The sequence below is a fragment of the Callospermophilus lateralis genome, chromosome 2 (assembly GCF_048772815.1).
Source record: "Callospermophilus lateralis isolate mCalLat2 chromosome 2, mCalLat2.hap1, whole genome shotgun sequence".
NCBI lineage: Eukaryota > Metazoa > Chordata > Mammalia > Rodentia > Sciuridae > Callospermophilus > Callospermophilus lateralis.
In genome coordinates this window covers 194,897,406-194,969,494 of record NC_135306.1, presented here as the reverse complement: position 1 = coordinate 194,969,494, position 72,089 = coordinate 194,897,406, and the positions used below count along the sequence as shown (strand labels likewise).

Below are 72,089 nucleotides of genomic sequence, written 5' to 3'. Positions count from 1 at the left end.
ATTTAAATTAAACACCAACCATTTTCTAAACCCATAATCATTGTCTCTAAAGGAGAATTTCTTCCTGAACTATTGAGTTCACCCCAGACCAGGAGAACTCAAATATTCTGGAAGGAGTCTAAAAAATTGGAAGGTTACATGAGGGATGTAGACAATAAAGGGCAGAGTCTTTCCTCTGAACATTTTGTTGTTGTTCTTATTATTGCTACATTTTTCACTTACTAGACAAATGTTAAAATGCCAAGCCATAGTAAATTTTGGTGAATCCTCTATTTCTCTGAGTTTGAAGCTAGAGAAATATCCTGAGACTTCACTTCCCCTCTTTCAAATCAAACAGGGCTCATTGTCTCCACAGACTTATTTTATTATTTCTTTTTCTCTTTGCTTTCTATCTTTATTCTAACCTACAAGAGGAATTGAATATCAAGGTAGAAATTACTATCCCTATGGTGATAATGAAATTAAAAATCCATCCTTGCAAAAATGAGATAACAAACTCTCTATAATGGTAAGTGATCCACCCCTTTTACAGAACCCTCATTTCAGAGTCAGGTTTGTGTAACTGTCCTCTTTCCCTATGGCACACTCCAGCACCTCTTCACTGAAGGAGCTTAGCTCAAACAGGGGCCATAAGTTCATCAACAGAAATATCTGAGGGAAGCCTACAGAAGTCACCCAGTATTGACATATCAGGAACCCCTGAGTGTAGGTAATGACCAGGTGTGGGACCATGTGGACATGTTTTCACTTCTATGATCCAAGTAAGGGAAACTTCATCAGATATACAGTTAACACCATAACCGCAAACAGAGTTCTTCCAAATGTTCCTTATATCTTTTAAATAATGAGAACTAACTGAATTTTTATCTACAAATATTAACACAAATATTTTAAGATAAACACTTTTTTTAAAAAAAAATGTGTGTTTCTTTTAGATATACATGACATTTTGACATATTATACATACATGGAGTATAGCCCTTAATTAGATATGTGACTTTATAAACACTTAGATGCAGTTTATCTCTCTGTAATTTGTTTTCTGATTTGACATAAATAAATTGGACATATTATAGAGGAAAAATTACCAGAATAGATATAATTTAACTAATTTATAGAAACATGCCAATCAGTAGTCAGTACTGATTTTTCCATTTTCAACTACTCTGATCACTCAGTTTATCCTGAGTTAGAAAAAAATGCTGATAATCTTTCTGATGTTTATTTTCAGGTAATATAGTTCTTTGGAAATTTGACCTGTTGGACCCATTCTATGGAAAAAATAGACAATGTAACGGGATTCATTTTCCGGGGACTTTTTCAGAACCGAGAAGTTCAAGAAGTCTCTTTTGTGGTGTTCTCATTCTTCTACACAGTCATTCTTCTGGGAAACCTGGTCATCATGCTGACCATTTTCATGGGGAATCTTTTGAAAACACCTATGTATTTCTTCCTTAACTCCTTGTCATTTGTGGACATTTGTTTTTCTTCAGTCACCGCACCCAAAATGATTGTTGACCTCTTAGCAGAGAACAAAACTATCTCTTTTGAGGGGTGCATGCTGCAAGTTTTTGGGGTGCATTTCTTTGGTGGTACTGAGATCTTTATCCTCATAGTAATGGCTTATGATCGTTATGTGGCCATCTGCAAACCCCTGCACTATATGACCATCATGGACAGGGAGAGATGCAGTAAAATATTGTTAGGGACCTGGGTAAGTGGATTCTTCCATTCTATTATCCAATTGGCTCTGGTAGTCCACCTAACCTTTTGTGGACCCAAAGAAATTGATCACTACTTTTGTGATGTCCGTCCTATACTCAAACTTGCCTGCACAGACACCTACATTATCAGTGCCATTGTGACAGCCAACAGTGGTACCATCACTCTGGGGAGTTTTGTAGTTTTACTCATTTCCTACAGTGTCATTCTGGTGTCTCTGAGAAAGCAGTCAGCAGAAGGAAGGCGCAAAGCTCTGTCCACCTGTGGTGCCCACATAGCGGTGGTCATCATCTTTTTTGGTCCTTGTGTGTTCACATACATGCGCCCCAATGTTACCTTCTCAGAAGATAAGATGGTGGCTGTATTTTACACCATTATCACTCCCATGCTAAATCCTATGATTTATACCCTAAGAAATTCAGAAGTAAAAAATGCTATGAAGAAACTGTGGGGAAGAATGTGTTTTGGACCAGTGGGAAATAGTTGGGAGTAATAATTTAAACAAATGATCTTAAATTTTGTCAGTCTTGCTTATATACAGTTCACAATGAACAAAACAATGACATATTCTGGAGAAACAAATGACAGAAAAAACATATTAATAAAAACTGGATTATCACTAATCATTACTTAATATTAATTTTGTTATTTCTTCATCAGATACTTTTCTAAAATATCAAGCCTGAGGGAGATATTTTTTAATGATTTTATAGTTGTAGATGTATACAAACCTTTATTTATTTATCTTTATGTGGTTCTGAGGATAGAACCCAGGGCCTCACATGTGTTTGTCAATGCTCTACCACTGAGCTACAACCCCAGCTCCAAAGCTGAAGAATTCTTAAGCACAGAATCTCAGCATTATTATCTTTTCCTCATTTTACCCTTTGCCATTTTCTTTAAATGTTTTTAAAACCTACCATGAAATACTTGAGTTTGTTTGCAGGGTTAAGAACTGTTCTGGTACATATTAAGTAATTAATAGGTACTTAAATTTTGAATAGATATCTGGAAAACATGACATCATAGCTAATGCATTTTTATAACAGTCCTACAAAACATAATCACATTTCATTGCAGTAATCTTGGAGTGATTGCAGAGGTGTGAACATCCTATCAAAATAATAAAAAGTAAGCTAAAGACAAAAGATAGGTTTTGATTCTCTGGCTTTAGTATTTATTTTCTTTTCTCAACCCTAAGGACACTGAATAAATATATCTCTTAGTTCATTAATTATAATATTTCGTTAATGTTCTTCTTCTAATTTAGGCATAATCTATAGCCAGCAGTGCTTCTTAACATATAGTGACTCCCGGGAAAGCTAGAGAAACAATGACAACATAGCCAAGCCTGACAACATAGACAACTCTGACACAATTAACAGGTTGAATAAAATTTGCTGAAATGCATGTCTTGGAAAGCATAGTTTCTACAAAGTTTGAAAACGATAATTTCTTCAAAGTTTGAATTAAGTCAAATTTTTTTTTCAGCTTTACTGAGTCAATTTATTTATTTATTTATGTGTGTTTGACTGGACTTTCTTACCCCATTTCCACCTGTGTGTTCTAGAAAGACTTATACTGGACTGATACTTTCTTTTTTGTGCTCAATTCTTGTGCTCTGATGATAGATTTCTCTTTCACCATTAGCCACCATTACCTGAGATACGTTTATTTGTTTGTTTGTTTGTTTGTTTATTTATTTATCTATTGTGGTGAATATGTGTATCTCCAATTGTCTCTCTGCTTCACTGTGATATCCACTAGTCTGACCCTGCTTCTCCATACATTTCTGTTAATGGTTGAAGGAGGGAGTGGAACTATGGCTCATGGGAAGCATCATAGTGCTTAAGAGTGATATCTGATGTTGGCTTACTCATGGAATTAAAAACAGACATATTGAAGTTTGGAGCTAGAAGTTATAATACATTTATAAACTATGCCCTAGAACTATACAAATCCATCATTATAGTCCCAGTTTAGACATTGCATTCAATAGGTCTCTATGTCCCCTAGAACAAGTAATCAAACTAGGCTGGTAATTAAAATCACTTTGCCATTTTTCTGAACCCATAAGGTAGGATTGTGGGTTTTACAAATATCTGTGTTTTGAATAATCTTCTCTAGTAGTTTTCATATTGTTGATAGAACATCTGAATACTTGCACTTGAAAATCTGGGAACTGATGATTTTGATGTTCTTAGAATCAGGGAATTTGCAGCATCCCCAGTGTTAAGAACTATGAGCAACAGCATTTTATTCCATTAACACACAAGCATAGCATTCACTGTCAGCCTGGTGTTATTATACCATTGCTAAAAAAATATGGCAAATTATGACTTTTGTGGTAAACTTCTGATGAAAAAATATGCCAAACATTTTCATTTTCCAGAAAAATAGTATTTAGTATTGAAAAAAAAAACAGAAATATTTCTCCCTCTATCTTATAGCTAATAGTTATATTTCTCTCTCTAAAACAGCATAAGCAAGTGTAAATACATTTTTAAATAGTGCTGAATGGGTTATATAAACACATTTCATGTTTCTTCATATTTCATGCCTTTGTTCATGTACGCATGCCTATGACACTAATTCATTTATCACATTTAAGTGTCTCCAGAATTAAAATACATTTTGGTTTCTGAGTGAGAATTCCTTAATATTTCATTGTTTTTACATCTAGTTCTTGTATGCTGCAAATATGATTTAACCAGCAGAGGAAGATGACTATGATATTGATGCATGGGGGGAAAAAAGGTACCTGATGTATTACTGGGCCCAACATAAAGTCTTATATTGAACCCAGTGTCAGCCTAGGTCATCTGAACTCCAGTAAGCTGGAGTTCCTAGATGCACATGAAACAAAATTAAATACTTTTTGTGCAAACCATGAATGTTAGGGTGGACATTTACACATTGTCATTTAGTCTGAAGATCTAAGGAGACTAGTGGCGAATATATAAGGGGAGGTAAGAGGCATGTGCTTGAATTAATAACAATTGTAATAAATTTACTATATGGTACTTTGAAAGAAGCAGTGTAAAAGGTCAAGTTGCAGAGACTGGACATAAAGGAGAGCATATTATATGGGTCATTTCTATGATGGAAAAGCACAAAATACCTACGTATAAAATAATCAATCTCTTCCCACTATTTCTCTGATGGAGCATAGGTAAGAAAGACAATTGTAATGCCTTCCATGCTTTGATCAATTCCCTTTCACCCTCTTTTTTGTTAAAATTGAGAACAAGTATTAACAAAAGATAAATATAAGCCATATCAAAGTCGTTTTTCTGAAAGAGAAAAAATGGATAAAAAAATGGCAAATTTTTCATAATAAGTAAAATTCATTTTATAGTGAAGGATGTAGACTACATACACACCAACATTAAGCTATAAAAAGTAATCAACAGAATCAGGTATTTGTCTTCAAGCTGTAGATATCTGTTCACCCTCAGTTTCTTCATTTGGATAATCTCACAAAAACAAATTGTCATCAGATTGACATTAAACCAGAAGCTGACTTCATTTTAATATGGTTCTTTTATTTTTGACCTCCTCCCATTATTCAAATTTTCTAATTTTTCGGGCAGGACACATGTCTGTGTGTGTGTGTGTGTGTGTGTGTATTTGTGTGTGTGTGTATGTGTGTATTTGTGTGTGTGTGTGTATGTGTGTGGCACTAGGGATTGAACTAGGGGCACTTAACCACTGATTTGCATCCTCAGCCCTTTTTAATTTTTATTTTGAAACAGCAACTTTCTAAGTTGCTGAGACTTACTTTGACTTGCAGTTCTCATGCTTCAGCCTCTTGAGTTGTTGGGATTACAGGCATGTGCCACAACACCTGGCCATGTCTGGGTCTTTGGTGTGCAGAAATATTATTACTGAAATCTTCATCACCCTGTGGCTGTGCACTCCTTGCTACCCTAACACTTTGGTTTCTGGTGCACACAGAAAATAATACTTTGAGTAGATTCAATTCAATTAGTGGAAACCATGATACAGGTGATAGAATAACAGAAAATGTCAGTTCTTTGTCTCTTGTACTTGAAAATTGGTGACTTTTCCCACACCCTCCAGAGAAATGAGGTCAAGGAACACAAAATTTCAATGAACATGAGGAGGAAGTTCAGGAGACCCTTTGTATAGCATGGTGACTACATGTGATAACAACATTGTATTCTGGGAACGTCTAAGACTAAGGTCATCTATTTGATGTTCTCACTGCAAAATAAGAGCTTTGATAAGTACAATGTAAATGGTATAATCATATTACATTAACTTTAAAGGCATTATTAATAAAGAATTAAAACACATACTAAGTGCATATTTTCCTATTCTTTAGTTTTATTTACTGTAGTTTGACTCTCAAAATGTGAGTGTTTAGGACCTCTTGATTTCCACAAGAGGGGTCTCATCAAGATAACAATTCCCTAAACAAAGACAGGACCACCAAAATATGATCCTTTATAATGGCCATCTTAAAATACTATGATGTCAATTATGTCTAGGTTCTTTCAAGATAGAATATGTTCTAGAATTAAGATCTGAGAGAGATCTAGAGGTCATTTGAACAAGGCTTTTGTATATAAGTTCAGAGAAATAAAGAAATGGAGATTTACTTTTCTAAATAAATGGGCCAATTAACTGAATGGTATTAGCAAGGGAAGTCTGAATTCTTCAAATATTTGTGATTAATTTTATTTCTAAAATTCCTTACAAAATATGGTTTATCTTCTGACTAGTTCTTGTCGATGATGCAGAGGCTCCTGTAATTTAAAAAATTGTAAGTCTTCTTCTATTTATATGATTGGAAATTGGAGAGAAAATCACAGTAATATTTGGCATACGCACAGAACATGCTCTGAGGAAGTTTTATACCAAATATCAAAGTCTAAATACAAGCATGAAGAATACCTTGGGGAGATTTGGGGGCCAAGACAAGCTGAAGTCTTCACCAGCTGACCTCATCTGAAGGATTATGATACCATGTTAGGTCTCTTTTTATATGTAATAAGTTGCTTATGATATCCAACAGTCTTCAAGTGTCTGGGAATCCCCTCCTCCAACCCCAAGGACCATCATTTTTCTCAATGAAATATTCTTGACCCTTTTTTTCTTCCCTCAAGTGAAACCCTGTGTCTACATATGAACTGTGCTAACCCCCAGTTCTGTTCAAGTTCCTAACAGACAGATGCTCAGGGAGACTGGCCACCATCATAAAGACTTCTAGTTCTATAACATAGTCCTTTTGCTGAAGCTAGCCTGAGCTACATTTAGGCTCCTACACATGACAATCATTACCACCCCAGGGATGATGTCCCTTTTGAACTTTGTTGCCTTTGTAATTTCTTACTTCATCGCCCTGTTCACCTTGTGGACTTGCTTCTTCAAGTGCCACCTCATAGCCTCTTCACCTGTGGCTCCGACATCCCTGTGGTTTCCACTGTGGTTGTCCCTTTTTTCACCGTTGTAAGGGTTGATTCTGCCAATGATGGCACAGTGTTTGCTCTGACACTATGATTTCCCACTTGCTCAGCCTCCTCATTTACACACTGAGAAACACAGGCATGAAAAAGGCCTTAAGGACAGTGTGGGGCCCAGACAAAGAAAGTTATTGAAGCCTTTCATGTTGGTGCCCTTTGAATGATCTTGTTTCCTACTCAGAACCAATGTCAGTAAATACAGCAGGTGCAAAGATGGGATGTGCTGTCACCCACAATTGTAAGCCCTGAAGAGAGAAGACCCCTGGCCACTCTCTTTCAGTTGCTTTGCTTCCCTGAGATTTTACACACAAGTAGATCATATGATCTCCTGGTCCCTTCTAGCTCTGACATTCTTCAATGTATTCTGTTCTTCATGAGTCCACACATATGGGCATCATAACACTGTTATCAGGGCAAAGTATAAGAACTGTAGTTATGTCCTGCTTTAGAAACAAATACCTTGACTGAAAAACCTGCTGTATATTGGGGTGGCTAGCATCTCTACAGAGCAGGTTCTTCCTGTCACTCCCATTTTAAGAACTGAGCCTGAACTTGAGGCATAAACTATTTCAAGGTTGCCACTTGAAATAGGCCTTCTCCAACCAGTAGATTCTAACTAGGAGTTCCTAAAACCAGGCTTCCTTTCTTGATGGCTCAAGGTCACTCAGTTTAGACAGGGCTCATGGAGGTGCTAACTACTTTCATTCATTTATTTTCATTGAAGTAAAGAAAAAGGAAAGCAATTTCAAAAAAAAAAACATGTATGTATTGTATATTGTAGATTTTCAATTAAAAATGTGTGTTTCTAAATATGTACAATGTGATATAAGTATACCACTTTCGTTTTACTATTAGGAGTTGCTGTAATTAATTATCAGTACCCTATTGGTGGTGTATTTCAGTAATTAGAACTTTGAAATTTAAAGATGATCATCTATTTATTTCAAACTTTCAAATTTATCACTATGATTATACTTATATCTTCTTTTTTTCCACATTTTCATTGGTGAATTGTAGTTGTATAGAAAGATGGAATTCATTGTTAAATGTTCATAACACGTACACAATATAACAATGCAATTTGGCCAATATTACTCCACAGTATTTATGCCCTCCCCCCCACACACAACTGTCATCCCTTGGTTCATTTCCTTCATTGATTTCTCTTTGATTTTTAGGAGATCCACACTTCCCTTTCTTTCCCTTTTTCTTCTCTTGCTTCCATATATGAGAGAAAATCTACAACCCTTCACTGTTTGAATTTGACTTGTTTCACTTAGCCTGATTATCTCTAGTTCTATCCATTTTTTTGTAGATTCCATAATTTCATTTATCCTTATGGCTGAACAAAATTCTTTGGTGGTTATATACCACATTTTCTTTATCCATTCATCCATTGATGGATACCTAGGCTGGTCCCATAATCTGGCTACTGTGAATTAGGCTGCTATAAACATGTGTATGCATGTATCACTGTAGTAAGATGACTTTACTTCTTCAGGATAAATACCAAGGAACTATACACTCATTTTAAAAAAAACTTTATAAGTGTTCAAAAGTATCCTTCTGGTAAATGTACAGCATGGAAAATGTCCCAACCTGTATAATGCTCTGAAATTAGAAAAAAAAATGTAGATAAAAGAACCAAATATTACTGAGGTACAATTTGTTAATCTTTACATAAAACATGCAAATAGCATTGAAATTTTTATTATACCTTTCAAACTATTCAAATTCATGTTCCTTCCACAAGTGAATGTTCTGATTTTGGATTAAGAACTGGAAAGAGTCTGAGTTTTCATGATTCTTTTTCAACTCCTTCCCAGAAATCACTACAAATCCTCTGACTCCTCCAACAGGGACTGACTCAGGAATATTCATAAACAGAGTTAACTTTATGAAGTAGCTGGTGAAAACTTGAATACTCTATCATTGTTTTACTTACTGGTCTCAGTGAATCAAAAACATGGCACCTACTACTTCTAAGCAACATCAGACAATCAATTATTTAGTAAAGACATAAAACAAAGAGTATTGTGGAGAGAAGTTACCAAATGCATGATATTTATTTATTATACGGTTTTGCAAGCTCAGCTCCATTTTAGCTCTCTGGTCAGCATAACACATGGGGACACATATTCACAAGACCTATTTGCATTGTATCAACTGGATAGAACACTTAAGTTTTAGGAATATGAACAATTATAATGTCTCAGCTTCTCAAATTGTTTCCTTACATGGCATTGACTGTAAGGAAAGCAACAGGGAAACCTGTTTATATTGTAGATTCTTGTAGACCCTTAACCTGTGCCAAACTGATAAGAGTTTCTTTTACAATTTCCATTTGTGCATGAAAAAAAATACTCTCAAGGTAATTATCATGAGTTTGTAAAACATTAACTGAGTGCTTTTGAAATTTAAGAATACAGAGGCACACAGAGATCCAGCAAATGGATGTCTAAAGTGGTAAAATCAACACAAATTTGTATTGTTCAAGCACAATGCCTAAAAAATGTTTTTAATTTTAAATTTGGAATGTTGTGGATTTTTAAACTTTTTTTTCTTTACCTTTATTTCTGTGTATACATCAACTCTTTATGTCATTTTTAAGTAGTATTGTCCTTTCCATTAGTAATGTTCATATTCCACACCCAGCCACAGACAAAAAACCCAAGAATCTAATTTAATTGAATCGAATCGAATCTTTTTGCTTTTTCCAACTTGGGTGTTATCTCCTTGACATTCTGCAAACCCTTCCACTCTCAGGCCAGCCTTACTAGGTTTAGTTTTCTCCATCTTTTGGAGAATTTAAATTAGCAAACTGAGCTTATGTATTCTACAAACCTTTCAATATGTACATATGAAAGCTTAATATGCACCAATCAGAGTTCAAAACCATAGAAAAAGCATTAAGTAATACTTCTTAGCATATTCTCATTATAAAAATACAAAAATATGAAATGGAAAAGAAAATAATGATTCTAAACATAATCCTGCTTAAGATTCTTAGTAACAGGAATACTTCATCATACAGATTTAAAGAAATTACCTGATTACAAATTACCTGATAGTACAATAATATCGATCATACTTTTCCTCTGTAAAATATGTAATTCTTTCATTTGTTCATCTCTCAGATCCTGTGACTTTGTTCTGATGATCTTCACTGTACAGAGGAGTTAATCAGAGTGGGGAAATTTAAGATAACTCAGAAGACCACTGGGCTTTAATTAATACTTCTAACTATTTGCTATTGGTCCAAACCAATTTCTTGCCCCACAGTTTCTTCATAGCATTTTTTACTTCTGCATTTCTCAGTGTATAAATTAGAGGATTCAACATGGGAGTGATAATGGTGTAAAATACAGCCACCATCTTATCCTCTGAGAAGGTAGTGTCAGGCCTCATGTACATAAAAGTACAGGGACCGAAAAAGATGATGACCACTGCGATGTGGGAGCCACAGGTGGACAGAGCTTTGCGTCTTCCTTCTGCAGACTGCTTCCTCAGAGACACCAGAATAACACTGTAGGAGATGAGCAAGATTACAAAGCTCCCCAGAGCAATGGTACCGCTGTTGGCTGTCACAACAACACCAACAATATAGGTGTCTGTGCAGGCAAGTTTGAGCACAGGGTGGACATCACAGAAGTAGTGATCAATCTCATTGGGTCCACAAAAGGGTAATTGGACAACCAGAGCCACTTGGATAATGGAGTGTATGAACCCACCTATCCATGTCCCCAGCAACATTTTATTGCACCTCTCCCTGTCCATGATGGTCATATAGTGCAGGGGTTTGCAGATGGCCACATAACGATCATAGGCCATTACAGTAAGGATGAAGATCTCAGTACAACCAAAGAAATGCACTCCAAAGAGTTGCAACATGCACCCCACATAAGAGATAGTTTTGTTCTTTGCTAACAGGTCAACAATCATCTTGGGTGCAGTGACGGAAGAATAACAAATGTCTACAAAAGATAAAAAGTTGAGAAAGAAATACATAGGAGACTTGAGTAGGTTGCCCGTGCAAACTGTCAGCATGATGAGGAGGTTTCCCAAAAGAATGACTGCATAGAAGAATGAGAACAGCACAAAGCAGACTTCCTCAACTTCTGGGTTCTGAGAAAGGCCCCAGAAGATGAATTCAGTTACATTGTTTATTTTTTCCATGGGATGAGTCCATGAGGCCATGGTCCCCAGAGACAAATTACCTGAAGGACACATGAAAAGTACCATCATCATTTATTTCTAGCTCAGAACAAATAGATATTTCTAGTACTTGATAATAGAAAAATGGGTAATTACTCCTGATTGGCATACACATGTGAAAATGAATTTCATCTTTTCCATTATGTTACTTCTATATTATATCTATTTTCTTCACTTCAGATGAAGAAAAAATATCCAGAGAGATAATTTAAATCCCCTGAGTCTCACTTGTTATCAGGTATATTTCCTCCTTTGCTGTTTATTAAGGTTTATTTACAAATTTATTTTTTTGTTTATTTTACTTGTTATTGATGCATATAATTTATGCAGAATTGTGAGTTTCATTGTGGCATATGTGCATTTACATGAAAATGTAGTTTGATTAAAATAGTTTTTATTTTTTATAAAGCAATATAATTTTGAAACAATATCTGTTTGAGGAAATAGTAATGTTTGTATACAAAAAATAGTTTTTCTTTATTTTTGATGTATAAGTAAATACATGTCCTCACTTTCCATGCTGAGTATTTCCATGCCTATTCACAATATCCACTCATGAGTCCTCAAATACTTGAGCCTAGAAACTTCCGCAGGTTGTCCTCCTTATGAACCTGGATCTTGTCTAAATGACTCCATTGCCCTTATTTGGCCGCAAGCTCCAGATGTGGAGTGAATTAATAGAAAAGAATCAAAACCATGCAAATTAGACTCTGAAGTGAGGCTGTTGTAACATAGATACATCATTTAACTTCCCAGAGATTCCATTATCTTATGTGTGAAATGACAGTGTTCCAGTCTCACTATCACTTATCACGATAGCACTTATTTCCATTATGAAATTAAATTACTTCTATAATCATGGATTAGCCAAAACACCATTTCTCTCTTAACTGATTCAAAGTAAAAGTAAAAATTAAAAGAAAAGAAAAAGACTGCATTCAGTTCACATTTTTTTGTGTGTATCCTTCTGATATTTCCAGTTTATGGTAGTTGCATTAGCTCTCCCAGTTTGGGAGAATTCAATATTTCAGGAAGAGATTAACATTGAATGACAATTAAAATTATGAACAGGGGAAAGTATTATTTAAATAGATGAACATTCAGTAGTGGAATTCCAGACACTCTAGCAGAGATTACTGGTATGTGTTAGAGGAGACATGTATGTGGAATAATTGTAAAGGGGTTTTCTAGATTCTTCCTCAAATCAAGCGGAGCACATAAATGCTTCCTGTTTTTCCAGACTGTGCTACGGAGAACACATCCCTTCAGATCCACTGAGTTCAGTGTTCATGACTTCTGAGCTCTGTGCTGAGAGCCCACTCATTGCCTCTATTGTGCTTGGTACTTCCAGCTTGGGGAAATTGCAGGTCAATGTACCATCAAGTTTGTGTGCTGGATTTGGTAGTCACTAGAGTTCTGCCTTCTCTGGGGCATTACAAAATGCTGATAGTAATAACAGCAATGGTAATAGCAACAATGTAATTCAGATTTGGGATCAGGCACATTCCCTACTATGTTCATACTCCTTTCGTTTGTCTACTGATTTTAAAAACCGCCTATTCTCCAGTGAGAATTTACTGCAGATCACATCATAATAGCCTTGGCAAATATCACCTACATTGGTTGGTTCTCCAAAACAAACCAGGCACAAGCTGAAAAACTATCCCTCTACTATCCAAAACACAAGGTCCTAGAGGAAATCTTCTCTCTCCTTAAACCAAACCACATCTCAATGATGCAGTCCTCAACTTGCTGAGTATTTGAAATCTGACACCACAGTATCCTTTGCAATGATTGATATTTTTCTATTTGTGACACTCATGACACCCTATCTCACAGTCATGTATAGAAAACATTTTATCTTATCATCTTAATAATTTCATTCTTCATTTACTTCAGGAAGCCGTGTTTTGCAATTTTATTATAAATATAGAAAAACTAGCAATTTAAATGAATTGCCCTTTCCAACAAACATTCTGTATTCATTTTAAATGAAAAAGAAAAGTCTCACCTGTATTTTCCAGAACTTGAATTTGCTTTATTTTTCTATCTCCTCCTTAGATAACGTGGGTACAGCAGATCAAATTGAAAGAAGAGTGATACCTGAAAAATTGCTTTGTAAATGGTTAGCACTAGAGAATCGCAGATACCTTAAATTCAAAAGCTGAGAGAGGTCAGTCTTTCCTTTTCCTGGTTCTCTTGCCTACTTAAACCTGCAGTTTCATAGTAACTTTGACAATAAATTCTCTTTTTTATCTACTTCTTCTAGGGTCTCCTTAAAAAGAATGCAGCAAAATGATAATGACCTTGGGGAAAGCTTTTCCCCAAAGTCTTCCTCCAAGTCAAAAACAAATTACAGAACTAACAAAGAACTTCAATTTCCAGGTTTCTGTAATTAAAAATAAATAAATAAATAAGTAAAAACACAAATTTAGAAGTCAGTCAATTATCAGATCATAATGCCAACTCAAAGCATGATGCTAACTCAAAGCCAGTTGGCAAACAAATATTTTTTTTATGATTTTATACTTTTTCCTTTGGGTCCATGTGGTTCATGGACCCAAATGTGGGTATTAAATAGTACACACTTAATATACCATATCAAAATATATATGTTATTGATAGAACTTTAAATGTTCTACTCTTTTTTCTTTTTTATAAATTTGTTCTAAGAAAATTTTGTTCTAGTTAGTTATACCTGACAGTAGAATGTATTTTGACATATTGTGTACAAAGGGAGCATAACTTCTCATGGCTCTGGCTGTACATGGTAGCATTCTGCAGTCCTTCCTATCTCCACAGTCCCAATCCTCCCCTCCCTCACTCAACTCTGCACAATCCAAAATTCCTTCATTTTTCTCTTCCTGTCCGCACTATGAATGGACATCTGCTTATCCGAGAAAACATTTGGACTTTGGTTTTTTAGGATTAGCTTACTTCACTTAGAATGATATTCTCTAGTTCCATCCATTTACCTGCAAATGCCATAATTTCATTCTCCTTTAATGTTGATTAATATTCCATTGTGTACATGTACCACATTTTCTTTATGCATTCATCTGGTTGAAGGGCATCAAGGTTGGTTCCATAGTTTGGCTATTTTGAATTGAGCTGCTAAGAACATTGATGTGGATTATTATTGCTTGTATTCTTAATAATTGCCAATCTGACTGGGGCAAGATGAAATCCTAGAGTAGTTTTGATTTGCATTTCTCTAATTGTTAGAGATGATGAACATTTTTTCATATGTTTATTGACTAATTCTTTTTCTTCTTCTGTGAAGTGCCTGTTCTGTTTTTGAGTTGTTTAAATAGCCTGTAGGTTAGTGTTTTATCTGACGTGTGTGTGATGAAGATTTTCTACTATTCTGGAGGCTCTCCTTATTGATGGTTTCCTTTCCTGAGAACAAGCTTTTTAGTTTGAATTTGTCCCAATTCTTGATTCTTAATTTTACTTCTCGTGTTTTAGGAGTCTTTTTAAGAAGTCAGGTCCTAAGCCAACATGATGATGATTTGAGCTTACTTTTTCTTCTATTTGGCGTAGGGTCTCTGTTGTAGTGCCTAAGTCTGTGATTCACTTAGAGTTGATTTTTGTGCAGGGTGAGAGAAAGAGGTTAATTTCATTTTGTTACATGTGGATTTCCAGTTTTCTGTTTATTGAATAAGCTGTCTTTTCTCCAGTGTCTGTTTTTGCTGTCTTTGTCTAGTACGAAATAACCTAATTTATCCAGGTTTTTCTCTGTATCTTATATTTTGTGACATTGGTTTACCTTTCTATTTTGTTGCCAACACCATGGAGTTTTTGTTACTACTGCTCTGTAGTAGAGTTTTAGGACTGTAATTGTGATGCCTCCTGCTCCACTCTTCTTGCTAATGATTTCTTTTGCTATTCTGAGTCTCTTATTTTTCAAATGAATTTCATGATTGTTTTTTCCTAGTTGTGTGAAGAGTGACATTTGGATTTTAATAGGAATTCCATTAATTCTGTAGAACAATTTTGGTAGTATGGTCAAATATATTTTTTTTAAATTTTAGTTGTGAGTGAAAACACAATACCTTTATTTTATTTTTTATGTGGTGCTGAGGATGGAACCCAGTTCTTCACTTGTGCTAGGTGAGCATTCTACCACTAAGCCACAACCCCAGCCCCAGTATGGCCATTTTGAGAATATTAATTCTGCCTATCCAAGAGCATGGGAGATCTTTCCATCTTCTAAGGTCTTCTTCAATTTCTTTCTTTAGTGTTTTGTAGCTTTCATTGTAGAGGTTTGAAGTTTTATTTGCTTGACGTGTCTTTCTCTCGTTTTGGTATCAGGGTGATACTAGCCCTGTAGAATAAGTTTTCAAGGGTTCCCTCCTTTTTTCTTTCATGGAATAATTTGAGTATTGGTGTTAATTCTTCCCTAAAGGTTTTGTAGAAATAGGCTGAGAATCTGTCTGGTCCTGGGCTTTTCTTGGTTGGTAGACATTTGATGGTACCTTCTAATTCATTGCTTGAAATTCATCTGTTTAAATTGTGTATGTCCTCCTGATCCATTTTATGTAGATCATCATATGTCTCTAGAAATCTGTTGATGAGTTTAAGATTTCCTATCTTATTGGAGTATAAATTTTCAAAATAGTTTATATTATCTTCTATATTTCAGTAGTGTCCACTATGCTATTTCCCTTTTTCATTGCAAATTTTAGGAATTTGAGTTCTCTCTCTCCTTCTTTGTTAGCATGGCTAAGGGTTTGTAATTCTTTTTATTTTTTCAAAGAAGCAACTTCTTGTTTTGACAATTTTTTGAATTGTTTCTTTTGTTTCGATTTCATTGATTTCAGCTCTGATTTTAGTTATTTCCTGCTTTGTCCTGCTTTTGGTGTTGATTTGTTTTTCTTTTTCTAGGGGCTTTGAGTTGTAATGTTACATCATTTATTTGTTGACTTTTTATTCAATAGCATACTATTTTATCTCCAGGTGTAAGAGTGCTTCTATTTTTTTTAAAATTATGATTGATTTCTCGTTTTATTCCATTATTATCTGATAGAAGAATGTGTATTCACTCACTGAAAGATGAAATACTCTATGTATATCTATTAAGCCTAAGTCATTGATTGTATTATTTAATTCTATAATTTGTTTAGTTTTGGTTTGTTTTGGAAGATGTATCCAATGGTGAGAGAGGTGTGTTAAAGTCACCCAATATTATTGTGTTGTAGTCTATTTGATTCTTGAAATTGAGAAGGATTTTTTTTTATGTATATAGATGCTCCATTGTTTGCGGCATATATATTTACGATCGTTATGTCTTGTTGGTGTATGGTTCCCTTAAGCAGTATGAAATATCCTTCTTTATCCCTTCTGACTAACTTTGGTTTGAAGTCCACTTTGTCTGATATGAGGATGGAAGCCCCTGCTTGTTTACACTGTTTATGTTAGTGATATGTTTTTTTCCCAAACTTTCACTTTCAGTCTGTGAATGTCTTTTCCTATGTGGTGAGTCTCTTGAAGACAGTATATTGTTGAGTCTTTGCTTATCATGGAAGGTTTTTATTTCATCTTAAAATCTGAAGCTTAATTTTGTTGGATATAAAATTCTCTGTTTGCATTCATTTTCTGTCAGAGCTTGGTATATGTTATACCAGTACCTCCTGGCATTGAGGATTTGGGTTGAGAAATCAGCTGAAACCTGAATTGGTTTCCCCCTATATGTAATTTATCTAGTTTTTTGTCTTGTAACTTTTAAAATTCTATCCTTATTGTCATTATAATATGCCTTGGTGTGGGTCTGCTGTAATTTTGTACATTTGGGGTTCCGTAAGACTCTTATGGTTAATTTTCCATTTCATTCTTTAGATTTTACAAAGTTTCTGATGTCATTGAAAAGATTATACAATTCTTTGGTTTGTATCTCCATGCCTTTGTCTAGTCCAATAAACCTTAAATTTGGTCTTTTCATGTTATATCATATTTCTTGGAAGTTCTGTTTATGGTTTCTTACCATCTTCTCTGTGCTGTCAACTTTATTTTCAAGAGTATATATTTTGTCTTCATTGCCTAAGTTTCTGTCTTCTAAATGATCTATTGGTGATACTTTCCATTCAATTTTTAATTTGATTTATTGTTTTCTTCATTTCAAGGATTTCTGCTTGATTGTGTTTTAATAATCTTTGCCTCTTTATTAAAGTGATCTTTTACTTCCTGGGTTTTCTCTCTGATATCCTGTATTTCAAAGATCAGTCTAACTATGTATTTCCTTAACTCCTTCTCTGACATTTCTTCTACTGTGTTGTCTATACATTCTATTGTTGGAACTTCTTGGTTTGTTTTAAGTGCTTTGTTCCATTGTATTTTCCTGTATGTGTGTGTCTTTCAATCTAGTGGTATGGATCTGAGGCTGTACAGCTTCTACCCTGAAGTCTTATAATGTCCCCAAAGGCTTCCAGTATCTCACCTTTAAAAGGGAGACCAGTATTAAGAGCAACCAAAGAAACAATATACAACCTGAAACCAAATAGCTCCTATTAAGGCATCTATAATTTTATCACAATAGACAAAAATGATATCTTTGATTATTAACAATATAATAGTAAGTTTACTACAAGGGTTTACCATTTATAATGATGGATAATGAGGGAACAGACATAGTGTAAGATGTAATGTTCATGAAGGAGGGGAGAAGATAGAGGAAAAAATTTATAGTAAGAGCAAGGAAGGAAGTAATAGAGGTTGATTGTTAGTATGAGAGCAGTGAGAAAGAGAATCCAGGGAGACAGATAGATGAGAGAAAAAAATATATAGATTTTGTAAAAGTAAAACTATAAGAATATATAACAAAACTGTAGTATACTATTCAGATATCCTTTTCCTCGATAAAATGATGTGTGAAAAACATTTGATTCAAAATTCATAGAAGTGTGAGAGACAGGGAAAAAAATTAATAAATAAAAAATAAATAAAATTTAAAAAAATAATAATAATAAATAAAAATAAAAGAAAGTCTCAAAGGAAAGCTGAGCAATTGCTTCTGTTGACTTTAAAAAGTTTTCTCAGCTTTCCTTCTCCATGGATAGGTGGATTTGTCTGAAGTTTGATGCTAGCTCCAGTCCACTGGGTGCCAGACCAGTTGGGTGGATGAGCTGATAGACAGTAAGATGTTCTCACACCCCCTTCCAGTCTTTCCATCCATTGTAGCTGGACCCTTATATTTCTATGGACTTTAAAACTCACTGAGCTGCAGAGAGCCCATTTTTTCCCAGTTTCTCTAACCTATGTTTCCTCTGTGGCATTGCCCCTATTCTCTAGCTTCCCATAGGTCTGCCAGACCCTGACTGACTCATGCAATCCCAGATGCAATCTGACAGACCTGGGCTTCAGCTTCCCCAGGCTCTGCCTTGCTGCAGTCCTAAGATCTCAATGCCATTTTAACTTTCAGAGAGACCACCAGAGATGTGCTCACACCAAGAAGTGACCATGTAAAGAGGCAGCCCGATGGTGGCCAATAGCACACCCAACAGAAATCATAAACATATCTCTAGGCCCTGGATGGTGTCCCAAGATGGTGGTGGCCACATGTAACCAAACCTGTGGGTACTGTGACTGTACTTTCACGCAGCAGGAGGCAGCGAGCAATTTACTGCAGTTTGTGGGAGGTCTGCTATGTGGCCATCCATAAGCCCTTTCATCACCTGGTTATCAGGAGGGCCTGGGTGTGCACTGAGCTACTACTGATCATGTCCTGGGCTGGAGGTTTCTGCACAAGTAGTTCATTGTATCTTAATATCACCTTAATTGTTGTCATTTAGTTTTTTCTCTATTCTGTCTTCTGAGTAATTTATTAGCATATAGTTTCAGCCCATGAATTACATCTTAGGATACAGCTGCTATGTTTTATCCCTCACATTTCTAATAAAAATGTTCTTTTTTTATTTGCTAAAGTTATTGTATTTGCTTTGTAATAGCTTGTAATATTTGATAGTTCATATTACTATATTATGCTGTTAAAAGGATATTATATTTTTATAAAATGAATATGGTCATATTAAATTTTGTGTCTAACTGAAAATCATGCACTCTTTCTATTCTTTACTCTGATATAGCTGTTTCCAACCATATTTCTTCCTGTCTTAAGTAATTTTTTAATTGAGTAGTTGTATGGTTGTGAACAAAAATTAAATATTTTCTTCATTTTTGGTTTTCTATATGAATAGACTTATTCAAATTATGCCAGAAATAGAAGCCCCTGGAAAGTGCTTATTTTATATCTAATGTCCTTGCACATATATGTGGGTGTGTTTGAGTGTGGTGGGAATTTCTTAGCAGAAACACATTTCTTTACTATGAGTTCGTGAAGTAGATTTTCTGAGAAAATGAATACAGAATTTACTCAGATTAATTTAATATATCAAACTGCTCCATTTGCTGCAGAGATCTTATTTCATAAAACTAACAACAATGATTAACTATGTATTAATATTGCTAGCATAACTTAGTGAGGCATCCCTGAGAGTTATACTTTATTTTTTAACTCCTTGGGTGAACTACTATTTTCAGAGTTTACTTCTTTTTGCCCAAGATTGATAGGCATGTTGTGATAATTAGCATTCCCCATATCCCATTTCATAGATCCTACAAGGGCCAGGGTCTTCAAGTATTTCTAAGCTTTTACTTTAACTTATCTTAGTAGTTTTCCATGAATAATAAATATTCTCTTTTTGAGTTTAATATTTCTCATTTTGTATCAATAACATATTAGAGTATTAAAATGAATACACAATACCTTTCTTAAAATGTTAAGTATTAATTCCAATACAAAGCATAATGAAAAACGAACAGGAAATACATTATTAACAAGATATGTTCCAAAATATTCAAAGCAGTACTATATATAATTTCCCTGAAGGGGAAACTACACAAATTCTACCAGTAAGATAATGGAAAAATTACTTATTTTAAATTCATATAATGAGATACTACATGTTATGGAAAATAATTTGATATTTCACAAATTTGAGGAATGATTCTCACAAATGTAATAATGACAAGATAAATAGTAAATGCATAATTTGTATCATGCTTATTCTACAAATACAAGGAATAAGTAAATGATTTTAGAGATGAAAATCATGAAGTTATTTATTATTAAGAGGATGAGGAGGATTTCTAGTATAGTGATAGTTTCTGCCTCAGTCTGGATGCTGATTACTCAATAGTGCTCAGTGTGTGAAAACTTGTGAGTGTATATTGATAATAATGGTAATATGTGCAAGTATCTGTATTTTTATGTTTCAGTGAAAAGTTTTAAAAAAGAAAAGCAATATTTTCTTCAGCTTTTCAGTACTTGAAGGCATGAAAAGCATAAATTTTTCAACATATTACCATAATCCTTCATTTTAAAGAAATTGTTCCTTTCTCATCTTATGACCACAATCCAATGATTAAGTAAGATTGCACAGGGTATAAATAAGAATAATGCTCAATTTATCGATGATGAATCAAGGCAGAATCATGAAACAACAGATTGGACATATTCCTAGTTGATCACTTTTCTCTCCAAGCCCTGAGGACAGGAGGATTCCAAGAGTGGGTCTCACTCATGACTGCGCTCTCCTGGTACCACGCTGTGAAAAGCAGAAATAATCCAAAAGTTTACTCTCTTTCCAGAAGTATTCAATGACACCAAACTTTCCTCAGAGCATCCTTCATCTCCGTGTTTCTCAGCGTGTAGATCAGAGGGTTGAGCATGGGAGCGATGATGGTGTAGAAAAGAGCAAACACTTTGTCTTCTGGGAATGTCGTGGCTGGCCTGATGTAGATGAATAATGCGGGTGCAAAAAAAAGGACCACGACAGTGATGTGGGCACTGCAAGTGGAAAGAGCTTTGCTGCGGCCCTCCCTGGAGCATCCCCTTAGGGTGTACAATATAAAAAAGTAAGACAACATCAAGACACCAAAAGTCACCAGTGCAATTAACCCCGAGTTAGCAATGACTAAGAGACCTATTGTGTGTGTATTAGAACAGGCCAATTTCAGCAAAGGATACACATCACAGAAGTAATGATCTATCTCATTGGGGCCACAGAAGGGTAAGAAGATGGTGAGAAGAAACTGACTGGCAGAGTGTGCAAATCCCCCAGCACAGCACGCCAGGATGATCGTGTTGCACCTCTGTCTGCTCATGATGGCAGCATAATGCAGGGGCTTACAGATGGCCACATAGCGGTCATAGGCCATCCCCATGAGGATGAAGATCTCGATGCCTCCAAATAAATGGGTGGTAAACAGCTGTGCCATGCAGTTATTATAGGAAATGATCTTCTGTTCAGCCAGTAAGTCGGTCATTAATTTAGGGGTCACTGTGGATGTGTAGCAAAGGTCAGAGAGCGAGAGGTAATTGAGGAAGAAATACATGGGCTGGCTGATGAGCTGCGAGCATGTGATAGAAACCATTACAAGCATATTTCCCATCCAAATAGCAAGGTAGCAAAGTAAAAATAATACAAAGCAGAGGACTTCTATGTTCTTATTGTGGGAAAGTCCCAGGAGAATGAATACAGTGAGATTATTACTTTTTTCCATGGTCCAGTTCAGATAGAGCACATAAATCACCTGAAATGACATAATTGGTGAGCTTAAATCTATAAGTGTTTGCTGAAAAGTGTGATGGTTATTTTCTACTTGATGCACTAACTAGATGTAATTTATTTCATTATGGTATCTCAAAGAATAAAAACCTGGTGTTCAATTAAAATGGCTCTCAAGACTCCCTGTGAATACATACTGCTTGATTTCTATTACTTCTTCTGTAAATGGTGATCAATTCTTGTCTTAGTGAGCACCAATGTTTTTGTTCAAACAATACTATTATTTTATTTTTGATCATATCTACTCCTAAATCTTAATAAAATAGTCAATTGATTCCTGTAAAGAATGCTGCTCTGACTTTCTGGAACTCAAAATGCATTAAGGAAACAAGTATAAGTCACATAGCTAATATTTTTTTCATTATGTACCAACTAATTTAACTGGTTTTGTTAGTTGAATACACATTATCTCAAGTCTGTCTTAGAGTTAGTTAGCTTAAAAACTAAGCAAATTTACAGGAAAATATTTTAAGATACAATGTTCTCTCTTTAAGAAGCTGAAGCAATCCTTTTGAAATATTTTTGTGTTATTTGTTTCCTTGTTATTGGTTTTCTCAATGATTTACTGAAAATTATGTGCTGACACTTTAAAACACAGAATAGCTTAATTTGCTAATTAATTCAAGGAGAACAAAAAAAATCTCATGAACCACCAAATAAACCTAAGAATAAGTCCCTGAAAAGATTATGCTTTGGGAAATGTTATACTAAAATTTGCCCTCAGTGTAGGATAGTATATTTTGGAAGTCAAATTCCTTTTAACCTTGTGATTGGAGGGTATGTATTTTTTCTGAATCCATCCAATACAATCATTTTATCTAGTCCCACAAACTCTCCAGATAGTGACAAATCCATACAGAACTGTGGTTTACAGGGAGACCGATTGATTGGACAGGCTCCGTTTTTAGCACAATAACATAATATGCCTTTAATTTGCATGTCAACTATTTCATCTGTTTGAGCACAAATAACAGGGAATTACATGCCTTGTGAAATATGTGTATTTGTGACATTTAAATAATAATGGAATGTGAAGCTGCTTTGTAATTTTTAGTAATATTTATAAGCACATTGTTATTGAAATATTGGGAGTAATGATTTGATAAATTTTACTCTGAGCATATACAATAATATTTAAGAAGGTTGAAATATTGTGAGTTGAATGTTACTCAAACTCTTAATTTTCCTTTTTTCACAAGTGGGAAATTTCAATTCTAAATCAATGAAAATATCTGAGTAGTGTGCTTATCATCACCAATCAGTGAAAATTATTTCAAAGTAAAAGGATTTGATCCTATGAGCTGACACTGTTGTAGTAGCAAAGACCTTGTTGCTGAAAACTGACACAGAATTATCATCATGTTCCATCAATTTTGGTCTCTACTATTTTAAATTAAAATGGTTACTCTTAATTCTTATCAGATGATCTCAAAATAACTTTTTTGTAGTATACATTTTCCTACCCTAATCTTAAATTTAATTTCTTAATCAAACTCTAAGTAAAATTTCTCCCTATTTCTCCATGGTACAAAGTAAATATTGTTACCAAAACAATGAATAATGGAAATTGAATTTCAAAATAAATACATCCATTTTCATATAAAATTTTCAGGAACATACTTAGATAAGAGGCACATTTTAGAGAAATTGGTTTTAATCTAGCCCAAAATTGAACTATAGCATTATTTTCCATTAAATAAGAAAAGCTATTTTGTTTCATTTGAAGAAAAATATCAAATATTGGGTATATTATCTGATTTGAATTATTCTTAAAAGTGATTTGTATGCCTTTTCATTTTAATAAACCAAATCATATCAATGTAATCTAAAACTCATCTGAAATATACTGCTTGGCCCATCTTAAGCATATGCAGACTCTTAAATGAAATTTGGTCTCAAAGTAAACCTCAAAGTGTCCCCAGACAGTGTTACTGTATTCATCTGTCTTCATTGATCATGAGATGTCTTCATTGATCTTCATTGATTCCGGTAATCCAGTCATGCCGATTCAGAAAGTGGAGGCTGGTGATAATTTCTCTACCAGACAATTTTCAATTTTTTTATGTTTTACTATCACAATGAGTAATTTATGGGCAAAATATAGTAAGCTCAAGTTTTATGAAATATAATAATTCATTATAATTTAGAGACAGTCCCCAGTTACATGACTTAACTCAATCACTAACTGTAGATTTGATGTTTGCAAATTTTATAATTTCTCTTTTAAAAGATTTTATGCATTTTAAATATATGAAAATGTATGTAACTGAATAATTAGAGGTTTGTTCTGAGATTCAATAATACATGGAAAAGAGTGTTTAAAAAAATAAAATAGTGCATGGATGATGTCATTGTGCTAACATTAATGCATCACAAAATAAAAGAGATAAAAATTACTTAGGTTTATACAGGTGAAGAAACATATACATAGTAACACAACCCGTGTTCTGGTCTTAAAACGTGAATTTTCTGACCTTGGAGCCTGAGCTCATACACATGTCACTATCGGTCCTGTCACAAGTACAAAAATAAACAAACTGTACAGCAACAGGATAAATTGGACATTACCTCTGCCTCTCCCACTTTTGAAATGTGCATTACAGGTCCAAGTCCCAGGCAAACCCAGGCTACCTCCTGAATTTCAGTCAGTGTTCCACTCTAGCCCTCCAAATTTCCCTGAAAAAAAAAAAAAATACCAAATCAGTTCAGGCTTCTTAGATACAGAAGCCTACTGTAGAAATAACAGATGCCCAGCTCACACACTTCCCCGGGAGGCCATAGGCCCTTATTCTCTCAAGCATGATTGGAGTGCCAGTTCTCACCGACACTTGGGGATGTGACCTGATATTCTTGCCCATTAGTTTCCTGTCTGTAAAAGGAGGGAACCAGCTTCAACAATCTCTAAGAATCCTGCCCAAATTGTTGTGCTTTGCCCAATTCCAGATGTATTCTTCTTGGTCCAGGTCTATTACCTCTTTAGAATTGTGACAGCGTGTTCCTCTTTACCTGAGGTCCCCCAATAAACTGAGCAGCATCATTCTGATGTTGATCTTACGTTTCTAGAATATGATATCCCACCACTATTGGACACTCAGCACCTCCTGGAACTTCATGTTCTCTTAATCTTAGTCTCTAGAATTTCTGATACTGTTTGAAAATGAGATGCAAATAAGTATGTTTTCTTAACACAGAAGTGAAAGGATATTTTCAACAAATATCACATATTTATTCAAGTAATGGTAAGAAAGAAAGAAATAATTTACTCGCATAGATTCTTCACTGATTTAGAATTTTCTATTTTTTTAGTCTTTTATGTTCTCTCTTCATTGAAATTACAATCATCCCTTAGTATTTAAATTATTTCCTGTGACTTTTGATTTGATATCTTTTGCACAGTGTTACTGATCCTTCACTTTCTGTTTTTCCCAATTTATGCATATAGTTTGTATACATATGCAAATACAAAATGCATATCGGTTTGTATCTACTGTTACATCACTGAATCAAATAATTTACAGAAGGTCACCCCATAAGAAAAAATAAAAGTTTGAAGCAGGAGTACTTGGCTTTTGAAAAGTAGTTAATCATAGTCTCTAGAGAGCCAAATTAATCCTGAGTACTTTCAGGCTCAAATATAAGTAAAACTAGTTGTACATTATATTCTAACGGTATATTTTTTTTCTCCCAGAGCTTTGCTTCTTTATTGAATGGAACACTTTATGCATACCAAAGTAATCAACTCACCAGTTAGCATCCTTTTATATCGAAGTTATTGAGCAACTCTACAAGGGGATTATAAATACATTGAAAAAAAAAGACTCTTCTACAGCATGTAGTTCAAATCCTATTCACCACAGAGTTCTTAATGACTGAGAAGGGCTGTTTATGCAGTCTCAGTTTCTTTTTCCCATCTTTATAACCTGAGAAGAAAGCTGTAGTTCTCATCCCCATGTTAAGAAATGATTCTCACCAATTCCCACACAGTATTTTATCATGTTCTCTAGGGAAGAAGTGTGTGTCTGTGTAAGCTTCAAGTATTCTTGTCTAATGTGAGTTTTCTAGAAAATTACAGACCTGTAGAACTTCCTTTCATTTCAAGTTAAATGTTTTTCAAGGGCACAGTCAAAAATCCTGTAATTTCCCCCTAGTTTTATATATTTTTTAAAACCACCTTTTTTTTTTCTTTTGGTACATCTATGCTGAAAACTAGGTTTGCTTCTAAGTTCCTCTATGAGCTTCACTAAGAATAGTAAATATTTAACAAACGAGAAAACACCTTGCCAGGCACAGTGGTGCATGCCTGTAATCCCAGTGGCTCAGGAGACTGAGGCAAGAGGGTCATGAGTTCAAAGCTAGCTTCAGCAAAAGTGAGGCACTAAGCAACTCAGTGAGACCTTATCTCTAAATAAAATACAAAATAGGGCTGGGGATATGGCTCAGTTGTTGGGTACCCCTGAGTTCAATTCCGAGTACAAAAACAAACAAACAAACATGTACTCACCAGCAGGTTGAGCATAGGGATGGTATATATCTTTATAACATCACTAGGATCATGTAATTTAGGTTAGTTAGGATTTCTCAGAAAACAAATCTTTTGATGATTGCATAATTTTCTCTTTACCTCTGATAGATCATGTTTCCATTATATACTCTGTTCAAAATTAACATTTCTTCAGCATTCTTTGTTTATTTTTTGCAATATTTTTCTCTATGCCTTTACTTTTAATCATGTCTTATTGTCTTTTAGTTGACATATTTAGATCACACATACTGAAGGTAATTAAAATATATTTGGTTTAAAGCCTGTCATTATACTAATTGTTTTATAATTTATTCAACTCCTTTTGTTCTTTGTTTTATATAATCTGTTTCACTGCTTTTAACTTATTTTAAAAATATTGAAGTACTGATGGTGAATATTTTATCTGTACATATTCTTGATGGTGTCCTTTGCTATAAAGAAGCTTTTCAGTTTGATATTATTCCATTTATTAACTCTTGATTTTGCTTTTTGCACTTTAGGAGTCTTATTGAGGAATTCAGTGCCCAAGCTAACATGTTGAAGAGTTGAGCCTATTTTTCTTCTAGCAGGTGCAGTGTCTTTAGTTCACTTATCATTGAGTTTCATTCAGAGTGAGATATAAGGGTTCAATTTCTTTCTATTAAATATGGATTTCTAGTTTTCCAAGAAAAAAATTGTTAAAGAGGTTATCTTTTCTCCAATGTACATTTATGAGTGCCTTTGTCTAGGATGAGATAACTGTATTTTTGTGGATGTGTCTTTGTGACATCTGTTCTGTTCTAACACTCCAGACAGAATTGCATTATTAAAGAATACAAGTAACAGTAAATGTTGACAAGGATGTGGGGGAGAAAGGAACTTTCATACCTTGATGGTGGAACTGCAAATTGGTGCAACCTCTATGGAAAACAATATAGAGATTCCTCAGAAAACTTAGAATAAAACAACCATTTGACCCAGTTATCCCACTCCTTGGTTTATACACAAAGGACTTAAAAACAGCATACTACAGTGACGTGGCCACATCCATGTTTATAGAAGGTCAATTCACAATAGCCAATCTATATGTAAACAATCTAGGTGACCTTCAATAGATGAAAGGATAAAGAAAATGTGGTGTATATACACAATAGACTATTACTCAGCCACCAGGAAGAATGAAATTATAGCATTTTCTGGTCAATGGATAGAACTGGAAAATATCATGCTAAGTGAAAAAAGCCAATCCCCCAAAACAAAGGCCAAATATTATATATGATTTGAGGATGCTAACCCAAGACAAGAAAGGTTGGGAAAGAGAATAATAGAAATCCATTGAACTAGACAAAGGGAAATGAAGGGAAAGAAGAGGGGAGAGGAATAGAAAACACAAAAATAACTGGACATAACTTTCCTAGATTTGGTGTGTGTATACACAGTCAGGGTAACTTCCACATTACATATGACTCCAAGAGTAAGAATGTAAATAGAATAAGTTATACTGTATGTATCTACATTCTACCAAAATACATTCTATAGTCATTTATAACTAAAAATAAAAGAAATTTTAAAAAAGAAAAGAAGAAAGAAAAATAACGGATAAAAATGTATTTTTTAAAGAAACTATATATTCTTGCACATTTTCTATAAATCCAAAATGATTCTAAGACTTTTAAAATTCTTCATAAACCCTTCAATTAAAGTTGACCTCATTTAATCTATGATAAAATATCTTAAATATATAATATATAATCAGTTTCACAAAGAAAATAAATGTTGACAATCTACTTTTTCAATGAGCCTCAATATTTCCAAAAAAAAATAACACAAATAAATTTACTATAATATCTTTAAAATCAGAGGCAATGATATTTTGATACAAACATTTGATAATTTCTTATTTTTAGTCTTTTCATTTTCATATTTTTGATTTTTGTAACTGTAAATTTGCATATTATATTCAGTATTGCATATGTACCCTTTCTTATTAAAATTCTTGTTGTTTATTATTTTGTCCAAGGAAATCCCAAATTATTGTGAGATAAGAGAGAAACACAGAGTAAAGGCGTTTTTATAAATAATATATTCTAACTTACATGAAAGAAGATTGTACGATAAATAATACCATGCTTCTATGTTCAAACAATAGATGTTCATCCCCCCAAAGTTAAAATCAGCATACTATCGTGATAAAGGCACATTGAGGTTTGTAACAACACAACTCACAATAGCCAAGTTATGGAACCAGTCTAGATGCCCAACAACAAATGAATGGAAAAAATATTGTATAAATACACACTGGAGTTTTACTCAGCCATAAGGAAGAATCAAATTATGCCATTTGCTGGTAAATAGATGAACTTTTAGAATATCATGTTCAGTAAAATAAGCCAGACTCAAAAAGAGAAGGGTCAATATTTTTCTCTTATATGTGGGAACTAACCAAACTAAGGGAGCAAAGTGAGTCGGGGGAGAATCCCATGAAAGAAAGATTGGTGGAGTAAAGGAGGGAGATAGATGGGGAGGAAGGAAGGATGGGAAAAGAGGAACCTACAGAATGAAATGGAGCAAATTATGCTATGTTCAAATATGAATAGACCTCAGTGTATTTCACCTTTATGTACATCTATAAAGCACTAATTTAAAAAATTTAAAAGTAAGTAGAAGACCACTAGAGTAGAGGAAAGAGAACAGCAGTAGGGAGGAGTTGAAGGAAAGAGAAAGTTTTATGCACTAAAGTGAAACAAATTATTTTTCATGTTTGTACACTGAAATGAACCCCAATATTGTCTAAAACTGTAATGCACTAACAAAAGGAAAGAAAGATGAAAAATGGTTGCATTAGGAAAGGATTCCTAAGTGTCAGGAAATTTGAATCATACATAGTAAGCTAGGCAGAATCTGATTAAGAAAACAGGAGGAGGCTAGATGGGAAAGGAGGGGGCATTAGGATCAAAGATGCGAAAGTGAGGTGCCCATAGTGTGAGTTCAGAAGAAATTAAACTGCTGCTAGTTCATGTAGGATCTGATTTCGAGTGGCTGAACAGGGCTAAGGACTAGGAACAGTTCTAAATCTACCTGTAAATTCCTTTGCTCAGTTGAGATGTTTGTATATTCTAACTGAATAAAGAATTTAGAAGTTCAGGAGTTGAAGCAAGTGAAGTTGTGTCCAAAACTAAATTTCTCATTCAGGAATCAAGAAGGATTCAAAGCTACTATGTGTACAGAGGAATCGCAGAAATGACCATAGGATCAATTGTGGTGTTTTGGAATAAAATTTAATTCTGTGTATGAGTAATGTTTCCTATATCTAAAGCATGGAGCTGCTTTATTTCCTAAGCACTTTTATTTCTCTAGTTTCACATGTTATCAATCTTATTATTTTGAAATTTTTACTTAAAGATTTAATATTTAAAAAATCACAAAGTTAGTTAATTTAGTCAAATTGAAATAGTAAAGAAGGGGTAAAGGTTGAAACACAGTTTTGTACTATAAAACACTTTACTCTCCCCAGAGTTAGTCTGGAATTAATCTGAGTGCCCTTTGATAATGGGAGCAGAAAGTATCAATTGCTTTTATCTTCAACTAGATTCATCTTGAGTATTTTACCTTGATTCATCTGCTATTTTACTGGGGAATTTTTCAATATTTATTTTTTAATATTTATTCTTTAGTTGTACACAATACCTTTATTTTGTTTGTTTGTTTTTTATTTATTTATCTTTTTTCTATTACCTAATTTATCTTTAATATCATGCAACATATGAATGATGGGATGAATTCATAACATGCAATATATACCTCTTTGCTGCTTCCCAAAGTATTTTAAAATATGTTAATCATCCAATCACTTTGGCAGACAGTTTACAGTTTCTTCCAGAGATAAACATGGACTTACCATATAATCCAACAATCACACTCCCAGGTATTAACAAAATGAGTTGAAAATTTATGTCCACATTAAAAACCTGCCCATAAATGTTTGTGGAAACTTTATTTATAATTGATAATAATCAGAAGCAATCAAGATGTCCTTTGGTAGGTAAATGAGAAAACAAAATATAGTGCATTCAAACAATGAAACATTTTTGGAATTTTTAAAAAAGCAATAAGTGATCAAACCATAAAAAGACATAAGGAATCTTAAATCAGTGCTGCTACTTGAAAGGAGATCTGAAAAGGTTACATGCTATCGTATTCTGGCCGTATGATTTCCAGAATGATATTATAACGTGTAAATTGTTCAACCCAGTCCCCTCTCCATTTTTAATAAATTCAGAAATATTTTAATTTCATAGAATCAACTTCCTCATAAGTTTTCAGGAAATCCACATTAAGCATTATCTTCTTGACTTAGGGGAAGGAAAATAAGGCATATTCTGTCAATAGATAATTATACAATAAAAAAGCAACTCAAGAAACAAAACAAAACAAAACAAGGTGTTAGGAAGCAGGGGAAAATATGGGTCTCCAGATGTCTTGAGAATATAGTGGCATAAAATGTGGAAAATATTTGTTCCCATGACACTTTAAAATTTTTAACAGTAGTTTCAGCTTTAAGGAAAAAATGAGCAGAAAGTCCAGGAAGTTCCCATGTATGTCCTTTATTATTAATATTTTACATCATTAAATTATTAAATTAAATAAGAACATTAATATTGTTAATAAAAAAAATCTATAGTGTACATTAATTAGGGTTCACACATTGTGCATATTCTCTGGGGTTTTTAAAAAATATTTTTAGTTGTCAATGGACCTTTATTTTGCTTATTTATATGCAGTGCTGAGAATCGAACCCAGTGCCTCACACATGCTAGGCAAGCGTTCTACCACTGAGCAGCAACCCCAACCCTATTCTCTGGGTTTTGACAACTGTATGATCACTTGTTGCTTTTTTAATGCAAAAACATTTCATTGTTTGAATGTACTATATTTGTTTTCTCATTTACCTACTAAAGGACATGTCCTCATCATGAAAGTCTCTCACAAAGTAGCTTCACTACCCTGAAAATTCTCCTTGCCCCACCCATGCAGCCCTCTCTCCACTGAACCCCTGAGAACCACTGATCTGTTTAATGTCTCCTAAGTCTTGCTATTTTGTTTCTTTATTTTTGTGTGGTGCTGAGGATCAAACCCAGGGCCTCGCATGTGCTATGTGAGCGCTCTACCGCTGAGCCACAACCCCAGCCCCCTCAATATTTATTCTTCAAAAAAGACACATAAATTGTTTAACCTATAAACCCAATTTAAAGGAAGTGTTGTTGTTTTCCTTTACCATAAAATGCCAATTTCACACTTAAAAAAATGTCATTTTAAAATGTTTCCCTCAAACATTTAGACTTAACCAAATTTACTTTTTTTTTAAAAAAAAAGAACTTTAAATCAGACAGTATTTTGTTTTCATACTAACTTGACAAAATAGTAAATTACCAAGTTCTTAAATTAAAACCATTCTGTCATCTGCATTTTTTTTCTATATATAATCACTGAAGTGAGTGTGATTCCTGTATTTACATGTTCTAAAACTCTTCATTTTAGTTATAATCCTACTCATAATCTTGTTATTTAATCTTTTCTCTCTTTATTTGCCCTTCCTTCTTTCCTGCATGGTTGCCTTCTTTTTTTTCTTCTTCTATCTCCTCTTTCTCTCTCTCTTTTTTTCCAGCACTGCAGATTGATTCAGTGCTTTACCACTGAACTACGAAACATCCCTTTTTACATTTGAGATAAGCTCTCACTAAATTACCCAGGCTGACTTCAAAGTAGTGACCCACTTATTATTTTCTAATTATTGAATAATTATTGTCCTATTAATTTCTGAAATTTCACGCTTCATTTCATTTATGAATTTTTTTAAATGCTCAAATATAGGACAGCAATGAGTAAGTTACCAACATTCTGAGTAATTAATTTTGTGCTACCTTTGCTAGTAATGTTTACTGATGCTAGTCAGCAGAGTTGATGCTCAGCAACCACTTTAAACCAATTTTATTATTATACTATTATTATATTGATTTCTTGTATAATGGATTTCTAATGCCACTGAAGGTCTTTTAGATAAAAATCCTATCACAAGTTAAAGCTCATTATTTAACTTATAGAGTATAACTTTTCATATGACACAGAGAACTTTCATAACGTAGCCCAGCCACTAATCCTAAAATTTATAGTTAAATTATCATTAAGGTTTTCTTCTTTATGTCATAATTCATTGCTCAGAATTATCTCAGTTACTGCATCCTAAATTATTTTTACACATGTAACCCTGCTCACACCATCTAATTAAACCACAAAATAACTACATTTCTGACTCATTTTTGCACAACAGAATTAGTATTAGATAGTAGTTATATTTTACTCCTAAACCTACTTATGTTATTCATAAAATAACACCAACAGTATAATTAATCACCAAAATCAAGTTCTAGCTCCATGATTCTACACACATTTCTTGAAAATTTATCTAGGATGTTTGACACCAGACTTTTTATGGCATTCTTCATCTCTGTGTTTCTCAAAGTATAGACTAAGGGATTGAACACAGGAGCAATGATGGTGTAAAATAGTGCAAACACTTTATCTTCTGGAAAAGTGGTAGGAGGTCTAAGATAGACAAAGATTGAAGGTCCAAAAAATAAAATTATCACAGTAACATGAGACCCACAAGTAGAGAGGGCTTTGCGCCTTCCTTCAGCTGAATGATGTCTTAAAGTGCACAGTATGATGGCATAAGAAACAAACAAAACCACGAATGTCACTAAGGTAACCATTCCTCAATTAGCAACCACAAGGACACCAGCAGTACTGGTATCACTGCAGGCAACTTTTAGCAAAGGAAAAATATCACAGAAATAGTGATCGATTTCGTTAGGGCCACATAAGGGCAGCTGGATTGCTATAAACAACTGAGGAAAGGAATGGACAGCCCCACCAGTCCAAGCAGCTAGAACCAGGAGATTGCACCTTGCTTTGCTCATGATAATCAGGTAGTGAAGAGGTCTGCAGATGGCAACATAGCGATCAAAGGCCATGATTGTGAGGATGAAGCCTTCAATGCTTCCAAAAAAATGTACGGCAAATACTTGCAACATGCAGTTACCATAGGAAATGGTTTTCCTTTTCACAAGCAGATCACCAATCAGTTTGGGTGTCACACAAGAAATATAGCAGATGTCCATAGAAGACAAGTGGCAGAGGAAATGGTACATTGGCTGGTGAAATAGAGGGCTGCACCGAATAGAGATAAGGATCAGAAGGTTTCCCACCAAAAGGGCAACGTAACAGAATAAGAAGAGCACAAAACATGATGTTTGTATGCTCCGTTCTTCAGAAAGTCCTAAAAGAATAAATTCTGAGACATTCCTCTGGTTTTCCATGTATCTCAGTTTGTCTTCTAAATGTGAGTTAGTATCTGAAAAGAAAGAACATGTGAATGTGCTATGGCAAATTTATATACACATAAGCAAATGCAGTCATTCACAAATTTAAAATCCATGCCTTTAAAATCACTTTGGGTGATGAAAAGATAATAGGTATGGCATTAAAAATGAATCATACAGTGTAAAAAGAAATATTTCCAACTATACAAGTCTATTCTCAAGAAAAAATATTTCACCCATTTTCTTTTTTTTTTTTACCCAATTTTTAATTTTCCTCCCATTATGACATTAGTATTATTGTAAGCATTCCAAATACACATGTGCATATACATATATATGTATATATATACATATATATGACATTATGTATAAACATATATGTATGTATATTTGACATTTTGTATAAATTATATAATCTATGACATATATTAATACAGATAAAAAATATTTACATAAGCCTTACTAACAGGTGTTGATGGATGTATATGTATTCATATGTAATATAAATAATAATTTATGTAATATAACAATATTATATAACAAAATGGAAATGATTATCAGGTTTATTGTGCTCAAGAGTTAACAATGACAGGGGTTGGGTGGGGTTGTAACTCAGCAGTAGAGCACTTGTCTGGCACATGTCTGGCACTGGGTTTGATCCTTAGCACCACATAAAAATAAATATCCAACTACAACTAAAACATATTTTAAAAGGTTAATAATAACAGGACTTTAATATTTTTTATTTATTTACCAGAATTTTCCTTATTCTTTTACAACTAAGGGGATTATAATGAGATGGCTTATTGGTCATAGATAGGTAGTTTACCTAAAACAGAATAAAGATTATAGTTAGAGAAATAGGCTGGTAAACAAATTCTCCCATCAGTTAGAGTATCCAAATTCCTGATTTTCAGTAAAGGAAGCACAGATCAAGAGAATCCAACTATTTCTTTGGATCATAAAATACTGCCCTGTAGATATTATGGGACCAATATCCTGGTTCTCAAGCTATCCTGATTTAAGCTATTTGCATCTTGATACCAAAGCAGAATAGGGTGCAATGTAGGGCGGTAGTGAGAGGAAATGCTTCAGAATCCTCATCTCAGCCTGCAAGAAGATGCAAGCTGACAGGTTACCACTCCAACCAAGTTCTTTCTGAATATTTACGTGAATGTATCTAGAAGTTAATATAAGCATGCGACCCAACATTTTTTTTGCCTTTTATTGGTACATCATATTTATAAATAAGAGGGGGGGTTAATTTTGGCATATCTATACATGTACATAGCACAGCATGAGCAATTTTATTCCTCATTGCTTTTTCTTTCCTTCCCTCCTCCCCAACACCATACCAATACCTTCCAGGTCTCCTATGTTTGTTAATTATTTAGTATTCCAATCAATTTTGTGTAACTTTTTTGTTCTTCAACTTAGCAAAATATGCATTTCTTAAATTCAGATTCTGACTTGTTTTGTGGTCATAATAGATATTTTACTCACAAAGGCTCTTAAAATGTCATCCTATATATTTAGGAAACATGCTCTCATTATCACTGCTGTTAGAGGGAAAAGGCATGTTGAATACAATCCGCGAGAACTGCTGTCCTAAGCCATAATATTATCTTGATCGTAGCTTTTCAATTTTTAAACTAATTGTCATCATGATTGTGACAGTATAATATTATGCATTTGTTTTCTATGTATCTAGAATTCTGTCAACAAAGTGATTGAAGCATGGAGAAATAAAAAAAAACTAGATAATGAAGTGTTTCAACTTAAATAGTTATTCTACAGCTATTAACATCTGAATATATAAAAATACCAGGTACTTATATGTTTCTAATATTCAGAGATTATATAGTAAGTGGACTTTATCCTTATAATTAGATTATTTTCATTATTGCAATAGTTATCTAGGATTAGTGTAAAAATTAAAATTAGATTAATCATACTAATATTTTATGAGAAGTTAATCACCCAATATAAGTATAGATACTGTGTAAATACTATTTTCATTAGTTTTATTAAGGATTGGCCTAATACATCAGACATTTTTATACATCAGAAATATTTAACAAGGAACCCAGTAAAAAAATTAAACTTTCTTCATTTCTATATCCACTTGTGAATCTTGACATAATTATTAGCTTCTTGTAAGTTTCATTTTCTGCATCTATACATGGAGATATTATTACACAATGCAGAATTATATGAAGGAACACAGAAACATTATGAAAACACCTTAGTCTCGTACATGATTAACAATCACACATTAATTTTATCTTGGGTTGTGTATGAGCAGTTTCTGACATTGCCATGCACACATAACATAACAAAACAGATATACTGAGGGTAATCAGGAGAAATTTCCATTTCAACAACCCATTGCTAAAACTAAAATTACTGTGAGATTTTTTTTTTTTGGGGGGGTTTGGGTATTGCTAGTCACTATCATAAACTTTTCCATGCATTTTAAAATTATACTCGAGTTAATACTTGATTTCTTTGGTAAGGTTGAATACAAAGTCTACATTCTTCTTGATTTTACTATCAAGATAATAAAAATAATTGCTCTTATAACTTCAAATTTGCTACATCTGGTATCAGAACACAACATACAGTAAACTTACCTTAGATGAATCTGATGATTATAGTGCACTTTAAGGTGGCACGTTTTTGAAAGTTGGGAATTATTTGTTCCTGTTTGAAGATGTCAAAGTTAAACCAGGCTGTTCAGAATATGGGTAGGCATGTAAAGCACTAAGTTGGGACTCACCTATTCTCCTTCTGATCTGTTGTTCTGATTGTGAATAATATGTACTAAAAACTTAAACTAGATGTCATGTTTTCATAGTAATCAAATTGCCTTATATTGTGAAAGAAATCATAGTGTTCAATAAAGTAGAGAAAGGAGATAGAGAGGGTGGGTGGAGGGCATTAAAAAGTACTGGAAACACAATCTACCACATTATGCTATGTCTATTCACACAATGAATCTCATTTATATATACAATGTTAATGTACTAATTAAAATAATTAAAACTATACCTGATGGGAGATCAGTAGAGTAGTGCGAATGGATCATGCAGGAGGTAAGAGGAGGTGAGAGGAGGTGAGGGAAAGGGAAGGTACTGGGGAAAGAGAGTCAACAAATTATGTTGTCTTTATGTATAATTATAATGCACCAATAAAAATATTCAAGAGATTATATTCTTAAGAATAAAATTAAATAGAGTATGTCGACTCCGTCCAGCAGAGTCGAACAAAAGAAAGACAAGGACCCGGCGGAACTGTGACAGGTTTTATTGAAGGCGCAACAAGAGGAACCGGTACCAAGAAAGTGCGTAGTATATATAGGACATAGGAGCCAATCACAGAGGAGGTCACATCTCATCCTTGTGGACACATAATAGGAAAGACAGGAAGCATTTACTGGGCCCGAGCTCTTGTGGTTTCTACCGGCCAATGGGGTGGACTTCCTGGTACAGGCACAAACTTGTTTACACCAAAGGCGGCTGATTTGGCCCAAAACCAAGCCCCATCTTTCCTTGGGCAGGGGACAGCCCTAGGCCACAGGAACTGTCCCCGACAAGAGTACATTTAAACAACACGTATAGCCTCCATAGCAGTGCCCTGGGTAATTCACAGACCATCAGGGCTGATTCACTGTCAGGATAGCGTTAGACTGGATGAGGAAGGTTGCTTCACTGCCAATTCTTCTCAATGTCTCTAAATCTAATAGCATACAGAGATTTGCAAACACGCTTAGGTTAATTCACTCAAAGTACTTCTGAATGTTAACAGTCTTAGAAACTTTTGTAGGTTTTCATCCATAAACACCCATTAGTCATTAGAAATGCAAGCCTCACAGAACAAAGAAACGCATTTTGAACTTCTCACATAAGCAAATGCCATTTTAAGTCTTCGGAGTGATTCATTTTATACCTATTCCTGATGAAATTTTGGTTCAGAAGAGCAGAATTTAAACTTTGTGACCATGTAAGAATTAATAGACCTTTGCAAATTCTAAGAACGTGCTTTCCCAGAGGCATAAACAGATATTCATCAAGTGCCTCTGAGCGGCTATCAGAGGCAATGCCCTGGTGCCTCTGAGTATTTACTGGCTGTAACTTTACTTTTTACCTACTTTTGTCTGGATCAGCCTTTTTTTCTCTAGAGAAGACAAGACCTGGTTACACAGGACACTTCAGGAAATTCTGCCTGCTTTATGTTCATCTGCATTCCAAAGGAAGGAGGAAAACAAAGCCTGTGGAATAGTAGTAGGTTAGTTTCCAGAAATATATGAGATGGGAATGAAGAGGAGCAAAGAGAAGCAGAGATAGGCATTTCTCATCCAAAAGTGGATTAATGTCAACAGTAATATCCAGGCTTAATATACATAGTTCAGTAAAATTGGTGACAATCAAGATCAGGACCAAGATCTATCTTTTCTTGCCAAGAACATTTATGTGACTCATGGCTGTGAAATTGATGATTGAACTGAAAAGATAAAACTATTCCATGATATTATCCCATGCATATACCAGGATGGAAAAGGTATATTATTACGTGCCAGCATACTGCTAGTATGAGAGGAAAACCACACTCATTGCACATTAAAACTTTATTCATTTATTTGCACTCATTTTTAATTTTGAGGAGAGTCTTGCTAGGTTCCCCAGGCTGACCTCAAAGTTGCCATCACCCTGCCTCAACCCTATGAGCAGCTAGGATGTCATGCACACTGTGCCAGTCTAAACTGGGTAATTTCTTAATGGGAATATGGAGAAGTATGTGCAAGTACAAGACTTAGAAAAACTGAGATTCAACTACCCACTTTATATGTTCTTAATGTTTACTTCTCTTCTTAATTGAAACTTTGCTTACATATAACACTCAATAAGTTTTATGTATGCTAAAAATTTTTATAGTAAAAAAATTATCATATGCTACAAGGATGTTTAAATCTTTAGAATGAAATTATACAGAATCAATGACAAAAGCACATTCTCACCCAAGCACAGGGGGTGATGGGACTCTCCTCAACCACAGAAATATAGAAATACACTAACCATCATGTTTCAATGACAGGTCAGATTTATGTGAAGATCAGGAAATGTTCAGCCCCAAGATAACTCATTTTAGCAATGTATCTCAGCATCAAAATACACAATACATTTCAGAAAATTATATAGTAATTCAACTTACCAAGATTAGCACTCCCCCCACAATTTACAGATCTTAAAATGTTTAAAGGATCTATAGGTTTCCAAGAGGAAGGGACCTAAAATATTTGCTAAAATCATCAGTAACGAAGGAAGAGTATACATTCATCCATCAGGGGAGCAGGCTAGGAAATCTGAATTTCAATCAAACAGCATTTTAATAAGAGCACAGAGTAAATAAGTCAAAAAGTAGTTTAAATTCCTTCAAAATTTAATGTGCATTCTTAAGTCTTAGCACTCTTTCCCTAAAGAAAATAAGTTTACTAAAAGCAACATATAAATTTAAATGTCAAGCAAGAATTAATATGTCTTTGAAAGCTCTCAGAAGTTATATTCCTTTTTCATGAGATTTCTAAACCAGTCTTGGTTAAATGATCTCAGGCCTCTGTCCATGGTAATGGTTCCTGGTCCCCTGTGTGTGTTCCTTCCACCTGTGGGTTAATCTGGTTTAGGTACTAGTTCCCTGGAGGTCCCATAACGCCATAGCCAGACAGAGCAGTTCAGGACAATTCCTCATATGTGCTCTTCTAGCTTTCTGAGGAATGGGAAGGGAAATGACAAAGCCTATAATAGTATTATGTTACCTTCTAGGAACATCTAAGATGGGGATGGACAAAGAGAACTAGAGACAGATGTTCATATTTCAGGCATGGTCTATTACTGAGATTCTCAGTAGTGGAGAGTTAATATTCAATAAAATCAATGAGCTGCAAGATCACAACTAGTTATAAATTAACTGTTGACAGAGAGTAACATTCTAGGGATAGGTGGTTGAGGAATGGAAGAAAAGAAAAAGGAAAAAAAAAAGTTCCTTTTCCCATACATTGGTTATAAGTTAAAGGATCCATCTGTCATAAGGTGAAGAATATATGGAATATTCAGAGGAAGATGGGACTCAAAGGGCAGCAAAGCTGTATTCTATTTGCTCTTCCTAGTGAGCATCCATGGTTGTTGATGCTACGCCTCACCCACTCGCACTGATGTTCAGTTGGTGGGTAATTACCAGCATAGACAAATCCATACATTTTATAATTCCTCAGACCTTTAAAACTTCAGAAAATCCAATTACATTTACCTGATACAGTTGGTATTAAACTACTTAGCAAAATAGTAGTAATACTTTGTTAAGAGATTACTGGGTGTATTACATTCATCATATATTCTATACTTGTAACTTGACATAACTGTTGTTCGCTCTATTAGATAAGAACACAGAAGCTTCTAGAGGCTTAAGAGCTAGCTTAAACAGCTAAAAAGCAGAAAAATGATGAAATAGATTTTTCTAAAAAGTTTTCTTCAAGACTTTGAAAGCTAACGATTCCCAAGTAACTGAAAGATTTTGTACTTTAGTAAAAAGATTTCAAAACCCTGTGTTTTACAGTTTTTCAACTTCAACATTATGCTCATTGGTGATCAAACTTCCCTCAAACTAATCCATGGAAGTTTGCTTGTCGCCTCTCTAACCTCCTCACCCTACAAACATACACTCCAGGATACCCCTAGAAACACGAAAGGTGTTGCATTTAAAGCTTCAAATGTGGAATTCAACCAAAGCCACATACTTTCTCTTGCAAATATTTAATTTCAATGGAGTACAATTTATCATTTATTAATGGCTTATATATACATATGTTATTTCATGTAAAAACTAATTGTTTATTTAAAGATCATAAATTCTTCTACATCGAATTTTAAATGTTTTATTTTAAATTTTGCATGTCTAAGATCTATTGTGAATTAAATTTTTACTGGCTGTGAGGCATAAAGGAGTTATTTTTGTTTGTTTGTTTATTCTGTATATAGTAGGAAAACATCCACTACTTTCACCACCCTGTGTTGCAAAAGCTATTTTTTTCTTCCCAAGTTGCTGACATAATTTTGCTAAAAATTAATCATATAAGTCCAAATCTACTTCTGAAGTTCAATGTCAAGTCATTTTATCATTTTTGTTTTTGAAAATAGTAGCTTTTATATAAGATTATGATATAATCTCCAAATTTATTCTTTTGTAAGCTTTAGAAGCTAATCTTCCTTATGTGCATTTCCATATAAAATTATAAGTTTTCAAAAATAGACAAGTTGCCTGTTTATATTTTATTTGAAATTGTTTCAATCCAGAGATTAATTGGAGGGAAATTCAGATCTTCACAAAGTTGTCTGGCTCATGTACATATCTGTTTCTATGTACTAATGTCATCAGATTCTCTTAGCAAAGTTTTCAGTTGGCAGTACACATATCTTGCTCACTTTTTGTAACTAATGGCTGGGGATGTAATTTAGTGGTAGGGTACTTGCCAGCATGCCTGAAGCCCTGGGCTCAATCCCTAGCACCACAAAAACAAACATATTCAGAAACCATTTCATTAAATATTTTATACTGATAATTAAATTATAAATAAGATTTTAACATGGTTATGGTAATCATTTACAATGTATATGTAAGTGAAATCATCACATACAACTTTAATATAGACAATTTTTTTAAAGTTTATCTATCATTTCTGAAAAAAAAATCTGGAAAAAAACGCTATAATTTCTGATTTTTAGTTAATAGTACAAACTATACAACTGGTATTTACGTATTGATTTCATTTCTCAAACTCACATCATAAGCTCATAGGCACATGTATTGAGCAAAACATAGTGAAAATGTTTTTAAACCCAATGAATTGATTGTCTATTTAGAAATTCTAAGAAATATATAGAAACTTTTATTATAAGTATCAGAGATTTATGGGTCAATAAGAGTTCAGAAAACTCCTTATATCTTAAATATTTTGTAAAGAACAACTTATTTTTAATTAGTGGTTTGTAGATTTCAACATTAAAGCTATTAAAAAAAAAGGTAGGTGGATGAAAATATGAGCTGGATAAGAATATAGAGGCCCAAAATTTACATGAAACCCTGTATCCTCTTGTACCATATACTGCTACTAGGCCAAGTTCCTGTTGTGAGCTTAATCCATTTTGTGGCTCATTGTACATCAAAAATATCATAACTCCAAATAAAATAAGACCATTTCAGAAACTTTAGCTAAAGCAATTATTCTAATACATGTATAGCAAAATAAAAATACTCTGAGAAAATTGTTGACACAAGTAAATAGGAAAGGTTGACAATTTAAAATCAGAAATGCTTTGAGGTATCAAGGATGTATGATCAAAACCACAGAACTTTCTCAGGTCTTAAAGAGAATATTAGAATACCCTGAAAGTTTCTAAATAAGCTCTCTAATAAGAGGGTTAGAAAGAAGATGAAGAAGAAGTATGTGGCCAAGGGAGGATGTCAAAATAAAACTAAGTCCCTCTCAGTTAGTTTTGGCTTCTAGTCCTGGACCAGGACTTCTACTTCCATGCTGGTATTTCTGATAGTTCTTAAGTAACATGTTTCTTTGTGTGAATGGGATTCCCATGATTTAAGATAATCATTTAATAAAATTTAGTAATGGTTGATATTTTAACTACCAAGAAATTCCCATGCAATAAAATTTGTTGAATATGTACGCTTATTCTCATATGAATGACAAAACATTTTATGTTTCTCCCACATATTTACTAGACAGATATTTTGACATATACAAGGCATTGTGAACATGCTGGAAAGTGAATTCTAGGAAAAACACTGAAATTGAAGAAAAAATGAACCGATAAATTTTTTTGTGGTCTAACATGTAACATTATCAAAATGTATCCAATAAAATTCTGTGGACATTTGAAAAAAGCAAACAAGTGATAATACAAAGCTTTGTTTTGTTGTAGTTTTATTGCAAGTATTCTTGATAGAATGTGTACTTTCATTGATATGTTCTCAAAATATGCAAGAACCACAGCCATAAATACATGTACACAATCATCACACAACAGAATTTCATTTCCACACGCCATGTTTCCGTTCTGAAAGGAAAATCCAAATACTCTGAGGAAAAATAATACAATAAGGCAACTAAAATAAAGGTATGGATAAGATAACTAATCAGAGACAACTTTTTTTTGGATGCACATAATATTTTCCCAAGATAATATAGTGCCGCAGTCCGGCTGCAACAAACTAACCGGGGGGGGGTGACGAACAACTTGTGTAGATTGATACAGCAGGAATGGAAGCCGTTTACTGTAGGACCCCAGCGATATTTATACATTCCACACAGCTTATCTTTATTAGCGTAAACTAGATACAGCAGTCAACCAATAAGGAATCTCCACACTTAATGGCTTGCTTTTGTTACTTCACAAACCACTCCCTCTGGCATTTTGCCAGGTGCCATCCAGACTTGTTTACAGACTCTAACAATATAGAGTTTTGCATAGATTCAGAAGGGGAAAAAAGTGAATTGTTAAATATGTCAAAAGTTCTAAGTTTTGAAAAGTGAATAAAGGAGACCCTGGTACTAAAGTCAAACACACAACTGCCTCTGTGACTTTTCCTTGAAGTTGACATGACTGACTATTGAGACAGGAATGATTCAAATTAGGAAAGTCAGTGTAAAATTAACTCACTGAAATTAACTTTCTGAAAAAAAAATCTGGAAAAAAAAATGCTGTAATTTCTGATTTTTAGTTAATAGCACAAACTATACAACTGGTATTTACATATTGATTTTATTATTAATGTTTGTTAATGACAGAAGCAAATAATCTAGACACTTAAAAACAACACACATCATTAAATAAAAAGAGAAATCAGTACTTTAGGAACAATTCCACTCATAGGATCTATGACACTCAGATGATAGCAGACCTGGGGACACAAAAGAAAAGCATCATGAACGTCTCCTTATTTACTTTACTTATCCATGTGACTTTCGAGACCATACCTTCTGCATGGCAATTTTCATCTCCATATTTCTGAGTGTATAGATGAGAGGATTCAGCATGGGGGCAACCACAGTGTAAAACACAGAGATTTCCTTGTCCTTGTTCTCACTACCTGCAGGTAGTACATAGGTGTAAATACAGGGCACAAAAAACAAAACGACTACCATTACATGAGAGCTACAGGTTGAAAGAGCTTTGCGACGCCCTGCAGATGACCTTGTCCTCAGATTATATAAAATCATTATATAAGAAGCTACTAGAACAAGAAAAATCACAACTCCCACCATCCCTGAATTGGCAATCACTAAGATACTAACAATGTGAATATCTTTGCAGACCAATTTCAAAAGAGGCTTCACATCACATATGTAGTGATCTATCTGATTAGGGCCACAAAAAGGCAGCCTGAGTACCATGAGCAATAGAGCAATAGAGTGCCAAAAACCCACCCCCCATGCCACTGCAACCAGCAGGTTACACTTCTTCTGGTTCATGATGACCATGTAGTGCAGCGGCTTGACAATGGCCACATAGCGGTCAAAAGCCATGGACACCAAGATGAATATTTCCACCCCTGCCAGCAAGTGGGCCGTGAAGAGCTGGGTCATGCAGCTGTTATAGGAAATGGTTTTTCTTGCTGCCACCAAGTCCCTGATAAGCCTGGGAACCACAGTGGAGGTGTAGCACAGGTCCATGAGGGAAAGGTGGCACAGAAAGTAGTACATGGGCTGCTCGATGAGGTGACTGCAGGTGATTGTGAGTAAAATGATGAAGTTCCCCATTAAGACTGCCAGGTAGCAAAGCAGGAAGAGGAAAAAGAAGAGTAGTTGGATTCCCTTATTTCCCCAAAGCCCCATGAAAACAAATTCTGTGACATTATTCGAATGTTCCATGACATCAACTGGAATCCACATACACAGCAGAAACTTAATTCATCTGAAATGAGACAGAACATAATATCTTAATAGCTGCTTTTATGTTTGGATACATTTATAAATTAAAAACATATGTAGTAGTAACAGATGTTAATTGGGGTTAATCTTTCAGAACTTTTTTTAGATACAAATAATCATTTCACTTTTCATGATATTAAATGAAAGCATGTTTTATACCTTTTTATACTAGGACTTTTGTAAACCTTTTAAATGCATTTAGCTCTCATAAAAACACAGTAAGTTTCTGATATTCATTTTACACATGAAATAATAGAGAAATAGGAGGGGTCGGTTAATTACACAAAATCATTAAACTATTAGAAAGCAGACTCAAGATATGAACCTGTATCTGATGCCAGATTCCATGCGTCTTAGAGCTGTGCAAAATTTTCCAGAGATCAAATGGAATCGCAGTTGTTTACACTCCTGTAAAAAAACAGGGGGTCTTTCATTATCTCTGTTATTTTTTTAACTCTATAATACTAAGAAAGATATTTCCTTCTATATTTTACATAGAATTTATTCATAAAATTTGATATTCATTTCCTATTACTTTGTAGCTTTCATCTCATTGTTAATTTATAAATCCAGTAGAATTAAGATTTATTTTTTAAAGATGCAAGACACTTAATCATACTATAGAATATTTTAGTAGAAAAATAGCCTGATAGTAGCTTCAGTGCCTTTCTGTAGCATGTTTGGTCAAAGCTCACTAAATGGAGATGCTGGAAATAAAGAACTCTGGGCAACAGTGTTGAACATCTAAATAGAGGGACACAGTGCATTATTGTATGAAAACTTACCTTTTTTCTAAGAATTCTGAAGTCATCTTTTAGAGGTTACTGCTAATGCATTAGAAACATTTTAGGGATCTTGTAGTCTTCTGACAACAGTTTGAAGGACCTCATGTACCTTGCTTATTTAATCATAAGTTCAGAGCAGTGCAGCTATTCTGATACCATGAATCTGTGAACAGATAGCAAATACATCCAAACCTTCACCTTTAACCAAGATCTCAATATCCTCATCTGCAAACCATTCATTGTTTCAGACTCTAATCTTACAGTGGAACCAGTGAGGACTATTCTGCTGTCATGGGCAGGTCCCTTCATAATGAAGCATGACAGTAAGTGCCCCTCTTGGATGCTCTGCTAATTAAGCAGAGAAATGAGTTCATGTAATAAAATATAATACAACTTAACAAGTCCATAGAACAGCCCTACCCTCTGAAATCTTTTTCAGAGGAGCAAACTCTTGTAAATCGAAATGAATATCAATATTTTATCGTGATGTTTCCACCTATTGTAGATTTTGTCTGCCACAGAGAAAAATGTTGAAGTATACGTTTTAAACACATGTTAAGTACACAGAAAAATGTGATTGTTGCTATGCTCATTTCAGATTCGAATTTTTGTAGAAAAAAATGTGAATTGAAAGATTCAAGAATTTCTGGATAATTTCTCATTCAAACTATGGAACAAAACTGTAAAAAAAAAAGGACAAAATTAAAACTGTAGAAAGTGGAAATCTTGCTTCATAATATTTCCCTGATATTGACAAAAGCACCACTACTTTTTAACATTGATCCAGGATTGTCCTAGTTACTATGAGAGGATATCAGTTAGGATATTAAAGAACTATGTGGACAAAGATGCTTCAAAGCAGTTCCCAGAGCAGTTTTAGGAGCCCACTGAAAAAGCCACCTCATGTTGCAATATCCACCATTCTCTTCCTGTTTGTAAAACCTTCTGTGCTTACAATACTAAAAGTTTTCAATGTCTTTGTCTCTGCCTCTGAGATATCTCTCTCTCTCTCTCTCTCTCTCTCTCTCTCTCTCTCTCTCTCTCTCTCTCTCTCTTTCTCTCATCAAAACACTAGGGTATAGGAGTGAAGAATTTTGAGCTCATCTGATCACATACCTTTCACTTTAAGCCTATTTCCCAAAAGTCTCTCCTTTACTATGTAAATTTTTGGAGAAAGGTTCCTATGCAAAACTGTTCGCAAAAATATGTCAATTTCTACTTGCCAAAAAAAGAGAAAAGCCCATTGAAGTGTCATTCTTCAGAAATGGATGCATGACTAAGGTCCAGAGAATATGTGAAATAATTTTATATGTTTTTCTATGTAATTTGTCATCGTATTTTTAACAATGAAGAAATGTGAAATAGAAAGATGTAGACTTAATCATTTGACACAAAATGTTTGTGTACCATAATTATTAATATGTTTTGGGCATGGTATTAAAATTTTTATTTATTTATCTATTATATATTCACCCTGGCCCAATGAGATATATGCTATTAAAATGTTTCCTCTGTTTGCAAATAGAAATATTACAACAAAATTCAAATAGAAAAGTCTACATATGCTCAGTATTTGTATGCTTCAAAATCTCATATTTTTATAATACTTGTCATATCACAAAATCAAAGGTTTAATACATTTCCCTCAAATGAATTTATCTTCGAATTACCATCCAGCTTTTCCTGAGTGTCTTTTCTTAAAAAAGAACTACCATTTAAAATATTCCAGAAGAATTAAAAATTAAAAATTAAAATTAATATTTCCTAAAATCAAATTTTATGTAAATAGATGTCCAAAACCTCAAAGATTTTTCCCATTTAAAAAAAAATCTATGCTAATATTGTCTCTTATTCTATATTTCTCTGCTATATCAAGGGTGTTCTTCAAGCTGATTCTTCTTACCTTTCTCTGTAACATGAAACAGCAAATTGATATAGACACCAGCTGTCTCCTCTTTTGGATCTTCAATGCACAAGAAGCTTTTAGGGCTGCATTACTGGGAATAATTTGAAATAAAAGACTTAAGATGAACCAGAGGGAAAAACTCCCATGGGCATTTATTTTTTTCCCGAAAATAAAAAAGCCTATATAGTTATATTTGTAAAATAAACCCAGTAACATTAAAGTGTTCATACAGATAGCTTTAAGGCTTTCCTTTATTTCTCTTTAGAGTCTTGACATGAGTCATTCTGTAATGTTGTAGCATTGATAATGTGATAATTTCACCCTCTCAACTAGAATAATTTCCTTAAAGTCCAAACTCACTGATGTCATGTAATATACACTTAATAAATTGTAAATTCTTTATTACCTAGTTTTATCAATGAGCTAAGAAACTATCATAAGACTATTAATATATTCTCATCAATATTATCCTCAGAGTCATTGCCATTACAAAAACACTTCAAAATAGTTACTCAAAATTTAATTATGCCCTTTGGAAGTTTAGAGCCCATGTTCACTCTCCTATGTTAATAGGTAGTAGTATTTGAATACTGATTAAGTATATATAATACATATTTTTGTAAAATATATAGTAAATACTGTCCTTATTTTTATTTGTTACTCTTTTGCTTCGTTCTGTCTTTCATCCCCCTTGAATAAAAGAGGAAAAGAAGACTCAGTAGATGCTAAGGGAACAGATTATATAAATCACAGTCCTTAGTTCATGGCAGACCATCCTCATAGATCTATGCAAAGTCCTTCTACAGACATATTTTATTTTACAATTTTTATATCATTCCTTTTTCACATCTCCTCACCTCTCTGAATTCACTGTATTGTCATTAGCATAGCAAACCCTCAGTAGCCCCAGGATATCACACCTTCCTGGGCTGTTTCCTATAGCTGTGCACATTTTGAAAATAGACTCTTTCTACACTCCTGTTAAATTATAGTATTTGACACTGCTCTTTTACTGTGCAATCCTAACTGATATGTTTGTTTATAATATAGTCCCAAGATATATGGAACAATGTTAAATAAACCCACCTGAGGAAACAAATGAATTCACCTTCAAAGTGGAAGATTTCAATATCCCCATCTCTAATACTGATGGGTAAAGCTGGCACTAAGTAGAAATAACATAAAAGATCTCAAGGACAACTTAAAAGTATATAAAGGCATAAATAAAGCTATATATTGAACAAGGAATGCATATTCTTTGCATTTAATAATTAAATATTTATTTAATTAAGTATTAAATTATAATATGGTTTGGATCTAAAAATGTACCTCCAAAGAGCTCATGTGTTAGACAATGCAGGAAATGTTCAGAGGTGAAATTATTACATTATGAGAGCTATAAATTTAATACTGCATTAATCTATTTGGTGAAATAATAATTTAAATAGAATCTTAGGTAGTAGATACACCAGGCAGGTAGAGTGTGGCTGGAGGTAGTAGGTAACCAGAGACATGATTTTGGACTATATCTTATCCTTGACTTTTGTTCTCTCTCACTCTCTTATGCTCTCTCTTTCCCCCTCTTTCAAATATACAGCTTCTTCATACATGTACTTTGGATAATAATGTCCATTACATTCCACCATCATTTCTAACTCCATGCCTCCTTCCTTTCCCCTCCAAACCCTCTGCCCTATATAGAGTTCGTCTATTCCTCCCATGCTCACCTTCCCTACCCCACTAGGAATCAGCCTCCTTATATCAGAGAAAACATTTACTATTTTTTTTTTGGATTGGCTAACTTCACTTAGCATTATCATCTGGAACTCCATCCATTTACCTGCAAATTACATGATTTTATTTTCTTTTATTGCTGAGTAATATTTCATGTGTATATATGCCACATTTTTTATACATTCATCTACTAAAGGGCATCTAGGTTGGTGCCACTGTTTAGCTATTGTGATTGTGCTTCTATAAACATTGATGTGGCTGTGTCCCTGTAATATACTGTTTTTAAGTCCATTGGGTATAGACCAAGGAGAGGAATAACTGGGTCAAATGGTGGTTCTATTCCAAGTTTTCAAAAAAATCTCCATATGCTTTCCATATTAGCTGCACCAATTGACCTCATCGAATAAGTCTGGAAGTGCTATTTTCAATTCCCTGAAATAAATTGGAGAGTATTGGTATTATTTCTTCTTTAAAGGTCTTGTAGAACTAGGCTGTGTATTCTTCTGGTTCTGGGCTTTTTTTGGTTGGTAGACTTTTGATGGCATCTGCTATTTCATCACTTGAAATTGATCTGTTTAAATTCTGTATATCATCCTGATTCAGTTTGGGCAAAACATATGACTCTAGAAATTTGTTGATGCCTTTGATATTTTCCATTTTATTGGAGTACAAATTTTCAAAATAATTTCTAATTATCTTCTGTGTTTCTGTAGTGTCTGTAATGACATTTGCTTTTTCATCCCCTATATTAGTAATTTGAGTTTTCTCCTCATTAGCACGGCTAACGGTTTGTCAATTTTATTTATTTTTTCAAAAAACAAACTTTTGTCAATTTTTTCAACTGTTTCTTTTGTATCAATTTCATTCAATTTAGGTCTGATTTTAATTATTTTCTGTCTTCTGCTGCTTCTGTAGGTTAGTTCTTTTTCTAGGGCTTTCGGATGTAATGTTAAGTCATTTATTTGTTGACTTTTTCTTTATTTAAGGAATGAATTCCATGAAATGATCTTTCCTCTTAAAACTGCTTTCATAGTGTCACAGAGATGTTAATATGTGGTATCTGTGTTCTCATTCACCTCTAAAATTTTTTTAATCTCTTCCTTGATGTCTTCTTCAACCCATTGTTCATTCAGTAGCATATTATTTAGTCTCCAGGTGTTTGAGTAGCTTTTATTTCTTATTATCATTGATTTCTAGTTTCATTCCATTATGATCTGATAGAATGCAGAGTAGTATCTCTACTTTTTTATATTTGCTAAGAGTTGCTTTGTGGGATAGTATATGGTCTATTTTAGAGAAGGATCCATGTGTTGCTGAGAAGAAAGTTTATTCCTCATTAAAGAGTGAAATAGTCTATATATGTCTGTTAAGCCTAAGTTATTGATCGAAATATTGAGTTCTATAGTTTCTTTGTTCAGCTTTTGTCTGGAAGATCTATCTAGGTTTGTTTGATAAACTTAGATGCTCCATTGTTGGGGCATATATATTTAGATTGTTAAATCTTCTTGGTATATGGTTCCTTTGAGTAGTTTGTAGTGTCTTTTATCCTTTTTAATTGACTTTAGCTTGAATTCTACTTTATTTGAAATGAGGATGGAAACCCCTGCTTGCTTCCACAGTCAATGTGAGTGGTATAATTTTTCCTAATCCTTCACTTTCTTTTTTCTATCCAATGTGCTAGTCTATGTCTTTTGATTGGTGAGTTTAGACCATTAACATTTACGGTTATTATTGAGACATGATTTGTATTCCCAGGCATTTTTTTTTTTTATTTTTGGTATTGAATGTGACTTTGTTTCTTCTCTGATTAGATTTTCCTTAAGTGTAATACTGCCCTCTGCTGATTTTCATCATTGTTTTTAATTTCCTTTTCGTAGAATATTTTGCTAAGGATGTTCTGTAGTACAGGGTTTCTAGTTATAAATTCTTTTAACTTTTGTTTATCATGGAAGGTTTTTATTTTATCTTCAAATCTAAAGTTTAGTTTTGCTGGAAATGACATTCTTGGTTGGCATCCATTTTCTTTCAGAGCTTGGTATGTATTGTTCCATGATCTCCTGGCTTTGAGAGTCTGGGTTGAAAAATCTGCTGATATGTTAATTGGTCCCTGCCTATATGTGATCTGATTCCTCTCTCTTGTGGCTTTTAAGATTCTATCCTTATTCTGTACGGTTGCCATTTTTATTATAATGTGCTCTTGGTGTAGATCTGTTGTAATTTTGTACATTTTGTGTCCAGTAATCCTCTTGTATTTGGTTTTCCAATGAATTCTTCATGCTTGGGAAATTTGCTGATATTATCTCATTGAAGAGATTGTACATTCCTTTGGTTTGAAACTCTGTGCCTTCCTCTATCCCAATAACTGTTAGAGTCTGTAAACAAGTCTGGATGGCGCCTGGCAAAATGCCAGAGGGAGTGGTTTGTGAAGTAACAAAAGCTAGCCATTAAGTGTGAAAATTCCTGATTGGTTGACTGCTGTATCTAGTTTATGTTAATTAAGATAAGCTGTGTGGAATATATAAATATCGCTCTGGTCCTACAATAAACGGCTCCCACTTCTACTGTATCAATGTACACAAGTTGTTCATCACCCCCACCCCCGCTAGTTTGCTGCAGCCCCCCCCCCCAGCAAATAACTCTAAGATTTTTCTTTTGATGCTATCCCATAATTCTTGTATGTTCTGTTAATGGTTTCTCACTGTCTTCACTGTGTGATCAACTTTATTTTCCAGATTGTATACTTTGTCTTCATTATCTGATGTTCTTTATTCCATTTGATTTAGTCTGTTAATGATGCTTTCTATTGATATTTTTATTTGATTTATTGTATCCTCCATTTCAAGGATTTCTTGCTTTTATTTTTTTTAAGAATTTCTATCCCTCTCTTGAAGTCATCTTTTGCAACCTGCATTTGCTCTCTTACCTCTTTGTTGAAGTGATCAATTTTTAACTGTATTTTCTCATTTGGATCATTCTTTCATTCACAGATAATTTTAATTATAAACCAACCGTCTGAATTTTTTCTCTGACATTTCATCAACTTCACTGTCCATGGGTTCTGTTATTATAGTATCCTAGTTTGTTTGGGGCACTTTCCTCCCTTGTTTTTTCATGTTGTCTATGTGTCTTCCTTTCTTGCATCATAGATCTGAGATATTACAGTTTCTACCCTATATTCTTGCAGTACCCATGCAGATTTTCTGTACCTCACCTTGATTTGGGGCTTCCAGACCCTGCTGGTGTTCCTCAATGTATGCTACTGCAACTAAAGGTGGTGGCGAAAATAGCTGAGATGACTCGAGATAATAGTTAAGGTGCCCCAAGATGGAAGCAATGTCTTACAGAGATGGGGCTGAAATGGTGGACCTCACACTCTCTTTGGGATGCCTCCTCTGAAAAGCAGCTTTTAGGTCCTGTCTACCGTCAAAATGTTAGGGGCTACTGTGAATGGAAGGCTATTGGAATGAATGTAATGTCCCAGGATGGAAGTGAGTTAGGCTTAGGCTCCCAAGTAGAGGAGTTGTCAAACTTGGATCTAACCTGTACCTGGGTCCTCCACAAGTTTGTGTGGGCTGAACCTGGGCTCCTGCAGTAGTCTTCTGGTCAGAAGAGGTGGTCCTTTACAGGAACCAGTGCCTTGCCCCAAAGGTAAAGGGTAGACCCAGGCTTACTGTGAGCCTAGGTCTTGTGCAGGCTGGTGTGGGTGGATCTGGGCTAGGCCTGGGCTCTGCTATAGTCTGCTGGTAGGAAGAGGTGGTTCTGTGCCTGAGGCTGGGCTCTGGTGGGTGTCTTCCCCACCAGTGGAGGGGATGGACGAGTGGTGGGGGTGGCGCTACTGTGAGCCTGGGTTCCACCCAGGGTAGTGTGGACAGATCTAGGCTGGGCTTAGGCTCCTGCAGTAGTCTGCTGATTGGAAGGTGCAGTCCTGCACCAGAAGCTGGGCTCTGGCAGGTGAATACCCTGTAGGTGGAGGGGTGGATCTGGGCCTACTATAAGCCTGGGTCCCACGTAGGCTGTTGTGGGCAGATCTCTTAATGTTTCTTTAATAGGTTTAAATCCTCCAATGTTGGATGTGTATGTATTTGTAGTTGTTAACATTCTCTGAATAAATTTATATTTTATATTCCTTAACACATAGGCATTTTCCTTCAAGTTGGAGAAGTTCCTTTAGCATTTTTGTGACAGGTCTGGTGTGATGAACTCCATCAGAGTCTATTTTCCTGGGAAAGTCTTTATCTCTCTTTCATGTCTAAAGGACTTCTTCTCTGGGTATAGTCTTCTTAGTTTTGTCTAAGGGGGGTGGTTCTGAATCCTGTTATTGAAAATTTGTGTTGTTCATATTTTTGGAAATTATAATTAAAATTGTTGAAAGCTTTCATGTTTCCAGGTATGGGCAGCTAAGTCCAATAAGTAGATAGTCTTGTTCAAATCCACTATGTTCTACTCATTCTATTTACAGTCAGGTGTTGAAACCCAAATATATTCATGTATTTGGTTATTTTTCCTGAAGGCAGTGGTTGGTTTGTGTGTTTTGAAGCCCTGGTTATAATCATTTATACATGCAAACTCTCCATCATTCCCTGATCACTTTGTCATTATGAAATAAAATCTGCTATCCTGGATAATATTCTTTGCTTTGAAAATTCCATTACATAATTATGTAGACTCTCCTTTTTCCACAGATAAGCACTATAGATGTATACATACATATATATTTGTTTTCTTTAGTTATACATGACAAGAGAGTCAAGCTTGACATATTTTTACAAACATAAAGTGTGTCTTACTCTAATTAGGATCCCAGTATTGTGGATGTACATGATGTGCAGATTCACTGTAGTGTATTCGTATATGTACATAGGAAAGTTTTGTCAGATTCATTCCACCTTCTTTCCTATTCCTATCACCCCTCACTTTCTGTCATTTGTCTAATCCACTGAACATCTATTCTTGCTCATCCCTTGTGTGTTAGTATTCACATCTCAGAGAGAACATTTGACCTTTGGTTTTTGGGGATTGGTTTATTTCAGTAAGAATGGTATTTTCCAGATCCATTTATTTACTGACAAATATCATAAAACCATTATTCTTTATGTGTGAGTATAATTTCACTGTGTGTGTTTATGTGTGTGTGTGTGTGTGTGTGTGTGTGTGTGTACATTTATTTTATTTAATCATCTGTTCAAAGGCATCTAGGTAGGTTCCATAATTTGGCTATTTTGAGTTGAGCTGCTATAAATATTGATGTGGCTGCATCACTCTAGAATGCTGACTTTAATTCCTTTGGGTATACACGGAGAAGTGGTATAACTGGGTCAAATGGTGGTTCCATTTCTAGTTTTTTGAGGAATCTCCTACTGCTTTCCAGAGTGGTTGCACCAATTTACAGTCCACCAGCAATGTATGCGGGTACCTTTTCTGGCAAACTCTCACTAACACTCATTGTTACTTTGTATTCTTTTTGGGTGTCATTCTGACTGGAGTGAGGTGAAATCTCAGTGAGATTTTAATGTGCCTGTGTCTAATTGGTAGAGATGTTGAATATGTTTACATGTGATTCATATTTCTGCTTTTGAGAACAATCTGTTTAGTTCCTTTCCTATTCATTGATTGAATTATTTATTTCTTTGACATTAAGCTTTTTAAGTTTCTGTATATTCTGGAAGTTGACACCTTAAATGAGTTTGGGGGTAGCAAATATTCTCTCCCATTCTGTAGACTCTCTCTTCATGCTTTTGATAGTTGCTGCTGCTGTAAAGTAGTTTCTTAATTTGATATCATCCCATTTATTGATTCTATTGCTTCTAATGTATTTGTATTTGTATCTTTCTATTATCTAAGTGTATTCTCTACATCCAGAATATATTTAGGTAGCATTTTTGTTTCCCAATTAACAAATTAACTTTTAATAAAGTTTAGACTATTTCTATTTTATGTTATTATTGATAAGGTTGTGTTTAAATCTCTCATCTTGCAATTTATTTCCTGTTTATTATATTTATACTTTAATTTTATTTGTCTTATTTTATGATTTTTTTGTTATTACTTTGTCTTTCTAATTTAGTGGTTGCCTCAGTTTTACCATATGCCATTTTAACTTCTCACATCTACCTCCATGTGGTATTACACCATTTTATGTATTGGACATTAGCTTTACAATGGTACACTTCCTTTTCCTCTTAATAGCTTTATGTGCTAGGTCACACATTTTTACTTCTACTACATAATTTATGAACACAAATAGATGAGTATTATTTTGAAACAAATTCTGTAGCATTGAGCACTTTATTTAATCTTCACAAACTTTATTTGCTCATCTGAGTAATGGAGAAATTCAGGGTTATTATTGAGATATGATTTGTATTCCCAGGCATTCTTGTTTATTTGGGGTCTGCATGAAAACATCTTTTTTAACATCTATGACAGATTATGTAAGTTCAAGGCATAAAATATTGACTGACATACTGCAAATTTCCAAGAAAAGCTATTGATATTATGGTGATTAGGTTACTGAGTAAAATGGTCTGGTTTAGATGAGATGTTCTAAAATATTGATTCTGTGCCATCTTGGGTGACTACTGAAGTACTCAGCCTTTTATCAATGTAACAAAATATGTGCACAGGCTCATTATGAAGAAAGAGAATTTTAACAGCTTACCATTTGGGAGGAGTAATATCCAAATGATAGAATGGGGGTTCACCAAGGGCCTCCCCTTGGTTATTACCCCTCAGAGCACAGATAGCCATGGCAGGAGTCGGGGAGGGAGTTATTGCATCTTAAGACAGAAGCAGAGAGAACAGGAAGGGTCAGGACTGCTCCTTTTTTAACTCCCCTTCTCAGAGGAGCTCACCTTCTCATAAGAGGCCACAATTATCTTAACTAAACCTCACCTCTTGAAGAAGAATGAAATATGGCTTTTGATGGTAAAGGGATGAAACTGGAGAAAGTCATGCTAAGGGAAATAAGTCAGACCCAGAAAGCCAAGGGTTGAATGTTTCTTTCATAAGCAGAAACTGCACCAAAATAAGAAAAAAAAAAAAGTAGAGTGAATCCCATGACCATAGAAGGGAGATCAGTGCAGTAGGGCAAGGAGATAGAGGGAGAGGGAAGAGGGATGGAAAATGGAGAAACTGCAAAATGAAATTGACCAAATCATGCCATGAACATATGTGAATATTCCACTGTGAACTTCAACTTTATGTATCTCCAATGGAAAAAATAAATAATGACAAGAAGACTACAGAGGAAAGGAAGGGGAGCAGAGGAGGTGTTAGGAGATAGAGCATGGGGAAGGGTATGGGTCCTCAACTCACCTAACTTCTTCCTATGGGGGAAACTGGGCCATCTTATGGTTAAAGGAAGGAAGCTGCATGACCACAAGGGGAATTCAAGACCCTGAAGAGAAAGCGCCTGATATTAGGCTTCATAGCCTTAGGGACTGCCCAGAAGTTAAGTTGTGGCTAGGCAACATACTAGTAGCATGGTAGACTGCTCCCCTTTTCTGTACTTTCCAGGGGCAAAACAAACATGCCTGGGCAGTGGAGAAGAAATTATTCAAGTTCAGTTGTCCACCAAACTGTCAATCAACCCTAGATTATGAACTTCCCCAGAAGAAGGGGAAGAACTAGCATGGCCCAATAAAATAACTGTGTTGATCAGACTTGGAACGACTTTGCAGCTGAGCCCACTCTGTACTCCCAAAGTGTTCTTTTACTTTTAATAAACCTATTGTTTTTGCTCGCCTATCTCTCGATTCTCACTTTGTTCTTTGTTCTGATCCTCAAGAATCTGGACCCTGGCTGGGTCTATTGATGTTCACCTGTAATCTCAGAAGCTCAGGATGCTGACACAGGAGGATAACCAACAACTTAAGCAACATACTGATAACCCTAACTCAAAATGAAAAATAGAAAGGACAGGGGATACAGCTTAGTGGTGCAATCCTCTGGCATCAATCCCAGGTTAAAAATCAAAATACAAAGAAAGAAAGAAAAGAAGAAGCAGAAGATCCTGGACACTGGGCCCTTTGAGGACCATTGCTGTGATGGATACTTCACTGTATGAGGTAATGAGGGAGGAGAAGAGGAAAGAGAAGACACTGGTAACCGAAATGGAGTGTATTATATGCCATGCATATATGATTGAGTCAAAATGAAATGTACTATTAAGTATAAATATAACACACTAATAAACAGATTTTTAAGAAAAGGTTCTACCACCTCCTAATAGCACCAGCCTGAGGAACAAACCTCCAGCATGTGAAGCTTTGGGGTACAAAATTAAAACCTACCTAAAACATAGCAACCACATTTAGTGTGTAGATGCTTGTTTCACAGAGAGTAGATGACTAAATTTCAGTGAAGATGTTTTAGAGTCCATATGTCGTGTAACTCTGCAGGTAACTTAGGAAAATTGATAGTAAATCAGAATGTAAGTGTTCACATGTATGTATATATGTGTGTTTATAAATATACATATGAATATGCATACAAATACGTATGTGTGTATACCTCACATGTACACATATAATGTATTTTGGGTTTTTGACTTTTTAAAACTTTCCAAAACAATTTCAACAAAATATTTATTTGGAGTCTGTGTCTATCCACTAATAGAAGAGAACATTTGTTTTGTTTATTATTTTTTCCCTTTGTGTCTCATACCCCAAACAACCCCTTTCAGTAATAACTGTTGATTGCTGTGCATAGCCACTGGTCCAGGAGAATGGTGGGACAGCCAATCATTGATTTATTAATTTACTCTAAGGCATTTGAGCTTTTTTCCTTAGTGTCTCTTTTGAGATTTTGGATATCTCTGTTTCTGTCTGTCTCTTTTCTGTGTCTCTGTCTCTGTCATCTCTCTATTAATCTATCTATCTTCTGTCTATCTACCTATCCGTCTATCTAGTTTTATTCTCTCTTTTATCTCCAGTGGAAACCCAATGGTCCTATAGGGCTACCCAAGTTTCCTCATATTCTTAGGAAAGGTTAATGAGAACTAATTGAATTCCAAAGCTGCACTGATTCTGAGTAGCAATACTAACTTCCAGAGACACAGTGCACAGAAAGTGGCTATTGCTGTGATGGAAAATAAATTTGCCACCTTAAATTTCTCAGGAGAATTTGAGAATATGATGTCAGACATGTGAGAAGCTGTATTTTTTTTAAATGAAGATCTTTTGTGAAGTCCTTCTGGGAAAACAATTTCTCATTGCTTTTATAATTAAAAGAAACCAACTATAATCTATTCTCACTGTGTACTTGGCTCATGAAGTGCAATTTTTTTTTCAGATGTGGGTATAAAGGAGTTGACTCTTAGAGCTTATATATAGGCATAATGATTTTATTTATGAAGCATTAGCAGGTGTTAGAGAGCTGTGTGGAAATTTAAATCCTAGATCATTTTCTTGTGAAATGGATACTTCACTGTGAATCCAGGGAAATTTTTAGAGGGATTTAAACTTACTTTCCCTTGCAAAATAATGGGCTTTCCCTCTTACACATGAGAAAAAAAGCAATTCTGAAGATATTTTCCAAGAAATGGCACAAATTTATTGATTCACTGATTTATAGTTCTACCTTTCATTTCTGCTGTAAATGTTAGGGAAAGAAAGCAAACTGTATTACTCAAGAAGGTCAATGTATGACCAGGATATTTTCAAGAGTAACATAAAACTAACTTGAAGATCATCCACAACTGATGTTCAGGTAATCCCTACTAGAATCCTTGTTTTAGGACCACTAGATCTATTTACCATTTGCTCTTGTAATTTTAAGGTTATTCATTCATATGTGGCCTATCCAAACTTATTCCAGACTAAAATTCAGTTTTTGCATTGTTTGGCTATAGTGTGTATTGTGGGCTGGGACTGCGTTTTGTATACTACCTTTAAAAGAAATTTTCATGTTGTAAGTGGTCTTCCAGCCTTTGATCTTTGGAATAATTCTCACCTTTCAAAGGACAACTCTTCAAAAAATGTCTAGATTTATTGGAATTGGGTAAAGTAAGTTTATAAAGGCAAATTCTGATATCACCTATAAGGAAGTATATATTTAATATTTGTAAGCTCTTGGGAAGCTAGAGGAGAAGCATTCTTACAATGTTGACACTAACTTGTAAGGGGTAAGCAAGACTGTTCAACAGCACTTAAAATGATTGAAATTGACATTTTAACTTAATTTTGATAGGATAGAAAGTTACCTATTTAAAAATCAGACTTTATGAAATCCAGATTATTTAATTCAACATTAAAGGAATCTTTTTGTCATCCAAACAGTGTCTACCTCCAGTCTTGTTTGGACTGCCTTTCTAAAATCTATGTTTTGCTGCTTTGTCTTTTTTATTCCAAAATTATTGACTAGAGACATGTGTGTCTGATTGCAGGACAACTTAGACATTTATTTATCACTTTATTCAAGAAAGAATATTGGTGGAATGTACACTGAAACCCAAATGAAGACCTAGCGATGATGGGCAGTGCTTATTAAACATAAGATGGCAATTTTGTAAGTAATTCTTGGTTGAATGACTTTTATTCTGTCAGGAGATTAGGCATTAGAATCTCATGTTTGCCTTGTTATTTCCCCAAATGATATATTTATTTTGATAGCTTAATAAATGTCAAAGTACCTTGTGAAATTGAGAACAATATTTGTGAAGTATGGAAAAATTAAAAATAATCCTATTTATGCTTTCTAAATGTCATTGTAAATGGTAACAGAGAGTGAAATATATAAACAATTGCTGGGAAAAATATTTACATATTGAGTAAATCCACAGTGGGTGATTGACTATCATCTCCTTATCTGGAGAGCCTGCTTTGCCTTGTTGCCACATTCTTTATAAAACATAAATATATTGTGAAGGCAAAAAATATAGGTGCCATATTTCAGTTCATGTTATTCTAAATGATGGAAAATACATACATATTAGAGGTATCTAGGTGACCAATGTTCTGCTTATTAGCTTATTACCAATGCATAGTAACTTTAATAAAAAGAAATGGTTTGTCTTTTATTTTATTGTACTCCCTAATTTCTAATATTTACTTTATTGATTGTATAACATGCACACTTTAAATAATGAGGTATTCCTCTTCATTTGCATGTTTAACATCTGAAAAGTTAATTTTGTTTAATGTCACAATGTCATATCTTTCCCTGACTATTTTTCCTTTCATGTGAAGTTATTCCTGTTGCTCTTCTCCCTGCTCTTTCAAGAGTGATGGTTGCTCATTTCCATAAGTATGCAGGTTGGAACATTGCTGTTTATACTTGTCAAATTGAAAGACTGCTGTTGCATAAAAATTTCAAAACAAAGCAATTTGTACCACACTTTTATCATTATAACTCCAGTGGTGTATCTGTCTGTCAGTGATCCCTTGGTATCAGTTTTTGGTAGGTTCCCCCACTACTGTATATCAGATACAACCCTTTATGGAAGGAAACTAAACAGTAACTAGGAGATGTATTTTTTTTTCTTATTTCAAAATGTATTAAATCTTTGAACTGGGGAATTCACTGTTTTTATTAATTAGTTCCTCTATACAGAAAGTAATATAGTTAAATATAATGGGTATTTTACTGCTAAATTTATCCTAAGAGTTAAACTTATGATTTAAAATTGATTTTCAAGATCACTTCTGTTTTATGTATACTTATGCAAAGGAATGTAATATGTTATTTTCAGTAGTAACATCATTTTCAATTTTTGTCACAAAATATTTAAATAAATAAATGTTATCGAGTTACTAACATGTGTACACAATTTCAAAGATAAGACTTGTATTCATATCAAAGAGGGAATGCATGAATTATTACAGAATTGAAAGAATATGGCCATGGTGTGTTTCTCCCCTGTTAATATAATCAAATGTATTCAGCTAGAACTGCAAGCTTAACTTAGTATATTATGCAATGTGGTTTAGAACTATAATTCTTACAGTTGCAATAGTCTTAAGAACCACAAGTAATATGGCTACATGTTTTGAAAATGCTGATCTTATTATTCCATATGTTGCATTAACACTTTCTGTGATATTAAAAAAAAATGGTATCTGTAGGATCAAATAGAGATGCCACATTTAATTTAGGAGTAATGTAGAAAGTATACCTGGAAGCCATCTAATTCCTCCCCAGTGACAAGAGATGGCATAAGTATATGCCGTCTTTACTTCAATCTTCTGTTGCCTTTGTGATTCAGACCTTGATACTACAAAGAATAAAATATGTGAATCAATGAATAATCCAGGCAGCACATAATAGCTGAGAACTGCCTGATCACAATTTGCCTTTACATTGTGTAACATTTGTTATTGATTCTATGTGTTCATAATTCATTCAAGCAGAACAATACATTATACAGAAATCAAATTATCTGTGAATTTAAATTAGCTTTTGTTTGTTTATTTGTAACATAGATATTAGTGATTCTTGAATTTGCCTTATGATATCCTGTTTTACACTTAAATTTAAATAAGATAGTTTTCTTATGATTTTTATAAATGTCAGTCTTTAACAGAAAAACATACATGTTTCCTTTTTTCTAATTTTTATGTATTTATAAATAGATAAATAGGTTGTTGTTTTATAGTCAGCAAATCTGCTATCTTATATTTAATATGCAGTGCTCACAATATCTAGGGTTTCAAGGAATATCTCACCATCACACAAATCGCAATTTAGGTTTTAAGCTAAATACAAATATATTCCTTGAACACAAGTCTGCAGACAATATGGAGAGTTGTTCTATTTCATGCCGGAGAAAGAGAGCATTGCCTGCAGTGAAAATACAGTCATGAATGAAAAACATACTTAGAATTATAAAACAGGGCTTTGCATCATATTAAATTATTTTCCTGCTTCTAAATGTCATAAATAATATCAGTAGAACATCTCTTAGGTAAATGAAAATTTTAAATCTTACATTTCAAAAATTAATAAAATATATTCTTAGTATTACCAAAATGACAGAACATTGAAAAAATTTTTAAAAGAACTATGAGGGAAATAAATTATAAATCACAATTACATTTATAATTGATAAATTGATTTATCAATTCACTTTGTGATTGTTAGACTGGCTTCCAGTACTTGATATGGTTTACAGGATTGGGACACAATTGCAAATTATTTTCTCCAAATTACTTTTCCACAGATACTCAGATTTTTGCTCAGAGCATGCAAAATATGGAAAGTCAGAGGAACGTATCAGAATTCATTCTCATGGGCCTTTCTTCTGACCATAAAATACAAATATTTTGCCTAGTGTTCTTCTTATTTTGTTATCTTTCCATCTTGGTGGGAAACCTTCTGATCCTCATCTCTATTGGATGCAGTTCTCTTTCTCACCAACCCATGTACTATTTCCTCAGTCACCTATCTTCTATGGACATCTGCTATACCTCCTTTGTGACACCCAAACTGATTGGTGACCAGCTAGTGGGAAGAAACACCATCTCCTATGGCTACTGCATGTGGCAGGTTGTTGTGATGCACTTCTTTGGATTGATTGAAGTACTAATTCTGACAGCCATGGCCTTTGATCGCTATGTCGCCATCTGCAAACCTCTGCACTACATGATAATCATGAGCAGAACCAGGTGCAATGTCCTGATCTTGGCTGCCTGGGCTGGTGGAGCTGTCCACTCCTTTTCCCAGTTCTGTATGATTATCCAGTTGCCCTTCTGTGGTCCCAACACAATTGACCACTACTATTGTGACATTTTTCCTTTGTTGAAAATTGCCTGTACTGATACCTACCTCACTGGTGTCTTTATGGTTGCCAATTCAGGACTGGTTGCCTTGGTAACATTCATTCTCTTGTTTGGGTCTTATGTGGTCATTCTATTCACATTAAGAAATCACTCAGCAGAGGGGAGACGCAAAGCCCTCTCTACTTGTGGGTCCCATATCACTGTGGTCACCTTATTCTTTGGACCTTCCATATTTGCCTACCTTAGACCTCCTGATACTTTCCCAGAGGACAAAATCTTTGCTCTGTTTTACACCATTATTGCTCCCATGTTCAACCCCCTCATCTACACCTTGCGGAACACAGAGATGAAAAAGGCTATGAGAAAAGTTTGGTGTCAAAAAGTATTTTTAGAAGAAAAACATAATTGACTTGTAATATTTAATGTTCATCCAACTGTATGCAGCTGAAAGCATTTACTTGCCTTCAAGGAGCACTATTGTTTTTGAAGTATTGAAGACAAATCGTTTGTTGATAAATGTCAGAGATCAGGAACTGAAGAATTAGTAGTGAAATAACAATTGCACTAATGGGTCTGAGATGAAGTAGTATATGTGTGTACATACATATGATATTCTCGTTTAATGGAAGGGCAAATTTGTGGCTTTGTAATAGTCAACTCTGGCTAATTTACAATTTTAATAATTATTTAATCTGTGATTTATTCAAGGGACCAGAAATCTATTTGATCTTTCCTTAGAAATTGAGAATATTAAAAGTGTTTTTCAGAAATAATTTTTTATGACTGATTTTGTTTTTAAAGAGAGAGAGAGAATTTTTTAATATTTATTTTTCAGTTTTCAGCAGACACAACATCTTTATTTTTTATTTTTATTTGGTGCTGAGGATTGAACCCAGCACCCTGTGCATGCCAGGCAAGCATGTTACTGCTTGAGCCACATCCCCAGCCCTATTACTGATCTTTTTTTCTGATATTATACCAAACAAATCTTGTATGATGACATTTTAAATTCAGTTGTGTAATGAAGAAGCTTACTTAAAGAATTTTACATGAAATGAAAATTTTAAAATGGTGGACATACCTTTCTCTTAAGCTACAGAATCCCCACTATAACCAAATGTCATAGGCAGGGATAATGTTTTAAGAATTAAATTTAACATATTTTAGAGATACATGCATATTCATGTTGATCAATTAATAATTTTCAGTAGCCAAACTATGGAACCAGCCAGGGTATACATCAATGGATGAATAGTTAACAAAAATATGGTATATAAATACAATGGAGTTTTACTGAGCCATAAAGAAGAACAAAATTGTGTAACTATCAGGAAATTGGGTTGCACTGGAGACCATAATTTTGAGCAAAATAATCCAGACTCAGGTGGAAATTATTATATATTCCTTTATATGTGGAGGCTAGAGGGAAATATCAGGGCACGGTGGGGAGTGGGCAGGTAGGACAACATGAAAGTAGATGGTTAACCAGTAAGATAGAGGGAGAGGATTCAGGGAAGAAGGAGGGGACGACAGAGCCAATACTGAGGCGTGAAATTCAACTAAATATGTTTTATGTATCTGTTAACATGCCTCATTGAAACCCATCATTCTGTGTAATGGAAATGCACCAACTTAAAAAAATGGACTGATGGAAAGTGATTTTTCCTTTAGGTTGTTTATTAAATGAAATATATTTGAATGTAGAAGGGCAGGAGGAATAGTTAATAGATATCATTCCTTCACACAGATCAAGTGGCTCCAAGAGTATTCATTTGGGGAAGACTGCATGTCAATACATAGACAAGAGTTATGAATTCAATCACCATTGTAGAGAGAGAAAGACAAATGAGTGCAAATAAATTTTAATGAACATAAATTATTGTTTGTATCTTTCCTTACTTCCTTTTTATTTTTATTTTTATTTTGGTTGTAGATGGATGCAATATCTTTATTTTATTTATTTATTTTTATATGGTGCTAACGATCCAACCCAGGATCACAAGTGCCAGACAAGTGCTCCACCACTGAGCCCCAACCCCAGCTATTAGAAAACCAATAATAACAACACAGATATATATGATAACAAAAATATAGCAATATGCACATTGATGGAAACATATGGATTGTGAATACTGGGATTTTAAAGAAAGATTTTCTAAAAGAAGCAGAGAAAAAGTAAAATAGTTTTTTTTTATATTATCAAAGAGAACATATCTTTTTGTGAAATAGGTGAAGGAAAATAACAGCAAAATATTAACAAACAATTTAATTTTAAAAAATGGTGATTGTAACCTTTAAATGCAGTAAAATTTTCAACTATGATTCCAGTTTTAATAGAATATAAAGGAAGATGAAATGGAAGAAATATGATATGGAATGCAATCTGTACCAATTTATGTTGGAAAATGATTGTATAAATTACATTTTTCACAAGTTACTAATAAAAAATGAATATAGTCCTGAATGGATCCAACAGTGGAAGACAATAAGACAATGCCTACAGGTTTCAGGACAGTGGTAACTATTATTCTTAGTCCCATTCACTTTTATAAATTTAAGAAGTGACACCTTCATATTCATTTGACTTCATAATATATTCTACCTACATGTTCTTTTTGATCAAAAATTCTCTATATGTTTCTCCTAAACGCAGCTTCAAAACATCAAAAATGACAAATCACCATAAAATTTTAGGGGCCCAGTCAGAACACAAATGAATGATGAATTTTTATCCATAATCAAAGGCCACATTTTAATGCAGTGATGAAAATAAAAGAGATCAATGATTCAGTCATCAAACCCTGATGTCTTTTGTCACTTCCTCACTGCCCAAATCTAGGCAAATCAGTAGACTTCTGTGAATCTTATGTTTTATTTATGCCAGAAAACTGAGAAGAAAACTATCGTATTACCTTCATATGAAATGATAAATTGAGATTTCATATGAAAGGAAATTGAGTAGTTGTTAAGATAAATTTTTATTTCTGTAGTATTTAGACATTATACAACAGAAGTTATATAAATATGTCTGGTTTTTTGTGATGTGATATTTAGTGACATTTTAGTTTTCTTTATTGTCTCCTTTAAACGTGAACCCACAGAGAAAACCCCATCATTTAGTGAAATGTAGTTCATAGCAAATTCTCCCAAACTATTTGAGTCGAGAAATATAAAACAGAAAGCTAAACTGAAATACTCTTAATTAACATTTAGAGTTGCCCAGATCCTTTTATCTCTGACTAATTCAAAATATATTTTATGCATACCCAGCTAGACTTTTTACCACATCCTTTATAAAGTGCAAAGTCTTCTACTCTCAAAATTTGCTACATTGAAAAATCAAAGCTAAAATTATCTAATTAAATTCAGCATACAAAGTTAGAAAATGACTTATAGATTGTACAGAACAAATGAATGAATGAACAAAATGGAAGAGAAATATCTAATGTTACTTTTTAATTTAAAATGTGGACAAATTAGCAGTTTCTTATTTGTGTACAATTTATTATTGGCCATTCTGATATTAAAAACAAACCTATCTGGAAAATCATTATATTCTTGATGGTGAGAACAAATTACAGAAATAAACCAATGCTACTTACAAAATGTATGCATCTCTCTGTATGTAAATATGCATTTTGCTGTAGAAAATTTGCATGCATGATTATGAAGGGCTACCTCAGTTTTTAGTGAGAAATTATGCAAAGTATCCTCTACATAACCCAAAACAGTATAAAATATGAAAAATTCTGTATTCATGAGCTCTTCAGAAACAATGTGTATCATAAAAGAAATTAATGAATTTACATTTGAGAAAACACATAGAATTAATGAAAATGTTCAGATTAATACAAAATGAAGGAGAGTTACAAAGACAGAAAATGTGGTGTAAAGGATTTAAGGTGGGACATTAAAGATGCACAAGAAAATGAAATAAGAAAGCACACTGAAAATAGATCAATGAAATTGTAAGTAAAATATACATTAAAATCTATATGAAAAACAAGAACCAATAATTAACAGAAAACAAGAATGGTTCTGTCCATTTAGAATAAAATTAAACAGTTATTTATTATAAAAGACTGGGTCCAGAAACTTTTAAAGCACACTTTACTAAACATTCTTGGAAGTGACAATTCTAATCCCACAAAATCTTATTCAGAAAATAGAGGTGGAAATTAAATTCATTTAATAAAAACAATTTTATCATCAAAAATAATCTTATTATCAAAAGCAAATAAGAGTTTGAAATCCAATCTCATACATGAATATTGAAGTGAATCCTAAACACATTATTAGAAAAATTAATCTAGCATTATATGAATTCATCTAATCATAACTGATATTTGTTTATCAAGAATGCAAACTATTGTTTTTTTAGTATCTTTATGTTAGTATGTTCTCATATATAAAAAGAGAGAATCTATGTAATTATCTTTCAGAATTATAAATATATATATATATATATATATATATATATATATACTTGGCAGATGAACTTGTTATATTTGGTATAGGTTATATAAAAATGAAGAAATAATATAACACTTAATGTTTAGAGGTGAAAATATTCCACTTAACAAAAGCAAGTCAAGGACCTCTGTTATCATTTCTGTTTAATTTAATATTGTACTGTACATCCTAGTCAGTATATAATGATTAGAGCTTCAAGAATTAATATATATATATATATATATATATGTGTGTGTGTGTGTGTGTGTGTATATACATATATATTAAATACATATATATATTAAATACATTATAAATTTTAAATATATTATAAATAAAAGTTTCTTTCAAAATTTACATGAACGTCTACACTAAAAAAATTGCTGCACCTGTAATCTCAGCAACTTTCAAGGTTGAGGCAGGAGGATCACAAGTTTTAGGCCAGCCTTAGAAATTAAGTGAGGTCTTAATCAACTTAGGGAGAACCTATCTCAATTTTTTTTAAAAAAGAGGGGGTACTTGGAATGCAGTTCACTGACTAAGCACACTAAATTAAATCCCCAGCAACAACAAAAACAAAACAAAACAAAAAAACCCTGCAGATAAAAGAAGTATTAAGAGATCATTTTATTTTATTCTTTTATGTTTTTAGAACTATAACTAATAATAAAAGTCAAAATAATTTTTGTACACTAACAACCAGTAGAATGTAAGACCTTAAATAAAAGTATGGAAAATAAACATATTAAGTACTTGGGATTATATCTCATAATTCACACAAAAAAGTATACATTTGTTTGAAAAACATTACAGAAGACTTTGCAAAAATGGAGAGATGCTTGTTATTTAAAAAGCATTTCCTCCCAGACTAGTCTCTGAAATTACAATTAAGACTAAGCAGTATTTCTGGTGGAACTCATTGACCATATCCTGAAATAGATGAGAAATATCAAACACATGGCTATAGTGCAGAATAAACTAAGGAGGAACTGGCTGTGAAGAGCAGGAGGAATTTTAGAGTTGATGAAAGAAGAACATATGACCTTGAGGTGGCAGTAATAATGTTGAGTTTTATTCAAGTCATTTCAGATAGATTTGCTTTGGATGGCCAATTTCCTCCCAGCACAAGAGCATCCTCAGGCTACTGTGATCGGACCAGCATTCAGAATAGGAGAAGAACAAGGGAACTATGAGGGAGTGGAGGATTAGAGAGGCTTACATGTCTAAATTTGATGTCACTCAGCAGGGAGGTCAGAGTCACTGGGTCAGGGAGTTTCAGGGGTCAGTAGAAACTGGGGTCTTTACACCACAGAGCTTATCTTTCCCAGGGATGGCACATGTTGGGTATAATTTCATGGGTTATGCAAAGCATAATCTACTTTTAGTCTTTAATTTTAGTCTCTAATTAGACAAAATTAGTCTAATTAGCCTTTGAATGACTTAACATTTGCTTATGGGGTTATATTAAAATAATGGAATATGTAAAAAGGTAAGTAGAGTGCTGATGAACTTTTTAACTAATCATTCTCAGCCAGCTGTGAGGAAAATAAAAGTCAATATACAGATGCCATCTCTGGATCATTTGTATTAACATTGGCCTTTGAAGATAACATTATTTACTACATCTATACAAATTTATACTGTATCATATTAATACATACAGGCTACAACATGAGTTACCTTCTGTGCTGTCACAATGACATGCTGTGGTGTCATAAAGACCTCACATGATGTCATAATGACCTGCTGTGGTGTCATAAAGATCTTGCATGATGTAATATTGGCCTGTTGTGGTGTCATAATGATTTTCCATGATAAGTGAGACCGTAAAATATTTGTCTTTTTTAGGCCTGACTTATCTTACTAAACATAATATCCTTCACATTCAATCATTTGGTGCAAATTACAGAATTCTCTCCTTTTTTTTTAAGGCTGAATGGCATTCCACTGTACATACACCACAACTTCTTTATCTCTTCATCCTTTGATGGGCACAAGTTGATTTCATATTTGGGCTATTTTGAATAATGCTGCACTATATATGGGAGTACAGACATCTGTGACATACTGATTTTGATTCCTTTATACATACATTCAGAAGTTGAATTGCTGGATCATATGATTCTACTATTTTTAATTTTTTGAAAAACCTCCATGCTGTTTTGGGGTACCAAGGACAAGATGAATCTATTTTCATTGACTTTGGAATTTTTGTTGCAAAGATATAATTTGTGTTGCTTTAGTCTTATGCCATAGAAAGTTTCAAATCACTCTCTTGAGTTTTGCGTTTTGATTTTTAAGTTTATTTTGTAATTTGTTTAACTCCTTTTAAGTTTTTTTTAATCTTTATTAATTTTCTTTGTTATTGATTCCACTACTCATGAAACTCTCAAATATTGGATCATGTATTCACTAGTTAGTGCAAGGCAAGCTACGAAGTGTTTGATGTTTGGATAGAAAATGCTGCTAATATCAATCAACCCAGACTAAAATAAACTGATAGGTTCAAGAAGATGTAACTTTTATCAAGCCCATACACTGTGTGGGTAACGTGCTGAGTGTTTTACATGCGCTATGTCCTATAACCACAGTATTGCAAGAAGACATAGGTCCTTAATGCAGGAAATAAATTTCCCCACTCAAGAGGGAGAGATTCTCAAATTTTCTTTCCAGGATTCCTGCTCCTAAGACAAAACTTTTCATGAAAGGAAATAATTGATCCCTGGGAGAAAAAGCCCAGCTACCAGTAAGGTTCAAGAGTCTATGTGGCAACCTCTTTAAATATGCAGATACTGTAAGAGGAAAGACTTTCTGTTGTAGTCAGTTCATCAAGAGCAAGAATCATCATGACTAGAGAGACCTACTGGAATGTTTTTCCTCCAAATTTTGTACCTCCTGTGCTGAAGCCCAAATCATATATCCATAGTGAATTAAGTGAATCCATTCTGAATTCTAACCCTGGGTTTTCTTTGAAGCATTCAAGGTTTTGTGTCGAAAGGAAAGATTTGGACTTTTAAGGACACTCCCTTAGTATCTGTTGATTTGATATAAGATTATCTGAATGTTCTCTTTCAATTGTGTCTTATATTTTAATATTTAAAGATTCTTATTTAAAGAGGAGGTCATTTTGAATATGGGATTGCTTCTGAATATCCATAAGCATCATTAAAATCCTATGAGATTACAAGGTAAGTTCTTCAACAGAACTGATATTATTAACTATTGTTATTTTTAATACACTATAATCATTATTCAACATGTTTAAGTATAATCATAGTGTATTTAATCCTCACTCTAATTTTTCAAGTGATGATTAATCTCATTAACCTGATTTAACAGTGGACAATTCAAGAGTCATAAATATGAAGCAGTAGCTCTCTAGCAAAAAGAACCAGTATTTTATCATGAGACACTCTTTTGTTAACTAAGTAATTCACAGAGGTGAAAACAAAGTTTAATGTACCTCCTACACATGAGACCTAAATATGAATACTAGATGACATAAGACATCAGGTACTGAGTACAAGTAAAACATGGAGAAATCTTTCTTGAATAAATGACTATGGATAATATAGATCTCCTTGGCTTCTTAACATGTAATATTGGAGAGAATCTCTTCATCATTCAATGTGTTAATTTTGTACATCTGCTGAGTACATACAGTTAAACATAAATTAAAGTCCTGTATGTGCCCTCAGAAGGGTGGTATGTATGTTCATATAGCAATCAACTATCAGAATAACTCACAAAATGATATTCTTAATTTTCATCTCATAGAAAATAGTTGCGTGCTTTGCCTAGGAAACTACCCCCAGAAAGAAGGGTTGCAAGTGGAAGAACCAGGATTCTAACCAGAGTTCTAATATTCAAGCCAAGATGCTTAACCACTGTGACAAAATGAGATTTTCCAGCAGGGTCAGTAATCTACCTAATAATGGTATTAGAAAAGTGAGAATTAGTTGTGAGGGACAGATGAGGACAAAGGAACTCCTCCAAGAATTCAGAAATATTTATTTTCTTAATATCTGAGAGTTCAAATGGATCATAATGTCTGCTGATGAAATTACTTCTGTAAAGTCGTATCTCAGGTAGCATTTAATTATAATAATATGGACATGTCAAAAAAGGATTACTGGTACAACATTTGAATAGCATGGCAACATATGGTATATAAGTAAAGCTAAGAATTTCAAGGATAAAACATGTTAAGAATATGGAGGAGAAAAATAAATAAAATAAGAAAAACCTGGGTCCTGTTCTTAGCTCGGCCATTTATTAGCTGCTTATTTTAGAGCATAATCCTTAATTTCTATTTGCCTATATTTCAAGTAATGTAAGAATAAATATACCTATGAAATGATGGTAACCAGCAATCTGTAGTCTTGTAGTGAGGATTAAATCAATGTGCATCTGGAAAAGCATTTAGAACACCTGAAGAGTCCAGTGAGTTTTGGTTAGCATTGCCCTTGCTAAACCACTACAAACATTTTTCTCTGAGATTCTTTCCTTATCTGTGCAATGAAGTAGTATGGACCACACAGGTTATTCTAAGTATTAAAAAGAATCATGT

At 33.9% G+C, this 72,089-nt stretch overlaps 5 protein-coding genes and 1 pseudogene across 5 annotated transcripts; 2 read left to right on the top strand and 4 right to left on the bottom strand.

Annotated features, from left to right (window-relative positions):
• Positions 1-1,258: 1,258 nt before the first annotated feature.
• Positions 1,259-2,215, top strand: LOC143390434 (olfactory receptor 4S2-like). The gene has a single exon (XM_076842820.1). The coding sequence runs from the start codon at positions 1,274-1,276 to the stop codon at positions 2,213-2,215; it is 942 nt and encodes a 313-aa protein (XP_076698935.1). The 5' UTR covers positions 1,259-1,273.
• Positions 2,216-10,454: 8,239 nt separating this feature from the next.
• On the bottom strand, positions 10,455-11,408 carry LOC143391702 (olfactory receptor 4S2). The gene has a single exon (XM_076844460.1). It carries the CDS (start codon positions 11,406-11,408, stop codon positions 10,455-10,457), a length of 954 nt encoding a protein of 317 aa, XP_076700575.1.
• A 9,669-nt stretch (positions 11,409-21,077) lies between these two features.
• LOC143391701 (olfactory receptor 4P4) lies at positions 21,078-21,986 on the bottom strand. Its single transcript, XM_076844459.1, has one exon. The coding sequence runs from the start codon at positions 21,984-21,986 to the stop codon at positions 21,078-21,080; it is 909 nt and encodes a 302-aa protein (XP_076700574.1).
• A 10,970-nt stretch (positions 21,987-32,956) lies between these two features.
• LOC143390433 (olfactory receptor 4P4-like) lies at positions 32,957-33,928 on the bottom strand (annotated as a pseudogene).
• A 10,018-nt stretch (positions 33,929-43,946) lies between these two features.
• LOC143390432 (olfactory receptor 4P4-like) lies at positions 43,947-44,867 on the bottom strand. Its single transcript, XM_076842818.1, has one exon. The coding sequence runs from the start codon at positions 44,865-44,867 to the stop codon at positions 43,947-43,949; it is 921 nt and encodes a 306-aa protein (XP_076698933.1).
• A 17,673-nt stretch (positions 44,868-62,540) lies between these two features.
• On the top strand, positions 62,541-63,476 carry LOC143391700 (olfactory receptor 4P4-like). The gene has a single exon (XM_076844458.1). It carries the CDS (start codon positions 62,541-62,543, stop codon positions 63,474-63,476), a length of 936 nt encoding a protein of 311 aa, XP_076700573.1.
• Positions 63,477-72,089: the final 8,613 nt, after the last annotated feature.

Excerpts from the sequence above, each read along its gene's own strand:
- LOC143390432 (XM_076842818.1), bottom strand. The coding sequence starts at position 44,867 with ATGGAACATTCGAATAATGTCACAGAATTTGTTTTCATGGGGCTTTGG.
- LOC143390434 (XM_076842820.1), top strand. The coding sequence starts at position 1,274 with ATGGAAAAAATAGACAATGTAACGGGATTCATTTTCCGGGGACTTTTT.
- LOC143391701 (XM_076844459.1), bottom strand. The coding sequence starts at position 21,986 with ATGGAAAAAAGTAATAATCTCACTGTATTCATTCTCCTGGGACTTTCC.
- LOC143391700 (XM_076844458.1), top strand. The coding sequence starts at position 62,541 with ATGGAAAGTCAGAGGAACGTATCAGAATTCATTCTCATGGGCCTTTCT.
- LOC143391702 (XM_076844460.1), bottom strand. The coding sequence starts at position 11,408 with ATGGCCTCATGGACTCATCCCATGGAAAAAATAAACAATGTAACTGAA.